Raw genomic sequence first — 72089 nt, 5'->3', positions numbered from 1 at the left:
GTGTTCTATGCATTCAAGGATAAATGATTTTTGTCTGGGATCCATATCCCCATCCCTAGAGAGTATGTTGTTAATAGCTTCAATTCCCTGTGTGTGGTCTATGACCGTATAGAGTGAGGAGACATCCATGGTAGTCCATAGCCACCCAGGGGACCATTGTATGTCTTTTAAAATGTTTAATAGATGTGTGGTGTCTTTGAGGAAGGATGGAGTATTGGGAACATATTTTTGTAAAAAATAGTCTACGTATTCAGACGTATTACAGGTGAGAGAATCCAAACCACTGATTATGGGTCTCCCAGGGGGTTCTTTAAGGTCCTTGTGTATCTTTGGTAGGAAGTAGAACACTGGGATTTTGGGATGTTCTGCCTTTAAATAAGAATATTCTTTTTTATTCAGAACTTCCAAATTGAATAAAAAAGAATATTCTTATTTAAAGGCAGAACATCCCAAAATCCCAGTGTTCTACTTCCTACCAAAGATACACAAGGACCTTAAAGAACCCCCTGGGAGACCCATAATCAGTGGTTTGGATTCTCTCACCTGTAATACGTCTGAATACGTAGACTATTTTTTACAAAAATATGTTCCCAATACTCCATCCTTCCTCAAAGACACCACACATCTATTAAACATTTTAAAAGACATACAATGGTCCCCTGGGTGGCTATGGACTACCATGGATGTCTCCTCACTCTATACGGTCATAGACCACACACAGGGAATTGAAGCTATTAACAACATACTCTCTAGGGATGGGGATATGGATCCCAGACAAAAATCATTTATCCTTGAATGCATAGAACACATACTCAAATACAATTATTTTTGGTTTGAGGACACATTCTATTTACAATTATGCGGCACAGCCATGGGCACCAGGTTTGCACCCAGCTATGCTAATCTATTCGTAGCAGAATGGGAGGACCAATCGGTGTGGAACAATAATCCATACGGTGCAGACCTGGTGCTCTGGAGGAGATATATTGATGACATTCTAATTATCTGGAAGGGGACAGAAGATAGACTACAAAGATTCATACAACATATAAATGATAATAACTACAACCTCAAATTTACGTCCAACATCCAGACTACCCAAATAGAATTTCTAGATGTAGAATTATTTATAGAAAATAATCAAATTTTATCTAGAAACTACACAAAGCCCACAGATAGAAACGGCTACATTCATTATACCAGCTGCCACCACCCACAGTGGTTGAATAACATCCCTAAGGGCCAATATACACGAATTAGAAGGAACTGCTCAAAGGATGACGATTTCAAGAAAAAAGCGGATGAAATAACGAGAAAATTCATTGATAAAAAGTATCCTATAGAAACTTTAAAGAGTAGCCTATCACAAGTTCAGGGACTAAATAGAGAACACCTTCTTGACCCCAAAAATAAGAAATCCGATCGGAAAAGAGATTACAGCTTTTCCTTTTTTACAAAGTACAATACCCACGCCAATCAAATAAAAAGAATATTTAATAAACATTGGCATGTATTAAAAAATGATGAAATTTTGGGGACAGTCCTACCCGATAAGCCACAAATTATTTTCAGAAAAACAGGCTCCCTAAAAACCATGCTTGCCCCCAGCGTACTCTCTAAATCCAAATCAAATACATCTTCATGCACGTTTTTAGGGGCCAAACCTAATGGCTTCCATAAATGCGGCCACTGTAAAATGTGTGGTCCATTACCCAGAAAGACTGAACACTTCACAGGACACATAACCGGTTCAACATATACCATCAAACATTTTATCAATTGTTCCACCAAAAATGTTATATACTTGCTCCAGTGTGGTTGCGGTCTGCAGTATGTGGGAATGACAACAAGACCCCTAAAGGAGAGAGCCTTAGAACATCTGGGCAATATCAGAAATAAAAATCTCAAACACAGTGTCCCCAGACACTGTAATGCCTGCCCCCTTTTTTCACAGGATACATTTAAAATCATAGGCATAGACTGGGTACCCAAACACTGGAGGGGAGGCAATACAACAGAGAGCCTTATTAAAAAGGAGACAGAATGGATATTTAAATTAAAAACTTTTAAAAGTGGAGGATTAAATATGGAGCTGGACATCTTAGCTCATATATAACACCTTTTCCCTTTTTTTTTTTTTTTTTTTTTTTTTTTTTTTTTTTTAATACAATAACCAGTCTCAAAACCTTTTTCCCTTCATAGATCCTATTTATTCAACACACACATATAGTTACATGATGCTCAGTTGTATATATTCATTCATCTATGTATTGGTATATACACCAGCATAATATATTCCATATACATTAGGTTTCTTCTATTGGCAGGCCAGACCTCATCTTCTAGATTTCAGTTTTCATATACACCTTTTTGTATTTCTGTTTCACTGTCCGTCTTTGACAAATATCACTGCCTCACTGCCCCGATATTTTCACTCTTTGATCCCCGTAACGGCCGCATATATCGGCAGTAATACCGATCACGAAGTTCTCTCTGCGGGAATAGCCTGCAATACAAAAAGATAATAACACGGTGACACTGTTCTCACACTTACCTTTAATCTTACGGTGCAACGAATCCTCCGATCGGCATCCAAGCTTTACTGAAGGCAGCGACCCCGGCATGTCAATGAACGAACTGAACCCGGAAGTAATTGTCCAGCTGACGTCAGACGCCACAACACGGAAGACAAGTAGATGGCGCCAAACCAACATTTAAAAGGACCTTCACTTCAAAGAAAACACTACTCCTGATGAAGCCTTATACGGCGAAACGCGTTGAGTGACTTTTCAAGGACTTTTTATGATACAATTTTATTTTACTAGTACTTTTATTTGTATTACCACTTTTTATGATATTTTAAAGATTTTTAAAGCTGCAGTGGATATGTATCCAGCTGGCTGCTAATTCAAAATAAATATTTCTTTTAATATACCTGATATGTGAATAGTGGTTGGTTCTCAAACACCACACACACATTGGTATCTCACCATTGGATTCTTCAAAGCAGAAGGACATACAGACGCGACCAGATTATCACCAGGAATTACGAGTATTTTGACACTTGTTAAGTGTAAGTATATTTCCACTTGTTGCGTTTGTAGCGCCACATACTTATCACACTATTGGATCCTTGTTTGGTTTGTCTTCTCGGTTTACATCCCGGCATATGGACCTCAAGGTTATTTCTATGACGCACTGAACTCCATCAACACACTGTGAGTGGGAAATCTGCGACACGCAGGGCAAAACATATTGTTTTACTCCTACACTATATATATTTTTCTCTTTATTTTATTTTGCATTGTATGGAACACACGAGCGCCCCCTAGTGGACTTTTTTCTGTATTACTTCAACACCTGGAGAGTGTTGCTCAAGGGTTGCAGCTGTGGTTCCAGATACACCAGGAAGCCTTTAAGGTTGATTACCCCTACCATTTATTATCTTACTCCCTATACTGGTCTCTCTCACTTTTTTCACATTGATGATTATGGCTGTGATTGATGAGTCCAGCAACATGTGGGAGTTTTCCCTTACTTTTTTTCGCTCTGGCCAATCATCATTTACAGGGAGAAGAGACAAGAATTAGATATTTAAGTGTGCTGATACCGTTTTACCTTGTCAATAGCAGCAGCTACAGACTGATGAGAGTTGGAGTGTGAGACAGTGACAGTGTAAGGGCACTGGTTGCCTGATCAGGTAGGGGTCTCGATGCAGGGGTAGGTTCGGATTGAGAGCATGACCAAAGGCAGGCTGATACTGTATCCAATTCAGGGCTGCTCTCCACTTTAGCCTTAGTCTTGGGCACCATCGATAGGTGTTATGAGCATGAGCAGGATATAAACTTAGGGGGACAAGCTCAGTACAGGCAGCAAAACTTGAAGCACACTGGCAAGGTAAAAGGTAGTAGCACAATTGGAAGCCCTCTGGCAGAGCACATGGCAGGAGCACGGCTGTAAAGCCCTCTGGCATGGCACATGGCAGATAGTAGCAGACCAGCAGGAAACAGAAAAAAAACAATGAAAAATTGAAAAAAGCACCTTTTCTCACTTTTATTTGAAAAATATTTTACAGATCTAAATAGCTAATAAAAAACCTGCTAAATAGATTCTACTATTTGTCCTGAATTTAGATGTTTTTATGTTTTTTTTTTTTTTGTTAATTCAAGATCATTTTTTCCAAATCTGGTCATTAAGCCCCCATGTGTTATTTGGGACATCTTGAAAGTCAGTCAGTTCAACAGAGCCAAGCCTAGGGTCACTAATGCCTGGGTGCCACATTTTTTAACATCCCCCAGGTGGGTGTGGCAACGTTGCTAACTCCTTCCTTTAATAAACACTTCTTTGGGCCCCCGACTTCACCATATAACATCACTTCACACACACTTCACACAGTGCCAGCTTTGTCTGCAAACAACTCATCAGCTATACCATCTATACAGAGGTTATTTTGAGGATAAAAATAAATAACAAGGACATTCATGATATTAGAACTGCAGAGTTAAAAATATTAGTAAAACAAATTTCCCCAAACTCAATCATTTATTTACATTTTGACAACGAGGGTGGTACAGCATAACTCCCATAAAAATATACTGAGCCTGACAGTGGTATACCACAACTACTGAGGGAGGTACAGGGTAGAGCCCTGTGCAGGACTGCTTTTTCAATCCCGCTCCCGGCCGCCCCCGCTGATTTTCTGCTGCGAACGGCGGCTTTGCGGCATATGATCCGGGAGGAAAGCCCTCCCCACAAGAAAAATGGCCGCCATTGCACCAATCATCAAGGATTGCGGTGGCAGCAGGCTAAAACAGCGTAGGAAGCGATCAGAATCACTTCCTAAGCATAAACAGTGTTGCTGACATGCCTCGATATCGAGGCATGTAGCAACACAACCCCTCTACCCCATAGCCTTGTGATTGTTCCTAAGAGTATTGGTATTTCTAAACTCAGGACAAATAGTAGAATCTATTTAGCAGGTTTTTTCATTAGTTTTTGCAGATGTGTAAAAGAAAAGTCATTTTTTAACACAAAATCAACATATTTTATCATTTTTTTTAAATAATAAATTAGATATGATAAATAATGGTATCTAAAGAAAGCCCTGTTTGTCCTGAAAAAAACAATATATAATATGTGTGGGAGCACGAAATGAGAAAGAAGAACAGCAACACTGAAAAATGTTAAAGAGCCATTGTCCCAAAATGTACTACAAGTAAGAAACAGTCTTGTCATTAAGGGGTTAATATGTGTAATATAATGAATAAACTGCAGTACTGTTAATCCACGTACAATATAGAAGCTATCTGTGTCAGAAAGTAGTTGGAGGCAGGCAATGATGTGGACACCTTTTTAAAAACACATTTTTCAATCCACAAGATTCCAGAAATTCAGTGCAAATAGAATAAAGATGTTACCACTTTTACTAAAGTTTGTTTCTGCAATATATGCTAACCCTATGTAGACTGATAAGGTATAGGTCACAGCAGCTTTAGGTGGTAGTAACTTAGCTAAGCCAGTGTGAGAAGAATTTGGAGTGAGGGTAATAATGGTATTGTTGAACCCATACGTATATGTTTAGATTAATAAACAAAGTGAGGCCTGTTAAATGAGGAAAATGCATAAATTTGTGACAGGAATCCAATGCCCATGTTGAATCCAGTGTCCCTGGTGTTGAAATGGTTAATCATCTCCATTTAGAAAAAAATCACAAAATCTGGTTTGTGTGTTTGAAGTTCCCTCTCAGTACTTTTATTTTGAGGTGGCTGACCAGGGTGCAGTTATTTTTGTTAGTGTCTTTATACAGGGGAGTTTACACACAAATGTAAAGAATGCAATTCAGTAAATCTGTCTCTGTCAAAAAGTTTAACTTTAGCATGCATCTGTCATCAAAATATGTCATGGTGCTACTTTATAGTGTATATAATATAACCTAATGCTAACTACTTAGATAGAAAATGCAATGGGAAAATGTTTTGTTAGCAGTGGCGTGACTACTGGGGTCGCAGGGTTCAGAACTGCAGCTTGACCTGTCCCTTTAGGTGGGGGACCACTTGTTCCTGTCTCCTTGTGCCAGTCCTAAATTTTTCTGAAAAGGGCCTTTCAACCAGGACAGGCACGGTCCAGATCCAAAGGGCCCTTTTCAACCGTGCCTGTCCTGGTTGAAAGGGCCCTTTCTAAATAAGTTTGAACCGGCATGGGGAGACAGGAATGCATCACTGTCACATATTGTGACGTCACATGACCTCGTGGTAAAAGAGCTACGGATGGACCAGAGGGAGGGTGAATCCATACACACATACATTCACCCTCCCTCTGGTCCATCCGTAGCTCCTTTACCACGAGGTCATGTGACGTCACATATTGTGACGTCACATGACCTCTTGGTAAAGGAGCTACGGATGGACCAGAGGGAGGGTGAATGTATGTGTGTATGGATGTCCGTGTATAAGTGTATGTGGGCATAAAAGTCTATGTATAAGTTTATGTGAGCATGGAAGTCTATATGTGGATAAGTGTCTATGTATAAGTGGATGGGGGCATAAATCATAAATGTATATATAAAAGTGTATGGCAGCAGGGATGTGTAAATATAAGTGTGTGTGAGCATGAATGTCTATGTATAAGTGTATGGGAGCAACACCGATAGATAGCAGTAAGGGAGAGGAGCAAGTTCCAGTGAATGAGACACTAAAAGTACGGTCAGGTAGGATTTAAGCCATGAAAGAGCCGTGTCACGGATGCCATGAGCATGGAGGGTTTGTAGGAGGAGGGGGTGATTTACTGTGTCAAAGGCTGCTGAGAGGTCCAAGAGGGTCAAGTAGAGAGTTTGAAGAGAGAAAGTTTGTTAGTCGATTGTAGGTTAGAGATGGAGGGCCGATGTGTAGGAACAGAGCAAAGGTGGAACAAAGGTGGGAGAACACTAGATCGATTTGATTGCCACGGTGCGTAAGGGAGTTAGTCCATTGTGAGTCCGAGGGAGGAGAAGAGTGAAAGTACTTTGGAAGCAGCAGGTGAGGATGGGTCATCAATAGGTATATTGAAGTCCCCTAGGATTAGTGTAGGGATGGTGGAGGAAAGAAAGTGGGAAAGCAAAGCAGCAAAGTGATCACAGAAGTGTAAGGTGGGGCCAGGAGGCCGGTAGATCACTCACAGAGTGTACTTCGAAAGGCGAGAAAGAGTGAGAGGGAATTGATGGTAGACATTGAAAGGTGCAGCGGGGAGAGAGGAGAATACTAACACCACCTCCCTGTTTGTCTCCAGGTCTGGGAGTGTGGCTGAAGTGAAGACCACCATAAGAGAGAGCAGCAGGAGAGGTAGTGTCTGAGGATGTCAGCCATGTTTCGGTGAGTGCTAGAGTATATATTGGAGAGGGAAGGGGCAATGGTGGCACAGACACAGGCCCAGAGTCAGTTTCAGAATAAGGAACCCCAAAGTAGCAGTATGCAAGTCCAAAGTACCAGGTGATATATGTAGCAGGGTCAAAGATGAAGCCAAGGACAGAAGCCATGGTAAAAGTCCTCCAAGCAAAAATACAAGTAGGGTTACTCATCACACAGGAAAATGAACTACCGATAAGAATGTATGCAACATGACATTTCTGTAGCAGACTGACACTAAAGGACAGATTTAAACAGTCCATCAATGATTCTGCAATAATTCTACAAACATTTCTAATCACTCTTTCCAGACATTGCAATGATTCTAAAATGTAATCAGTGAAGTATATACAGTATATATACAAGTTACATTTATCAGTGGAATAATTTAAAATCACACACAATAACAAACAGATACAAAAGAAGAAGAGGGCCCTGCTCTTGCGAGCTTAAAATATCTTACAATATATATTATGTTTGTTTGTTTGTTTTCATAGTATGTGCTTCAATTTACAAACCAATTGGTAAGCAAACAGAATTCCAATTACAAAGGACAATTACACTGATTGCTAGCAGTGCAATAAAGTCATTAATTATTTAGAAAACAATTTACCACTTTTTTTCAATGAGCCATGTCCTGCTAATGTCATTCGACTCTTCTCAATCTAGTTTTTATTCTACTGAGTTGTTGAATTAACAGTGGGAATTTAAAACACACTAGCCAATGGCAAAATAAAATTTTTTGGGTCAACAAACATTTTTTCTAAATTAAAACCAGACATTCATTGCATCTTAAATGCAACAATACAATAGTTTCATTTCTAGTGTTTCTAACCAAAGGAATAATGGGACTTCATAAGCATAATAATAATTGAGACATCAATTTCATATGCACCTGGAATTTCTAGTTTTCTGATAATTTTGTCTTTTGTGCTTGAAAAATTGAACATGAGCCTTGCTTGTATGAGTGATAATAAGAGTTTTGAGATACCCTTTATCTCTGTTGGTTGTGTTTTATGCCCAGGGTTGTACATTCTATACACACTTATGTACAGATCTAGGTAAATACTTTCTTACGGGCATCCGAAGACTCTATCTGATCAAATATATATATATATATATATATATATATATATATATATATATATATATTATTTGCATGATAAATTAGTGCCTGTCTAAAATACTTCATTAAGAGATTTAATGCAAAGTATACGTCTTCGTAAATTACAATAAACATAATATATAAATATATACTGTATAAATATAGATATCATTGTTAAAAGTTTTGAGGTCAATAAGGAATGTCCTTGTGTTTGATAGCAAATGGTCATTTTGTCCATTAAAATAACACCAAATTAATTAGAAAAACAGTGTAGATGTTGTTAATGTTTTGACTATTGTAGCTGGAAGCAGCTGATTTTTTGTACTGGAATATTTGCATAGGTGTATTAAGGCCTTTGATCAGCAACCATCACTCATGTGTTCCAATGGCACACTGTGTTCACTAATCCAAATTATAAACCCTTTTTCAATTATGCACACAGCTAGAAATTTTCTTTAATTTCCATAAAAATAGCTAAGTGGCCGCAAACACTTGAATGGTAGTGTATATATCTGTGTAATAATTTAATGCATTTCTCCTTCCCGCTCTATTGACTACTTTAAATTACACATTTTAGGTTAATAATAGTGGATGTAAAAGATGTGCACTTCTTTACAGTCATCTCTTTCCAATAGATCCATATTGCTAGTTATAAAATCAGCATTTGGGGATTATGTCCTTACTTGGTAACAGCATATTAGTCAACCTGAGGGAGATGAGACTCATTGATACGTTTTACTCCTTCCAGAAGAAAACCATATTATTATTCATGCATATAAATGTGCTTCTTAAATTGATTATGACTTAAAAAGCACTATTTGTGGCCTGCAGGTCATTAGCTGTCTTTTTATAAGCCTTGTCATCAACACTGTTACTTCTTAGTGATTGAGCCATCCATATCCTTGGATCAATACCTTTGAATATTTTACAAGTCTCACAGATAGTTTATCACAATATTTGTTAATTACTGTAATTACTTACAGCACATATAATAAAAAGATGTAATCTCGCCCGCTGATTACTAAGATGCTAACATTTGTGTTGTACCTCAGTGCCTTTGTGCTCCCTAATACTTGCATGTCCTTACCTGAAACTTGCAAAATGTAAGATCAACATTTAATCAACTCGCATTTCACTGGAAATGCAACTTCCTTCAAGCTTGGCCAGACAAGTTCAATCTAGTAACCATTTCATAGTGAACAGACACTGTTGCAAGTGTGATACTTTTGCCGCAGCAACATTTTTGTAAATAATTCCTCAAAAATCAATAACATAATGCCTTAGTAACTAGGACCCTCTGAGACTGGAATAGCCATAATAAACATATAACACTACCGAGATACATTGAATCTATACTCCTGGGCTTCTAGCTTTCCTGGGTTAGGAAATTATAATTGCATGTTACACTTTAAGCATAAAGGAATACTTTTTTAAAGCCATAAATGTATGCTTTCGAGTTAAATACATTTGAATCTGAATGTGTCAGTTTAAAAGTGCAAAATTAATTTTGATTTATAAAATATACTTAAAGAACAGTTCATGTTATTTCCCAGGATACTGTAAACTCATAGCATTAAAATGACATTGATTTTTTTGTTTATCCTTTTATTTGTTTTAAACAATACAATACTATAGCAATTACAGACCTGTGCTTTCCCCAATCCAAAGCATACATAATGGGGTTACTCTGGTTTGGAGGGCTTCTCAAAATAACTGCACAGAATTAATATTTGCACATCAACAATTAGTAGATCAACTTAAGTAGTGTAATAGACCCTACATTAGGTGAAATATGAAACCATCTTTCACATTTTGGGACAAATTGAGGATTAAGAAGCATACCATCTTAGCTGCTAGAACTTCCTTGTCATCGATACAACCACCACACTACCTCTCACCCTTTCTTTGTGCCTTATGTTTGTCACCCCATTTCCCTCTAGATTGTAAGCTTGCGAGCAGGGCTCTCTCCACCTAATGTATCGGTTTGTCTTAGTCTGTCAATTCTTGTCATATCCCTTGAATTTATGTATTGTATTAAGCGCTGCGTAAACTGTTGGCGCTATATAAATAAAGGATAATAATAATAATAATAATAATAATAATAAAGGTAAAGTAGTTCCTTAGGAGGCCTCAAATTCTTGACCTTATTAGTTTCTTGTCATTTGGGGAGCTGCAGTGAAGTGAAATGGTAAAAAAAGCAAATGTATTAAAAACATGGTGACGTTGGGAAGCCCAAAGAGGTGAAGTAGAAAATGTATGTGTTAGAGAAGTTATGTTTGTTAGGGAGACGAGTTAGCAATATTTCCACACCTACCTGGGGGGCGCCAAATATTGTTTTGCACCAAGGCGTGGGTGACCCCAGGCTTGGGCCTGCTGGCTGGTTTCTTTCTGTACTATATTTATGGACTATATATAAGTCTGTTTCAAGAATGCTGGTTTATCATGTGCAAAAAAACCAGCATGTACTATTTTTTTCAAAAACAAAATATTATAATTTGAATAGATCAAATATTGGTTATCTACTAATTGTGAAATTTTTTTTTTATAAAAGATATCCTTCTAGATCAAAAAACAAAATGTTCCAAATTTTTGTCAGAAATACAGGGGCCCAATTCACACTCTCTCTCACTCTATTACACTCATTCTCGTTCACTCTCTCACACTCTCTAAATGTTTCCCTTCCTTCACTTCAGCTTCCACATCTTCTTCATCCTCTTCTATCTTTTATCTCACTCTCTTTCGTTTCACTGTAAACACATACGCCAGAACAGGTAGACACATGGGGGAGTTCAACAGGAAAGATTGTAGAAAATACAGAGGGAATGTGTGTCCCCTGGGATTGTTATTTTCTCTGCTACTCCCAAGTTACCTCGATTTCTCGCTCTCTTTCCGAGATCACGAAGTTTTGAATAATTCCACGGTGGAGAGTGAAATCTATTCGGGAGATGAACAATCCCTCCTGCTCACCCCCCTACGTGGTTTATGGGCTTGAATAAGCCCCACCAAACGCAAGGGTCCAATTTGCCTGTTAGATATATATATATACAATTATTTTGATGAACTACACTATGATGTTTTTTTTCTTTTCTTTCTGTTCTATGATTGAATTTTACATACTGCTCGGATTTCCTTGAAGCTACATTGAATTGGTATTATTTGCATTATTTATACTCACTTGCAGTGGCGACTCTAGAAACAATATATAGGGGGGGCACACAAGATACCACAGTCAAACTGGGGGGGCATTCATAATTTCCAAAAGTAATGTGCTATGGAATTATACTTTTGTTATTGGGCTAAAATAATACTTGATCATTCAACATGGGAAGCCTGAAGCCACAATTGAGTGCGACTAATCCTTGAAATAAATATTATAATACAATAAATAACTTTTCCACTAAATGATTTCAGGGCCTTGAACGTTTTGTCCCCTGAAGTCCCTACAACTTCAGGAGGGCATTTTATCTCTGGATAAATATAAATTAAATAATTCCTACTGTAAGTTAAGTGCCAGGATTGTTAGCAATCACACTCCTATCATGCCAAGTCAGTCAGTACATGCTGGTACAGGGTGGCTGTAAGTTATGTGCAGACCCCATACTGCTGGCAGCATCAATACACAAGGAGGGCAGCTAGCTAGGTTTCAGCATGTACTGGCTGACTTGGCATGATAGGAGTGTGATTGCTAACAGCAATCAAAGTCCCATCATGCCTAGGTTCCAGCACTTACACATCCAACCAGTAAATGCTGGGGGTGCGGCCTATATTCGGGGTCTAGCGCCCGACGCCCGGGACATGCAGTCCCGGGCGCCGGGCAGGCAGCGGGGTTAGGATACAGATCCCCCGCAGCGGTGCAGGGGACCTGCATCCTACTGTCTGATACGCTCAGACAGTCTCCCCTGCCGGCACTTTCCACAGGGGAGTACCGGCACGGGAGGTTGTCTAAGCGCATCGCACGGACGTTTACCAGCAGCGGCGATGCGCCGTTGCCGGTGAACGTGCGCACGATGCATTCTAACCCCCCCGACTTACCAGGGCAGACTCCCGGGTGTCTTGCAGGGCCGACGGAAGACATCTACGCAATACGCGTATACAACTTCGAGTGCCGGCACCGGGAGTTGTATACACGATGTGCATAGATGTCCCCCTCCGGCCCCGTAAGACACCCGGGAGTCTGCTCTGGTAAGTCGGGGGGGGGGGGGGGGACAGAGTGGCAGCATATCTCGGGGAGGGGGGGGAGGACAGAGTGGCAGCATATCTCGAGTGGGGGGAGGACAGAGTGGCAGCATATCTCGAGGGGGGGAGGACAGAGTGGCAGCATATCTCGGGGAGGGGGAGAGGACAGAGTGGCAGCATATCTCGGGGGGGGAGGACAGAGTGGCAGCAAATCTCGGGGGGGGGGAGAGGACAGAGTGGCAGCATGTTTTTTTGGTGCTTTTTTAAAGAAAAAAACTTTTTCTTTAAAAAAGCACCAAACTTTTAGGGTGCGGCCTATATACGGGGGCGGCCTATATCCGAGCCAATACGGTATATATGTTTTTGCAGTTTTTCTTTAACAAAGTGGGGTTTTGTTCTGAGGTGTACCAGCAGCACATTCACATTTACTTATATAAGTGTATTTTATATTATTTATATAATTTTATTGCGCACTACTCACTTTTTATTCTAGATCCATAATTGCCCCAGGGTGGCGGACACCACAAATTGTGGTGGTGGCCACAAATTTGGGCCCCCAGGAATGACTTTTGCCTCACTTTAAAGATCGCCCTGACACGGGCCACTAACTACTGCATCGAATAGAATTTCTTTTCATAAAAGAGCAAGGATAATATGTGTTATAATATGCTTCTTTATATAACTACATAAGATCCATTTATAAAATCAAAATCAGTGGAAAACCTATATTATGAATTGTCAAACATGTTTGTTTTGAAACAAATTATTGTAATTAATTGAATCCTCGAAATACACATTCAAATTGCAATATGTTTTAGTTGTACATTATGAATAGCAGAACCATGCAATATCTTAATTATGGTTATTTAGCATCAGCTTTATTTTTTGAAGGTAATTCCATTTTTGCTGGAAATAAATCTACTTTAAGAAAACACTGATAATGTTTAGATAATATTCAATATGCAACATTGTTTTTCTCTTGTCCTTTTATCAAATATTTTTCAAGTGAATGGAGACAAGTGCACACCATATGTACTGAAAAAACTACCGTATTTGCTAGATTATAAGACGACCCCCCCCAAAATCTGAATATTAATTTAGGAAAAAAAAGCATGAATATAAGACAACCCTATAGGAAAATGGTTTTACTAGTACATATTAATTCATGTAAACTATTTTTTCATATTTAATAAAAGCTATGATTGAGAAAAATATTTTTTTAGTTTGTATTTCCTCTTATTTGCCAACCTGCGCCCCAGTTATGCACATCTGCCCCAGGCTTGCCCCTCTGCCCCCGGAAATGCCTTATACCCCCTATATGCCACTCTGCCTCCCTGATATGAATTATACCCTCCTATATGCCACTCTGCCCATTGATATGCCTTTTAACCCCCTTTATGCCACTCTGCCTCCCTGATATGAATTATACCCTCCTATATGCCACTCTGCCCATTGATATGCCTTTTAACCCCCTATATGTCACTCTGCCTCCAGAAATGCCTTATACCCCCTATATGCCACTCTGCCCCAGAAATGCCTTATACCCCTATATGCCAGGGGCATATAATGGGACATAGTGGCATATAGGGGGTTTAAGGCATTTCTGGAGGCAGAGTGGCATATGGGGGGTTAAAAGGCATTTCTGTGCTTCCAGTACTTCTGACTCCCTGGTGTCTGGTGGGGGCAGCGGGTGGAGGTTGGCCTTAGTTCCGCTGGCGCTGACTGAGCACCGGAAGGTCATGTGGCGCCAGTTCTCCGTCATAGAAACCCCAGCGGAAGTGCCAGGAGTAGCGGGGGTTGTCTGCGTCCATCGAGAAGGTATGTGCCATGCGCGTACACAACCTCCGCTGCTGCCCACACTGTCGCCGGCGCTCGGTGATAGAAGCCCCTTAGGAAGTACCGGCAGCAACTGAGTTTACCAATCAGGAGGATCCAAGTCCCCTGCAGCCAGAGCTCTATTTGAGGTCTGATTAGAAGACGACCTCTGAAAAAACCTTGTCTTATAATCGAGCAAATACGGTAATTATAGTTTAAAATAATATTTAAATGTTGAATGTTAAATTATAACCAAATATGCAACAAAAAGTATGTAAGCATATTGCTTCAACAAACTAACTTTGCAGCCTCCTCTGGCATAAAAACAACAAGGTATTTCAGGGGCTTTCAGCATTCTGGAAATCATCCTCCTTGTATAGAAATTACTTTAGGAGTAAGGGAATCGCCGTTCAGTTTACCCCACATGTTTTCTATGGGGTTCAAGTCAGGGGACCGAGATGGACAGGGTTCAAGTCAGGAGACCGAGATGGCCATGGTAGGACCTTGATTTTGTGGTCAGTAAACCATTTTTGTGTAGAATTTGATGTATGTTTTGAATCATTCCCTTGCTGGAAGATCCAACCAAGTCCCATTTTAAGCTTTCTGGCAGTGGGATACCATGTATCCTTACAAAATGTCCAGGTCATTTGGCAGAAAAACAGCACCAAAACATTAACATTCTGACCCCATAATGCAACTAACCTCTGCATTTCTCCAGCTGTGGTCCTTGGAGATTTTTTAGCCACTCGATCCATCTTCACGGTGCATTGAGACACATCTTCTTCCGGGTTGATTCATAAGATTTCCAGTTGACTGGAACTTCTTCATCATTGTCCGGATGGTGTAAATGGGCACTTTCAATGCTATATTCCTTGGTCTTAGCCATTGTGATGAATGAGTGAAGGAATTGGGCTTATGTGTTACCTAATATTTATACCCCTGTGAAACAGGAAGTGACAAGTGAACAATTTCCTGTTTCTAGTCACTCAGGTATACTAAAAAAGTAAAATACCACTGGTAATACCCTTTAACCCTTCTCCAGTTCCTTGTGTTGTTCCCTGAATTCGTTGATCAACTCCCCGACTCCTTTAGCATTCTGGTTACCAACCCAGCTATTCCAGCACGTTCCTGACATGCTCAGTATACTTCTTATTTCTTCCAATAAAAAAAAATAAAAAAATATATAAAATCTAATATATGTACATATATGCTTACTTTCTAGTAAGGGAAAGGGAATCTCTGGTCTATGGTCTACTGAGTACCACGATTCTGCCCTGGCTTCCTTATGTTAAGTGCATATCATGGTGCTGATGGAGGCATGGACATTGCTGTCCCTCTTTCTGCATAAAGACAGACTCAGCCACATTCAACAAAGTGTCACCTTATGAATTAAATGCATTTACCAAACATTTATATATTATTAATGTTAAATGTTAAAGGTTAGTCCCTAAAATTGAATGTCTATTCTTTTAATTTCTTTTAATGGAGTTAAAGATCTATGTTGAGATAGCAAGAGGACTGCTACTAACAATAATCAAGAAGTGTATATAAATGCTTCATGGTTTTGATTTAGGCGATTGGGAATATGAAAAGTAAATAAAAGACAGAATTGATCAGTAAGATACACTAAATATTTCCATGGCGTTTAATAAGATGATCAGTTTTAAAATGATAGACCTGGCGTAATTCATTTGCAAAGGAGATTACTTTTTTTAAAATTTAATTTCCTATACAGTGAATGCCTAGAATGAGAGATTAGATCGGGTAATTGTAAAATGGCAGTGGGGGAGTGTGCCAAATTGATTTTTCTTCTAAGGTAACTTGTTGACAGTGGATCTTCATATAGGTGAAAATTGAAACCATAAGCTACAGTCAAGCTTTCTTGTTTTATCAAACTATTCTGCTCTGGATAGAACATCTATTTAACTATATAGTATTTAAAAAGTAATTATGCTGTATGTTTGTCATTCAAGCTTCATTAGTGTCATACAGGGGAAATGCATGATCCCCCAGCAACTCAAGGTTTTCAGTCACTTATGGGGAAAAACGAAGATTTCCAGTTGGTGCAAGGAAAGGGAAAGAGAAAGTCAAGACATTTAGGATTACATAAGCAGAAAAGCAATATTCAAGGACTTCCTTTCAAGATAACTGCTGGTCGTTATGCTGGCCTAGAGGAATCCTCAGGAGATGCTACTGAACTTAAAAGAAAGGAAGGACCATTTTGGAAAGAAGGATCCATAGAAGAATTAATGAGGTCCTGTGATGAAGAAGAGACTGTATCTGTCTCATTTAAGAGATGGGGTTCCCAAGGGGACAATGTTGGGGGTAAAAAGAAAAAATGATGAATTTATATAGATCATATGTCTCTACAGATCTGTTCTTTTAATACTAATAGTTTAAAAACTAGTGAGAGGAGAAATTTAGTATATAGATTTTTGCAGGATGAACCGTTTGATGTGTGTTTTTTACTGGAAACCAGACTGAGGAATAACGATGATGTCTTGCGTGCTAAAAGAGAATGGACACATGGGCCGTCTTACTGGTCTTTTGGACTCGATAACTATGATGGTATTGGTGTTTTGTTCAAGAAATGCGATTTTACAATCGACCGTATCATTGAGGTTATTGAGGGTAGATGTTTATTGTTGGATATAACACTGAATAAAGTGAATTACCGTATAATTAATGTTTATGCTCCTCAAACGTTAGTAGGTAGGAAGGAATTGTTTACAAATATTAAGCCATATTGTTTCACCTCTAAAGTATTAGTGATGGGTGGTGATTTTAATTGCGTAGTGAATAACGAGGATCGCAATAGTAATTATAAGAACCTAAAATATGATGAAAATTTCTTTAAAAAACTGATTGGTCAAGCGGGTCTTGTTGATACCTTTAAGTATAATTACCCAACGGAGCGTGGATTTACCTATCATAAAGGGAAATGGGCAAGTCGTATAGATAGGATATATGTAAAAAGTCAGTCTTTATCTTTTGACTTTCAGCTTCTCCCAGTAGAGTTTTCAGATCATGTTATGATTGTCCTGACTTTAAAAGTAAAGGATGGGATATTGTACGGCAAAAGTATTTGGAAACTAAATGTAAGAACACTAGATAATGAGCAAGTTAAACAAGAATTTATACAGTATTATGCTCATAGGAAATCCACACAGTGTTTATACGACACCATGTCAAGCTGGTGGGAGCAAATTAAAACTGATATTAAAGGGTTTTTTAAGTCCAAAGCCTGAAAGGAAGGAAATGCTCAATACATGCAGTACCTCGCCCTAAGGCTTAAATTAAATAGATTATACTCCAGGGTTAATAATGGGGAGAGTATAAACTTAGACATATTGCTGGAATTAAAGATAAAATGAGGAAACTTCAATATGATCGTATGAACTCGTTGAAGGCGGAGAATAAATTTGATAGTTGGGGGTTTTCTGTTCCTGATCCATTTGAAGCTTGTAAAGAACAAATTGGTAAGAAAACCATATCAGGATTGGTAGACAAAGATGGACATATCCAAACAGAGGGAAGGAAAATTTAGGATATTGTTACATCGTATTTTGGAAAACTGTTTGCAAAACAAGATATAGATAGGAGTGAAATACAAATGTATTTACAAGATGTGGATACTCCGGTATTAGATGTAAATGAGCCTGTGGAAATGATAAGACCTGTAACGGAAGATGAAATTAAAATGAGTATCAATTCCTTGGGCACAAAAAAAAGTCCAGGTTCGGATGGACTAAGTGTTGAATTTTATCGGGCTTTTTCTGATATTTTGATACCTGATCTAGTAATGTTGTATAATGAGGTGTTAACTTTGGGACAGTTAACTCCATCTCAGTACACCTCTATTTTAGTTCTTTTGTCTAAACGCGGTGATTTGGCTGAGTTAAAGAATTGGCTTCCGCTGTCTTTATTAAACACTGATTATAAAATACTTGCAAAAATTATGTCATCAAGGCTCAGTGTGGTAGCAGAAGCATTGATAAGTCCATGTCAGTCATGTGCAGTTAAAAATCATAGCATACAAGATACACTATTATTGGTGACAGAGGTGATTGAACACGCAAAACAGCAGAGAGAAGGTGTGTACTTGGTTGGGCTGGATCAAAATGGATTTTTATTTAAGACCTTGTTAAATTATGGTATTCCTGAGACTTTTATTAAATGGTTGGAAATCTTATCTAAAGAAGCAGAAAGTTTTCCTTTGATTAATGGTAATTTGGGTGAATCTTTTCAGATTAAATCTGGTGTACGTCAGGGTTGTCCCATGAGCCCTTTACTTTATGTTTTCAGCATTGACCCTTTGTTAAGGAACATTCAAGGGCATCAGGATATTGAAGGGATGGAAGTGAAGTTAGGAGGTGCCTCAGAGCATGTCAAACTCTGCGCTTATGCAGAGGATATTACTGTTTTTTTAAAATCTGATGCTGATAATAGGGTATTACAGTGAGAATTAAACATTTACTCTAAAGTTTCAAATTCTATGGTTAATGAGGATAAAAGTGAGGCTCTTTGGATTGGGAATCAAACAGAAGCGTTTCCGATCTGTTTTAAAAGGAAGGAAGAAACTATTAAAGTCTTAGGGATCACATTTGGATGTGTAGAGGATATAGGCCAAAGAAATTGGGAAGGGAGGTTAGAAATTTGTTCTGCTAAAATACATAAATGGAAGAACTGGAAATGGTCCTTTGAAAGGAAAATTCAAGCCATTAAACGGTTTCTCCTTCCGATATTTATCTATACCAGTTTTGTTTTCCCGCTACCTGAAAATGTGGTGGTTAGAATAACAGGTTTGTTTTTTCAGTTTATATGGGGAAATCGGTTAAACATTATTAAGAGAAACGTTACATATCTTCCCAGGAAAGACGGGGGTTTGGGTATGGTGTGCCCCGAATTATTCTTCAATTTATTATTTCTAAGTAAAAATTTATGTTTTTTTAAATCTGGTAGAACAAATTTATGGGGGGTTCTGTATAAGAAACAGATAGTGGATTTTGTAGGTGTTTGGGTAAGTGGTGAAAAGATTAAGAGGATGTCTGGTAGATATAAACCACGCGCTGTCTATGCACAGCAATGTATTCGTTTGTATTGCTGAAATGGCAAATTTCTTTTAATGATTTTATTCAATTTGACAGGAAAATATTGTATAAAAGTATCCTAACCAAGTATTACAGTGCACAGCTTGTTTTGAAAGATTGCCCTTCTATCTTAGTTAAAAATGCCATACAACATGTTACGAGCACAAGGGTTCCGGTCAAGATGAGAGACACGATTTGGCTTTGTTTTCATGGTAAATTGTATGTTAGATCCAATTTAAAATTTATGAATTTGGTGGATCGAAATTGCCCAAGGGATGAATGTACAGATATCTTAGAAACCATGTCCCATTTCTTGTGTGAGTGTCTATTCAGTAAAAAAATATGGGACGTGATGGCAACATATTTAAAGATGTCTCATCTTAAAAATCAGTCATATGCACAATTGGTATATGGTGAATTTAAAATCCCGGGTAATATTAATCAAAGTACGTTGTATGTAATTAATGCCATTGTTATATATTATTTGTGGAATGCTAGGTGTTTAAAGTCAGCAAAACACATTTTGTTATCAGTTGAGTCTGTAACTACTTTGATTATTGATGCTTTAAAAGATGTGTATGTTTAGGAGAGAAGTACACGGTATTGGGAAGGGATTGATCTGTCATTTTTGTTTTGATGTGTTGGGTATAATTTTTTTTTTGGCGTGTTGTAATTATTGTTTCTTTTTTGTGATTGTATTTTTTTGTTGCATGAATATTAAATAAAAAAATTTCCACTTTATACATGGATCCCTTGAAAGTAATTGCCCGCTGTACAAGAAAGCCTTTAGACAAAACTCGGGAAGAGGTACAATAGCCAGATCACCACTCATGGACAGCTGCTTCGTCATTCATGGGACTCGTCAGCATGAGGTTGTGATACTGGCTTAATAGTTGAGGCTTGGGTTAGCTAAGAAATACCATTACATAAGTTATGGTGGGTAAAAGGTGAGGGAAACCCTTCCACTTAAAACAAACCCTTACATCCCATTGCCCTAGCACAACATCAAAAAGGTATAACCCCCTGCTCTCTTTTACAACCCCCAAACCCGTTAAGCTATATGTATGAAAAATACTACCCTATAGCGTACTATGTATAAGGGATGGATATGGCCCTCTAGGGGGGGGGGGACTAAGGATGTGGGGCAATGTTCCATCTAATTTTTCTTAGTTGGCGTGCGCAGAAAATTTCTCTTGTGCAAAAATTTTCACAGAGCAAACATTTTGTGCGCACAATATCAGTGCCGCATAAAGTTTCAAAAAAATTATTATTTTTTTCTTTTTTTGGGAAAAACTGTTGTGCGCACAATTTTTGGACGCGTGCGCTCTCTAAAAAAGCTATGTGCGCGCAAGCGCACAGCTTAGAGGGAACACTGATGTGGGGTACTTCTGTAACCAGGAGATGCAGCTGAACAATTTAACAATAGTGTGTCTTTTGTTTTTCTTTTTCAAATGTTCACACAGATGTACAAATGAGTTCAAATGGTCATTGTGGTAGTAAAGCTATGCAAAGTAATGCTCCTCACACTTCCTTGGACAAAATTCTACGTGTGTACAACTAAGCAATAATATTTTTACAATAGCTGATCATACTGGGAATAAGGCAGTTTACTTATTTACTGTTTATACTTTTATATTTCCCTTGTCATTGAAGACACACATAACTGCAACAAGCTAGCATGAGCTCATTGTAAGGATAACATTTTGAGATGCCACATCCATGTTGCAGTTTAAAAAATAAGATGCTTTTATTGAACACCATTTAGTCCCGGTTAGTTCCTATAAAGGGGATATTGCAAATAGTTTCTCATCTGTTGATAGAAAAAAACATTGGTAACTGGTTTATACTAAACAGCATCTATCTGAAGCAAGTAATCATTTTAAATAAAATTACATGTCACATAATCATTTACATATATAAAATGCCACTGTAGCAAACACCGACTGTGCTGGCTCAAATAGAGTGTTTCGCGTGAACCTTTCCATAATATTAGATCAGTATCTGTGATCTCATAATATATGACAAAATTTACAGCATAGGAAAAAAAATGTCCTGTCCTTTTAACTCATGATACAATGTGCACCGTCTTCATTTAAATATATTGATTATACATGTGCTTAATGTTGATTTACACTGGTGCGTTATCATTTTTTAACCAACGTATGTCCGCACCTCATTAACTTACACAATTTCCAATTCCAATCATTGAGGTTGCTTTACGGTGTTTCAATGGAACAATAACGTTTTTTTCTTGACTTTACCATGCTGCTATGGCAACAGGTAAACAATGCCCTCAATCCAAGGGCCTACATTTTCTTATATTGTTCAGACATATGATTCACTATTCTATTGCATGAACAGATTATTTCACTTTGTGGTAAGCAGCGCTCTTCCAAAACAATTACTTTACTGCATTTCTAAATCTTCCTATCCAAGCATCAAAGAATACTGTGTGCATTTGTGTATCTGATTTAACACACACACAATTAACAATAATGTCCATAGTAATTGTGACAATGGTTTGGCTAACCAGCCATCCTAAGTCTGCAAACAACACATTTCTTGTGTGATCCATGTGTTTCTCACAGTTTATTGGCTTGATCTAGATTCAGACACTGGGCGTTTTTCTCCATTCTGAGCGATGCCTGTTAGCTTATTCAGCACTAGGCAGGGAGATGCCACCATGCTCGCTTGCGATCTATCCAGGCAAGTGAACGTTGAGTGAGACCACAGTGTGTGAGACATAGCGCTGGAGAGAGCAAGTGGGTGGGAGGGGCGGTGTATGAGAGACACGGAGACAGAGAGTTACAAGCAATCTAGTACAGGGAACACAATAAGGATAAGCTGCGGGGTTCTTGAAGACCAAAGTAAGAAAGGCAAAGAAGAATAGCTTTCAGAAAAGAGTACTTCTCAAAAGAGTGAATACGATGCCCCTGGTAAGAGAGACCCTTTGGAGTTCAAGATCTGCTTTCTAGAGTGCGTTCTGTAGTGCGCTAGAAGATCACCGAAGGAAGAAACCTGCTGTGTCTGACAGTTCTTCTTCAAAACCTGTCTGGAGGAGGTAAGTTCATTTTATTATGTTTACTGTGTGGCAGTAAATTAAAATAATTACTGTTAAATATAGAAGTTAGTGAATACCATTGAAACTAAGTCAGCCGAATATGTAAAACTACAGTGTGTGCCTGCTTTATCTATCTATCTATCTATCTATCTATCTATCTATCTATCTATCTATCTATCTATCTATCTATCTATATCTATTATAGTTGACAAATTAATATTATATTAATTAAAAGGCATGGTTGAAATATCCATTTAACCCATTAGGTATACTTGGTTTGTTGACTGCATTTACAATATTCAACCCTCTGGCTTTCAATGGGTTAAAGGAATACTGTAGATGAATGGCTTTTCCACTGTCACTGTACCATAGTGTCAGCCCTGCTTGGAGATACTGTACGTTATTTATGGCATACTTTATCTTATGAATAATGGATCCTATACGTTAATTGTAATCCATATACTTCAGAATGCGAGACACTGCCAATATAGTTTTATTTTTCCTTGAAATGTATCGTTTTGGTCAAACTGAATCTTAAGTGTGTTTAGTCTTATTGCACAATGTGCAAGAATCGTATTAGAGAAGGAACATGTATGTTAAAGTGCTGTACACAGTGAGGGGAGACCACTCTACAAATACCATACATTGTTTATGTAATGATTATACTATAACCTGTTAAAAAACCCCATCTAAGCAGCTATATATTGGTTGGTATTAGCCATGTGTTTTCAGATGTGTCAGATTCCCAGCATAGAGTAAAAAGTGGTTTGGCAACAGCCAGTTCTTTTGTACTGATAGAGTTAATCATTTCTGTGCCAAAACAAGTATTATATATATATAATTATGGCATTCGAATGGTCAGCATTCAGGAGATAAAACATGGTTTTAAATTTGCAGTAAAATGCATCTAAGATCATATAACTATGATTAAATATAAATATTAAAATATAAAAAAATGTTTAATATATAATGATTAAATATAAATATATAATTAAATATAGCTAAAACCAGATGATTGATTGATTGATAGACAGATAAATAGTTAGACCTTTTATATTTAACAGAAGCTGGGAGGTTAATACATGAAAACGGTTATAGATCATGTTTATCTATTTATAGTAAGGGAAGGAAAAATACATATTACCTGTAAGATATCTGACATAAATAACACACAGTCCCTGAGAGTGGTGATGGTTACCATACAATATTGGAAAACCAGACTGGGCAGAAAAATAGAAAAGATTTTTGTTTCTATAGGTACTACCTAAATGGTTGAAATCATATAATATCAGAAAACAGTACACCAAGAAGAGATGTTTGTTTCCAAAAGTACTATGCAAGTAAACAATGCACAGGTCATGTATAGATAATTTTTTTGAAGTGGTGAACACCAAGTTACCCAAGGCATTTATTACTTTATGATATGTGTATTTTGTAAATACTGTATTTCTGTAGGAACCATTCCGCAGAACCACTTGCCTTCATTTACTTTGGTTGGCTGGCCCAATGGGCGGCTTAGAAGTCTTCCAATGAGAGCAGAGAAGGTTAAGTCATTAACCCTGTACTTAGTAGCCAGTAAACACCTGTTCCTTTACGTGAATAAAATACACTATTCAGGCAAGCATTGTTTGTAGTGCTGATTCCTGGAAAAAAAGTGACACCATTGCTTTTTTTTTAATCTACTAAATAGTATTGGTTTTATATCATCACAGTATATTGTGAAAACTGCAGGGGTTATATATGATGACAACTGAGACTGTGTAAATAACAGGACATTAAATACGTTCCAATTGAGAGCAGTGGCAATACAAAATAGTGTACATACATAGTAAATTTAATAAGTAAAAAAAATCCTGGTTGTTTTAGCTTCAATCAATAATTGAATGGTATTTACTAGACTTGTGCCTTTGGTGATGTTCTCTCCCTCGATTGGGGATTGGGGGAGAGGAAGTCATTGGCGGAAATTGCAGCGCTTTTGGTGAGGTTCATCAAGGGAGAGGATGCCACTTGAAGAGCTACCATTGTGGGAGAAGGTTGCACAAGGTTATGTCCGCAGAGATGAGGACGAAGATAGAAGATAAAAAAGAGGAGATGAAAGAGAGAAGGTTAAAAATGAAAGAAGGAAGATGAAGAACAAGAAGATGCAGAAGCAGCGAAGGTAAGGAAACATTAAGAGAGCATGAGAGAGAATGAATCAGAATAACCATGTGAAAGGGCCCACAATTGTCAGATGAAAATTCTGATGAGCTTTTTGCTTCATTTTCATCCACTTTGTGGGAGATATGGCCTCATTTTCATACGAATAAACAAATTTGCCAAAATTCGGTAAATTTGCAATTCGTACGAATCCAAATGCACAAATCTATTAGTTACCATTACAACTGCCTGCATGAGAAACTATTCAAATCTGAAGTAACTATTACGCACTTGTGCATTTTCTCACATACAAATCGGATTCATTTTGCCAGTACACAAGGGTTTATGAATTATTACGCCTCAAGCATTAAACTAGGTGCAATATTTTGATTCTATTGTATTGAAGCGGGGAAATCATACACTGAGAAAGTGTCTCATCACACCTGCATAGATTATATAGGATTGATATTAAATGAATAAGCATTAATTCATGCATACTTGGTCATAAACCCTCCCCCTTACCTGAACTGCAGACCTCTCACTCTCAGATTTCTGCAGAGGCCGGCTTCTTCTCTCCGCCCCAGGGGAAGAAGGAACGGAGTCATGTGACGTTCCTGTTCTCCTGGCCTGTACAAGAGACACTGCCCGCACACTGGCCCCTGCGGACAATTATTTTTGGCCGTTTCTTTTAATTTCGGCATTTTGCCGATAATCCCCTTTTCGACCGATATATTTCGGCCACCAATATATCGGTGAATCCCTAATCAAAAGTTTAAGGTCATTCAGAAATGTCTTTGTCCTTTAAAAGAAAAGCAAGTAGTGTCCATTAAAATAACAATAAATGGATCAGAAATCCAGTGTAGATGATGTTAATGTTGTAAATGACTATTGTAACAGGGAGGAACTTAATTTAATGGAATATCTTATACGTACAGAGGCACCTTATCAGAAACCATCACTCCTGTGTTCCAAATTTAAATTTGTATAGGCTAATCGATCACTAGAAACCCCTTTATTATTATTATTATTATGGCTATTACCTTTTTTTTATTAAGTGCTAACAAATTATGCAATGCTGTACAATTCAAATGGGGCAGTTAACATAACAATTATACATTAATACATACATACACATCAGGAGTTGAGAACCGTACCTGTGAGATTGCCATCTAGTCTTAAGGTAATTTTAGACAAAATATAAAACAAGGGGGATGGAAAAAGCGCTAGACAGGACTTTCTAAAGGTAATTCTTTGTTAAAAACGTATAAAACAGATTCTTAAAAGTCCCTAAACATTCATAAAATAGAGCAGCCCACTTGCCAAAGTTTCCTCTTCTTGGCTTGATTGATTCACAAATGCGGTAGTGGTTGCGCTTCCACAATACAAAATAGAAAAAAGAAAAGCAGCACAATGGTGCAGTACTCCATATATATATATAAAAAGCGATAAAAAAGTGGTACTACTATCCAAGCTCCAAAATGCACGTATGGGCGATACAATCCTCGCCTAAGGATGAAATAGCAGCAATGGTGTGGTACTCAGGTGTTGGTTAAAATCGTGGTTCAGAGCAATTTGAAGGTTGCTCTTTCCTGCAGGTGTAGGTGGTATGATCCCCACCAAGGATATTGGAACAGCAGGTGTCCTTCTCGATAAAAAAATAAAAGAAAATGGTCCCAGGAGCAATGTAAAAAGGTTATTTATTTATACTTTACAGAATAAAAAGTATAAAATAGCATAAAATAGCACAATACATGTTTCACTTTTACAAAGGCTTTTTCAAAGTGTTAAAAAGTGTTTGCTGCTATTTCATCCTTAGGCGTATGGATTTTGGAGCTAGGATAGTTAGCAACCTAAGGGAGTAGTATGGTACTTAAACTAAAAGGAGGTCTGAAAAGAGGAAGTAGTATCTCTCTTGTAGCAGTAATTAGGGCTTAATTGCTTCATAATGCAAAAGAGGATGTACACCACCCTTCACTAATATTGCCACCCTTGGTAAATATGAGCAAAGAAGGCTGTGAAAAATGTTCTTTATTTCTTAACCTTCTGATCTTTTCTTCAAAAAATACACAAACATACTCTGCTCTCATGGATATCGAACAATGGGCAAATACACAGATTTATCAAAAAAAAAATGTTAAATATATGTGTGGCACAATTATGGATGCCCTTTTAATCAATACTTTGTGCTACCTCAGTCTGCCAAGATAACAGCTCTGTGTCTTCTTCTATAATGGGAAAGGATCTGCGACCATTCCTCCATATGGAATTACCCTAGTTCCTTCTAATTTCTAGGTCCATGCTGGTGGATTCTCCACCTTACTTCATTCTGCATGCTTTCTATGGGGTTCAACTCAGGGAACTGGGATGGCCATGGCAGGACCTTGATTTTGTGGTCAGTAAACAATTTTTTGTTGATCTTGAGATATATTTTGGATCATTATCCTGCTGAAGATCCAACCACGGCCCATTTTAAACTTTCTGGCAGAGGCAGCCAGGTGTTCATTTAATACCGTATTGGCTCAGATATAGGCCGCCCCCGTATATAGGCCGCACCCTAAAAGTTTGGTGCTTTGTTAAAGAAAAAGTTTTTTTCTTTAAAAAAGCACCAGAAAAACATGCTGCCACTCTGTCTCCCCCCCGAGATATGCTGCCACTGTCCTCCCCCCCCGAGATATGCTGCCACTGTCCTCCTCCTCCCCCCGAGATATGCTGCCACTGTCCTCCCCCCCGAGATATGCTGCCACTGTCCTCCCCCCCGAGATATGCTGCCACTGTCCTCCTCCCCCCGAGATATGCTGCCACTGTCCTCCTCCCCCTGAGATATGCTGCCACTGTCCTCCTCCTCCCCCCACCGAGATATGCTGCCACTGTCCCCCCCCCTGAGATATGCTGCCACCCTGCCCCCCCCCGACTTACCAGAGCAGACTCCCGGGTGTCTTGCGGGGCCGGCAGGGGACATCCACGCAATACGCGTATACAACTTCCGGTGCCAGCACTCAGCGGATGTGCCGGCACCGGAAGTTGTATACGCGTATTGCGTAGATGTCCCCCGCCGGCCCCGCAAGACACCCGGGAGTCTGCTCTGGTAAGTCTTGGGGGCAGAGGTAAAACGCATCGTGCGGACGGTCACCGGCTGCGGCGATGCGGGTAAACAACCTTCGCTGCCGGGACATCTGCACGATGTGCTTTAACAATCTCCCTTGCCGGGACTCCCCCCTTGGGAATTCCCGGCAAAGGAGATTGTTAAAGCACATTGTGCAAACGTGCCGGCAGCGGAGGCTGTTTACCTGCATCGCCGCAGCTGGTGACCGTCCGCACGATGCGCTTAGACAACCTCCTGTGCCGGCACGGGGAGGCTGTCTGAGTGTATCAGAGAGTAGGATACAGGTCCCCTGCACTGCTGCGGGGGATCTGTATCCTAACCCCGCTGCCTGCCCGGCGCCCGGGACTGCATGTCCCGGGCGTCGGGCGCTAGACCCCGAATATAGGCCGCACCCCCACTTTAAAGACTTAAAGTGGGGGAAAAAAGTGCGGCCTATATTCGAGCCAATACGGTATATTGTTGATATTTGATTGAGTCCATGAAGCCATTTATCCTAACAAAATGTCCAGGTCCTCTGGCAGAAAAACATTAAAGAGCCAGCCCTATATTTAACCCTGGGCATGAGGTACTTCTCCATATGGCTACCTATCTGTGTGCGCCAAACGCACCTCTGGTGTTTATTGCCAAAAAGCACTATTTTGGTTTCATCTGACCATAGAACCTGATCCAATTTCAAATTCCAGTAGTGTCTAAAAAAACTGAAGACGGTTGAGTTTTATTTCAGATGAGAGTAGAGGCTTTTTTATTGAAACCCTTTTGAAGCAACGTTTGGCAATTGTAGTTTTGGAGACTTTCTGACTCCAAGAAGTAACTAACTTTGCAATTTTCCAGCTGTGGTCCTTGGAGATTTTTTGGACACTCAAACAGTCCTCTTCACAGTGCATTGAGACAGTATGGACACACGTCCACCTCCAGGTTGATTCATAACATTCCCAGTTGACTGAAACTTCTTAATTATAGCCCTTTTGTTATTTTCCTATACCCACTTCCCATTTTGTGAAGCTCAAAAACCTTTTGCCGGATCACAGCTATATTCCTTGGTCTTACCTATTGTGATGAATTTGGCCTACATGGCCATATATATTTGGCCATATAAAGGAAAACATGTATAATAATGCAAATAGAAATTAGTAAACTTTCTTGCAGATCTGGCATTGTAGTCCATATGAATACATTTTCTTGCTTTAGATGGTGGCTAGCAATATATTATTTTTGAACTCTAGTATATGTTTATATGTAACTCATCAATTATGGTGATATAATATTATAATACACATTTTCAGGATTATCTGTGTTCCATCCAATGGTGGGCCCCAGATATGAGTAGAGCACCTAAGCAATAACATAATCTGTCTTTATGTTTCTGTCATCGCGGGCAAAAAAGTATTTGGCGTACAACTACACTGAAAAAAAACACAAGCATGTTATGTGGTTTGCAAGATGATTAGTCGTTGATACTGTTACATGATAACAACACCTTTAGAGTCCCAAGTAAGCATTCTGATCTAACTCTATAGTACACAGTTTTAAATACCTTTAAATGCTCAAAGCATCAGGGATGGCCAAAAGTGGCACTACTGTATAAACAACTATAATGGTCCATGCTGATCCATGGAACATTCATCAGAGTATTAAGGTTAGCGATATATTCAAGTCCCTTTTTTGAAGCTTATTATGGATACCGTACTTGCCGGCGTATAGCACGCACCGGCGTATAACACGCACCCTCCGCAGGACCGGAAGTCAGGGAGACGGCGCTGCAAATCGTGCAGCTCTAGGATTTATCGGCGTATAACACGCAGGTAGGGTTTTAACTTCGTATTTTGGTTTAAAAAGTGTGTGTTATACGCCGATAAATACGGTATATCTTATTGTTTCAAATTAAATTAATTTCTTCTATGGCAAGTATTTTGTCCTTGTGACCTTAAACACATCAGTGCAAACTTAAGTTTTTTCAAATTCTTCCAGACTAATTTAATCAGTCATGTTCATGACAGAATTTTTCTTTCTTCTCTCTCTGTATATAGTATTTCTCAGTCCATTAATGGTGATGGAATCCCCAGTTCAAATTTTTCGTGAGGGATCAGATCATCTGCCTGTGAGTACTACTTGCTCACCTAGTTGTGCACCTGCATGTTCTTCAAGCTGTTATTCTAACTCCAGTTGGATTCTTGGCTTGGGAGACTTTGAAAATGGAAGTGAGTATTCTGACTCTCCCACTTATGGAAGCAACCATACCAGCATTTCTCCTACAATATCAGTGATCATTACAGCTGTCTACTCTATGGTGTTTGTGGTTGGACTGGTGGGCAATGCTCTAGTGATGTTTGTGATAATCAGGTAAGTAACATTTTAGATTACTTGTGAAATAAATCCTTCAGTATTTCAAGAACTGTTTTATGAATAAAGTAATTTGTTATAGTTTGTGCATTTTACGTATAACATTCACAGTTTTATAATGTTATTAAATAGTACATATTGATTTCATGTTGTATTTAAGCTCCATATGTGTATTACAGAAAATATTAAATGTAATAAAATTTGGCGGAGGTAAATTAGCTATTCCATCAACTTTGTTGAATTTAAAAACGTTCTGCCAAAATGTATGTTTAATGGTTTGTCTAAGTGGAACACCATATTTAGTGAAGACTAAATCGTTATAAATAGGTATAGGCTAAGATGAGTCTCAAGACACATGTAAGCACCCCCTTAATGGTTGTTCATTCATATGCATGCAAATTCCGAGAATTGGTGCCTCTGAGCAGATTTATTTAATGAGCATGAGATATCTTCTGCCTCTCTGTCGGTAATCATTTGTTATAGGAATACGGTTAACAACATGGACAAAATTACACGGAGAAGTAAAAATAGTTTGCTTCAATGATCCTCCCAAAATGAGCAAGTAAGAACCATTAACATTATATTTGATAAATCTGTTTTATCCTAACAAAGTTATGATAGGAATTATATGTCTAATTTTTATGGCATTCTTGTTGACAGCATCATGTAGATTTTCTAAAGGACAAAATCGGTGCTACGGTTTTGTACACAGCAATTCAATTTTGTAAATTTAATATGAAGTAGAAGTAAAAACCAGACCTCCTGAAGTTTATTAAATTACTTGCTTATGTGCCTACCAGAAAAGACATTGAGGCTTATAAAACGTGGCAGGCTGTGCTTCCTCTGTAAGGATAATTCTCCTTTTTGCATACAGTACAACATAACCCAAAGGTAAGTATGTGTATGAGTAAGTGGAACTTCCTGTTTAAATTATTTCATAATGCTTTTAATTTTTTTAAATAAATTGCTTTTCCTCTTGAGTTTCAATTGAGTGATATACACTAAAACATATTCAAGTGAACTTTTTATAGACATTTTACTTACAACAGGGGTTATTTCCTGAAACAAAATGTTTTAGGTCACTTGCTTTTGGACCATCACTTATAAGTTCTTGCTGATATCCCAGTCACCTATGCATGCCAAGATACATGCTTAGGAGCATGATAGGCCACAAACACAACCCGTGGCAGATCCTTCATCAACGAAAAGTAGTTGTTAGTCCTATGTTACCCTGCTGAAAGCCACTCCTTACTTAAAAGTCAACAAGTCTCAGAATATACAGAGCATATGGAAGCAAAATATACCTTGTACGTAGAGGATATTTGTCACTTGTAATCATCGTTGTTTTTTTCTGGACACAGCAGGAGTTGAATTTAGAATATTGAGCTCATAAAAGGGGCTAGACAATTTGAGATGGAACACACAGTTAGGTCCAGAAATATTTGGACACTGGCACAAATCTTGTTATTTCGGCTGTTTACAAAAATAAATTCAAGTCACATTAAATAATGAATATGATCTTAAAGTGTAGTCTCAGCTTTAATTTGAGGCTATTCACACCCAAATTGGAGGAATTACAGCTTTAATATTTAATATGTAGTCCCCTCTTTTTCACAGGAACAAAAGTAATTGGACAATTGACTAAAAAGGTGTTTCATGGACAGGTGTGGGCTATTCCTTCATTTTTTCTTCATCAATTAAGCAGGTAAAAGGTGTTGTGGGAATCCACAATATGCGGTCAAAGGTGCTCTCAATGCAAGTGAAACTGGCCATCCTTAGGATCATCAAAGAGATATCAGCAACATTAAGAGTGGACAAATCAACAGTTTGGTACATTCTGAGAAAAAAAGAACGCACTGATGAGCTCTGCAACATGAAAAGGTCTGGTTATCCACGGAAGACAATAGTGGTGGATAACTGTAGGATCCTTTCCATGGTAAAGAAAAACTCCTTCACAACATTCAGCCAATTGAAGTACACTCTCCAGGGGGTAGGCATATCATTATCCAAGTCTACTATAAAGAGAAGACTTCACTAGAGCAAACACAGAAGGTTCACCGCAAGATGCAAACTATTCATAAGCCTAAAGAATACAAAGGCCAGATCAGACTTTGCCAAAAAAACATCTTAAAAAAAGCCAGCCCAGTTCTGGAATAGCATTCTTTGGGCAGATGAAACTAAGATCAACCTGTACCAGAATGATGGGAAGAAAAAAGTATGGAGAAGGCTTGGAACAACTTATGCTCCGAAGCATACCTCATTATCATGGCTTCCAATGGCTCTGGGTCACTAGTCTTTATTGATGTGACAGAAGACAGAAGCAGCTGGATGAATTCTGAAGTGTACAGGGATATATTGTCTGCTCAGATTCAGCCTAATTCGGAAAAGCTGATTGAACAGTGCTTCACTTTACAGATCTACAATGACCAAAAACATACGGCAAAAGGAACCCAGGAATTTTTTATGTCAAAGAAGTGGAAAATTCTGCAATTGCCGAGTCAATCACCTGAAGAAAGACAGAAAGGCAAAAGACCCACAAACAACTAACAGACAGCTGCAGTACATATATACAATATATGGTCAAAAGTATTGGGACACCTGACTATTACACCAACAGGGACTTTAATGACATCCCATTTTAAATACATGCATTAAAGTTCATGTGGGTGTAATGGTCATGTGTCCCAATACTTTTGTCCATATATTATATAAAAATGTGTCTTTTTACTATTTTGTGAGACAGAAATATTCTTAGTTATTCCCTTGTGAGCCAATACCAAATTCTCTCTTTGATCCAGTCCTTTAATCTACTGAAGTGGCTATGGATAGCTTTGCACCATCTTAAAACATCTTTGTTGTTACTTTGATTTGATGTGTAGCCTTTTGTTTGAAATAAGTAGCAGAAAAAAAACACTTTTTGTCCACAATGCTGAACTAAACCTTGTAACATTTGAACATGCAAATTTGCAATTATTTTCTTTTAAATGTGTGGGTCAAGTGGAAGACAGGATAAAATCATACATTTACATTATTTATTGGAAATATTTTAGTTTTTGAATTTTCGACAAGAGATGACAGGATTTAAAATCGGGGTGTTTCAGCTTGGGCAGAGACACCTAGCAGTAAAGTGTTCAAAGCACCAGCTGCACATTCAAAAAAGGAAACTGTAATGGTATGGTGAGGTAGGACCCCAGATGGCGGAGTTAGCCAGGCCAAACAGGAATCAGAAAGTCAGAGAACCAACCGGGTCAGACAGGTAATCAGGATAAGCCAAATCAGAATCCAGAGACAAGGTCAACAAGCCGAATCAATACCAGACGAGAAGGAATCAGGAGCCGAATCAGGAGACAGGAACGAGGTCAACAAGCCAAGTCAAACCGGAGCAGTAGTCACAATCAATGCGCAAGCAAATAGCAAAATACACCAACCAAGGGTGATCCAGAAGAGGAAGTCCGGGTTTAAATAGGGAGAGGAGGAGGCGTGTCCTGCATGAAGAGGTCACCCGAGGTTATAAAAGCATGTTACAAATGTAACGTGCAATATTAACTTTTGACCACACGGTGGCGCTGTGGTACCCGTTTACCGCGTGGTCGGCCATGCGGTGAAGACGCCGACCGGGTAGCGGTGGTACTCGCTGCCCAGGAAGCCGCCTGAGGAAGCGTCGTGGGAGCAGCCATGGAGCGGGGCCAGAGAGGCAGGTAAGTCCTTACAGTACCCCCCCTCGAGAGCCGCCCGAAGGGCGACCAGGACCCCCACTGGGTTTCCGGGGGTACCTGACATGAAAGTGACGAACCAGACGAGGAGCGTGGACTTCAGAGGCGGGCACCCAGGCTCTTTCCTCCGGTCCGTATCCCTTCCAGTGTACAAGGTATTGGAGGGTACCCCGGAAGAAGCGTGAATCCAGGATGGAACGGATCTCATAATCATCCATGGAGGAGACTGAAACAGGACCAGGACTGGCCAGCGTCCGGGAAAAACGGTTAAATATCACCGGCTTCAGGAGGGAAACGTGAAATGTACGAGGAATACGGAGGTTGCTAGGCAAGTCCAGTTCATAGGTAACAGGGTTGATACGACGGCGGACGGAATAAGGTCCAATAAAGCAAGGAGCCAATTTTTTGGAGGGAGTACGTAGGCGTATATGTCAGGTTGATAGCTAGACTTTGTCCCTGGGCATGAAAGTGGGGGCTGGTAACCGTCTGCGATCATAGTACTTCTTTTGATCCTGAGAGGCAGCAATGGACGCAGAACGGACAGAGGACCACACTGAAGTTAGCCGCTTAAGATGATCATCCAACGCAGGAACACTCGAATCAGGGGATACCGCAGGAAGTACAGTCGGGTGGAAACCATAGACACAGTAAAAAGGTGTATGCTGGGTAGAGCCTTGTACTGCATTGTTTAGGGCGAACTCCGCGAGTGGAAGAAGGTCAGCCCAATCGTTCTGGTTGTCATTAATGAAAGCCCGCAAATACTGCTCAAGGCGTTGATTGGACCGTTCAGCCGCTCCATTGGTTTGGGGATGATAAGCCGTGGAAAAGGAAAGGGTGATACCCACAGCTTTGCAGAAGGCTCTCCAGAAACGGGAAACAAACTGGACTCCACGATTGGAGACAATCACCTGGGGAAGGCCGTGGAGTCGTACAACGTCTCTGATGAAGTTGACTGCAAGCTCCTTAGCTGTCGGTAATTTGACGAGAGGCACGAAATGAACCATCCTGGAGAACCGGTCAACAACAGTAAGTATAGTGGTGTAGCGATGAGAGGGAGGTAGCTCCACTATGAAGTATATGGCGATGTGGGTCCAGGGACGACTGGGTACTGGAAGGGGCAATAGCAGACCGGAAGGGGGAGTCCTGGGGGTCTTGGTTGTAGCACAAGTGTGGCAAGATTTAAGGAAGTCTGCAACGTCCTGTCTCCAGGAGGGCCACCAAAAACTTCGGCCCAGAGCCTGACAGGTGCGCCGGAGACCAAGGTGGCCCGCAAACTTTGTGGTATGGTGCAACTGGAGTATCTTCTCACGGTATACAGGGGGCACGAACAACTTGTCAGAAGGGGTCTGGGCTGGAGCAGTGGGTTGAATTCGTTGCAGAAGGGGAGAGAAAACGGCAAGAGTGACAGCAGAGATGATACGGTTAGTGGGTACGGTGGGTTCCGGGTCAGGTTTCTCCTCTGAGGCAGTACAGAACATACGTGATAAAGCGTCGGCCTTGGTATTCTTGGACCCCGGACGATAGGAGATTATGTAATTGAAGCGGGATAAGAAAAGGGACCATCGTGCTTGTCGAGGTGTTAGTCGCTTGGCATCGCCAATATACTGGAGGTTCTTGTGATCTGTGAGGATGGTTACAGTAATACGGGAGCCCTCCAGAAGGTGACGCCATTCAGAAAGGGCGAGAATCACTGCCAGTAGTTCACGATTGCCTATGTCATAGTTCCTCTCTGCAGGAGAGAATCGTTTAGAGAAGAAGCCACAGGGGTGTAGAGGCCCTTCGTATGTTTTGGGTTGGGACAATACTGCTCCGGCCCCGATTTCCGAAGCATCTACTTCGATTACGAAGGGTTGAGATACATCAGGATGTATGAGGATCGGAGCGGACACAAACAGGGTCTTTAGTGTATGGAATGCTTGGACTGCAGTGGTAGGCCTGTTATGGCAGTCAGCTCCCTTCTTGGTGAGATCGGTCAAAGGAGCTACCACTTTGGAAAAGTCCCGGATGAATCGGCGATAATAATTGGCAAAGCCGAGAAATCTCTGTAGGGCTTTAAGTCCCTGTGGTTGAGGCCATTGCAGAATGGACTGGAGCTTGTCAGGATCCATCTCGAACCCTGTACCGCTAATGACCTTAGAAGGATACACGGTTGACTTCAAATTCACATTTCTCTAGTTTTGCGTACAACCGGTTTTCACGAAGACGTGTCAGGACCTTCTTTACGTGAGTTCGATGTGAAAGCAGGTCAGGTGAATGGATTAGAATGTCATCAAGGTAGATGACAACGAATTGGTGCAGATAATCCCGAAAACAGTCATTTACAAAGTCCTGAAAAACAGCCGGTGCGTTACAGAGCCCGAATGGCATTACTGTATATTCGTAGTGACCAGAGCGGGTGTTAAAAGCTGTCTTCCACTCGTCGTTCTGACAGATACGAATGAGGTTGTACGCACCCCGTAGATCTAATTTCGTGAAAACTTTTGAGCCTTTGAGACGGTCAAACAACTCAGACATGAGTGGCAAAGGGTAAGTGTTTTTTATGGTGATTCGATTAAGACCTCGATAGTCGATGCACGGACGTAGACCTCCATCCTTCTTGGAAACAAAGAAAAATCCCGTGCCGGCGGGAGACGTGGAGCGGCGGATAAAGCCTTTTAGGAGATTTTCACGGATATAGGTCTCCATAGCTTCGGTTTCAGCCGGGGATAACGGATACACCCTACCCCGTGGGGGTACGGTGCCAGGAAGCAGGTCGATGGGACAATCGTAAGGACGGTGCGGGGCAAGGAGTCTGCTTCCTTTTTGTCGAATACATCAGCAAAGGTCTGATATTGTGGAGGTAAGATGGCGGTACCTAAGGAGGCAACCTTCAATACACAGGGTTGAGGTGAAACGCAAGTGGTACACCGCCAGGAGGTGATCTCACGGGTGGACAAATTGATGTCTGGGTTGTGTAGCTGCAGCCAAGGGTAGCCCAACACTATGGGAGCAGCCGGAGAAGATATTACATGTAGAACCACAGTCTCTTTATGGAGAACCCCTATTTGGAGACGAAGCGGTGTAGTGTCATGGGTCACCGCTGCAGGTAGGAGAGGCCGCCCATCGATTGCCTCCACAAAAACTGGAGAGGCTTTCTCCTGCAAGGGAATGTTGTGGAGCCTGCAGAAGTCGCGGTCGATAAAGTTTCCGGCGGCCCCAGAGTCAATAAGGGCTGGGGCTAGAATGGTTCTCTCCTGGACAGTGAGAGCAGCAGGCACAAACATACGCGATGTCCGGTCGTGGGGAAAAACAGCAGGAAGGCCTAGAGGAGACTCCCCAATCCTCCTTAGGCCCTGTAGTTTCCCGGCTTCACGGGGCAGGAGCGCACGTAATGACCTTGTTTGCCACAGTACATACAGAGGTCCTGTTGGCGCCGGAGGGATCTCTCCTCCTCGGAGAGATGTGTGGAGCCGATCTGCATGGGCTCTTCAGGCGGAAGAGAAGCAGAGTCAGAAGCAGCCAGACGTGGCGCAAAACGCACTGGAGCCCTCCTTTGGCGATCTCGCTGTACCTGGCGTTCCCGGAGGCGTAGATCAATGTGGCCAATGTAGGCGATGAGTTCTTCCAAGTCCGTGGGCAGGTCTCGGGGTGCTACTTCATCTTTCAGGCGGTCAGACAGGCCATTAGTGAAGGCAGCAACCAAGGCGTCGTTGTTCCATGCCACTTCTGCAGCCAGGGTACGGCATTCAATGGCATAGTCCGATAAACTGCGTGTACCCTGACACAGTGAGAAGAGACTTGACGAGGCAATATGGTCGCGACCTGGCCTGTCAAACACTTGACGGAAAGTGGTTACAAAGTCATTATAATTGTTGACCACTGGAGAGTTGCGTTCCCAAAGAGGAGTTGCCCAGGCCAGAGCCCTGTCAGTGAGTAGGGAGATGACATACCCCACACGGGCTCTGTCGGAAAGAAACAAGTAGGGAGACATCTCGAAGTGAATGGAGCACTGATTGAGGAATCCACGACAGGTAGCAGGATCTCCTCCATATCTGGGAGGAGGAGGTAAACGGAGGGTATGAAGACCTGGGTCAGCAGGCGGTGGAACAGCAACAGGTGCAGCAGCGGGCACAGGAGGAGGACCACGTGCTGGATCAGTCCTCGCCAGGAGGGTTTGCAAAGCCTGAGCAAACTGGTCCATGCGATGATCTAGACTTTCAATACGGGCTTCACAGGTAGACATCTTCTGGCCAATCTCCGCGGGGTCCATGGTGACCCTTGGTACTGTAATGGTATGGTGAGGTAGGACCCCAGATGGCGGAGTTAGCCAGGCCAAACAGGAACCAGAGAGTCAGAGAACCAACCGGGTCAGAAAGGTAATCAGGATAAGCCAAATCAGAATCCAGAGACGAGGTCAACAAGCCGAATCAATACCAGACGAGCAGGAATCAGGAGCCGAATCAGGAGACAGGAACGAGGTCAACAAGCCAAGTCAAACCGGAGCAGTAGTCACAATCAATGCGCAAGCAAATAGCAAAATACACCAACCAAGGGTGATCCAGAAGAGGAAGTCCGGGTTTAAATAGGGAGAGGAGGAGGCGTGTCCTGCATGAAGAGGTCACCCGAGGTTATAAAAGCATGTTACAAATGTAACGTGCAATATTAACTTTTGACCACACGGCGGTACCCGTTTACCGCGTGGTCGGCCATGCGGTGAAGACGCCGACCGGGTAGCGGTGGTACTCGCTGCCCGGGAAGCCGCCTGAGGAAGCGTCGTGGGAGCAGCCATGGAGCGGGGCCGGAGAGGCAGGTAAGTCCTTACAGAAACTTCTTGCTTTGAAGGTTTATTTAATTTTGCTTCGCTAAACTTGCAGACCTGGAGGCTGCCATTGTTGTCAGCCATGTGGTATTTTTTATTACATTCTCTTCTCAAATACCACACTAAGCTTTATGGCAAAGCTGGGTAATTTATGGCAAAGAGTGGGTAATTTGCACTTACCCATTATTGGCATTGACCCATATTGTTTACCACAGGGCAGTGATTATGTAATGAAATTTCTATTGTGATAGAACTAAAACTTAAAATAAAAAAGCACAATACTTTTGAAACATTTTTATTTGACACTACTAATGGTGGGAGTTCCTCATTAAACTATTCCAATCCAATATTTTTGGCCCACTATAATACTATACTTACCCACAAACCATTTATTGCCTCCTTGATGTACTCTAAAACCATTTAATTGTTACCTCCTAACGAGCAATGAAGTGCCAGGCACGTCACCAAATAACTGTCAATTAATGACTGATGACTTTAAAAAATAAATCATATATTTTTATTACTTATTTCTAAACTGGGCTTCCAGTCCATTTCTTAGGAGAAACAATGAAACGATATTAATTTCTAACCCCTCAATAAAAACAGTCAGTTACTGGCCCATGGCATGTTTGGCACATCATGGCATTATATAAGCTTAGAAAGGGATGAAAGTTAGCTTTCTCTGCTTAAACAGTGTTGTAATGCTAAATGTTGAGGCATTCAGCAACACTGAAATCTTCAGCATGGATCCCGTGTGGCCCCTCCTCGAGGCTTCAACATTTTCTATGTACAATGTGGCAGGGGAGGCCTGATTTAAAAGACCTTGTTGATTGCCTGGTGTTGCTGAGTTGCCATGATAGCAAGGCATTCATTGACACTGAGAACCCACCCCAGGACACAACTCTCGAGTGGTCATAAGCACAAGATGGCGATGCCCATTATAAAATAAACAAGTTTCCAAGAGTGTTTCTCCAAATACTCCAGGTACTGCAGACACCCATATGGAGCTCAGTGAAAACCACATTTCTAATCACAGTGTGATTAGTAAAATATGTAAAAAAAAGAAGAAAAAACAAATATAGTTTTAAAAATTAAATAAAAATGTGGTAACATGTAAAAATAATTATCCAAAGAGGTCATCATTAGGGTAACCATCCAGTCCCGACAAAGTATAATTCAAAAAAGTCCATAATATTGTTTTTTTTTTAAATAAAAAGTTTATTTTAAGGGGAAAGTGCTGAAATTAGTGCTACATCATTCTCAAAAATCTTGGCAAGGAAAGAGTTAAAATACTAGCATTTGAAATACCCATTGGATGTTTAGTAAAAAATGTATGGTTTGATGGGGTAAATTGAATTAGCCAGATTCAAAGACGTCCCAAAAAGGACATAGTCGCATACTGACCAGATGTCAAAATGGAAAAAATGTGCACCTCCAAAAGTGACCTTTTAGCCACCAAACAACCCGACAAATATATGCATGGGTGATATCACTGTACTTGGGAGATGTTGCTGAACACATGTTGGGTTGTAACTTATCCTAATAGCTGTAAATTCATAACTAAAGTACAATGTGTGTGGAAAGAACATAAACTTTGACAAAGGGCGATAAAATAATGACCAGAATGACCTGTCATACAGGGCCCCAAGGTACTCAGAGATGGCTCCAGCCTGGCTGTCAAACAAAGATAGCACAGGTAGGAACTCCATTGTTTAACTAGTCCCATTAATTGGATTGCTACCAGGGGAATTGAAGGTTGGGTTGTATACATGTTTCTGTTTCTCTATGTTAATGCAGTTCTGTGGATATATGAGACTATGTTTTACAACAATAAAATGTTAATTCTTGCTGTACTCAAACCAAGGTAGTTGTATCTACTTATTGGGTACACATAGCAGAGTGTGGCAAGGTGTGCATGCTGACTGGTGCTGGAAGTGATTTGGGGGACAACAGGAGGATACATCTGGGTGATTTCTACTACAGCTCTCTTGGTCAACCAGTTACATTCTTTAAAAGAAGACTGAACTGGGTCCAGACCCCAACCAGATCTGCAACCAGTTCAGTCGGGGAGCACAGCTCCATTGCTCCTAGAGTTGTAAATGCAGGGGAGCTGACAAGAGGCACCTGTCCCACTAACCAGTTCTGGGGTGCACTTGAAGACCAGGGAGTTTGGGTCACAGGTGAGGACAACAGTCCCACTCAACAGGGCAGGGAGACAGGGTCCATAATCTGTGGGTAGCAGGCTTGCTTTCAGTCCTCTCCAGGGACCCCACCCCTTCCTAATCCACAACTTACTCTATAAACCTCATTCCTTCATCTTTCGGTTCCACCACTCTTTTTTGGGCTCCACTTTTTTCGCTTTGAGCTCCACCTCTTCCTCTATATATTAAGCATGGATACTGAGCACCTACATGTATATTTTGTTGTTTCGTGCTCCATTGCAATTGTTTTATTGATTATAAGAGATTATATTGCGTTTTCATTGTTCAAATCAATTAATGAACAAGCAAACATGGCAGATAAACGTACACATAAACGAAGATGCACAATTCGAATTCAAAGTTTGTCTTTGTATATAAGACAAAATCCCTAAATATCACCTAGTTAATCTCCCTGGTCCCTTCCCCTCATATAAATCACTGCCTCTAGCAGATGTTAAGTCTTCCATTGTATAGTACGGGTTAATACGGGATTGTGTCAGGATTAAAAGGTCCATAAGAGCGACTGTATTGGAAGCTGCCCTTCATTGGTTAATGAGTCCCCTGCCAGCGACCAATAGAGGTCATCCCAGTCCAAGCTGCTCAGAGCATTAGTCTCAGCAACTTGGGCTGGGAGGAACAGGGATTTGAGTCTCCCTGGCAAAGAGCAGGGAAAAATACATCTGGGCCTGGGGAGAACAATGGCGTTGGCGCCAGGATTTAAAGGTCCATAAGAGTGACTCTATTAGTCGCCAGCAGGGGGCTCGTCTGGCATCAACCAGTGAAGAGCATAAGTATGAGTAGTAATGCCATACCAAGGCTTCAACCGCAATTACAGTACATTCACACACCATTTGCTCCGTACATACGAGACAGTGCCAGCATATATGTCAACACATCCAATCTTTTATACGAAATGGTCATTAGGGTTGTCATCTATTCTTTGGAGCAAAAAAAGAGCAAATCTACTCAACATAAAGTTCCTTTGAAGACTGAGCTTCACCTACCCTGTTAGAGGTAAAAGGTGTGTAACAGGTTCAACTCTTGCCTGTTTAGCTGGTGTTTGTAAGCTTACATAGTTTAATTTCTATCCAGCTTGTATATAGCACTGTGCATTGCTCCATACAGGTTTTCATTTGCCAGTGTCATCTTTGTCTGGCAAACAGCTTATCAGAGCCATTTTTAAACCCACACAATTTATCAGTGTAATCTTTTGTCCACAAACAGCATATCAGTGTCATCCTTGTCCCCAAACACCTTAACAGTGCCATCTCTATCCCCAAACTGCTTAACAGTGCCATATATGTCCATTTGCCATCATTGTTCCCCAGCTTAACAGTGTCATTCTTCTCCCCAAACAGCTCATATCTGCCATTGTTGCCCCCCAGCATAACAGTGCAATCCTTGCCTCTAAACAGCTTGTCTTTGCCATCTTTGTCCCCAAATGTAATGGTGTCATATTTGTCCCAAAACAGCTTTTCTTTGCCATATTTGTCCCCAAACAGCTTGGCTCTGACATCATTGTCCCCAAACAGCTTGTCTCTCCCAATGTTGTCCCCCCAGGTTAACAGTGCTATCCTTGTCCTTAAACAGCTTGTCTCTGACATCTTTGACCCCAATCAGATTGTCTCGACAATATTTGTCCCGGACAGCTTAACAGTGCCACATCTGTCCACAAGCAGCTTATCTTTGTCATGTTTATCCCCAAACAGCTTAATAGTGCCAGCCTTACAAACAGCATCCCAGTGCCAACTTTGTCATAAAACAGTTTCCCAGTGCCATCTTTGTTCTCAAACAGCTAAACAGTGCCACCTTTGTGACCAAACAGCTTCCCAGTTTCAACTTTCTCCCCAAACAACTTTCCAGTGACAACTTTGTCCCCAAAAAGCCCTGACTGCTGTGCTGAAATAATTTATAAAACTAAAACAATAAAAAAAATTCATCATCAATAATAAGGCAGACTACTATAATATATGATTGACACAATGATTCCTGTTACTCTAGAACCTATTTTTACAGATTCCTTAAATGGTTTCAGTTTACTCGGGATAATATTCGTTTCTTTGCTATTATTTCTGTAGTGTTTACAATAATTATCATATTGTAATTACACATTTACCTTTATATTTACCCAAACTTTAAAATTAAACAATTTGATAATATAATTGCGTTCATTCTTTTTACAAATAGCATATTGATTCATACAATAGAAGCAAATATGTTGTTCTTATTTTTTTGTTTATGGTTTAACTATTATATTACATTTACACATATACTGTAATCTGGCATTTCATGTGTAGCCTATTAAGAGAATAAACACTAAATCACAATTTCTGTATGCACTAAATATACAAATACATTTATAAATGACATTTATAAATGGTGAATCAAGAGACAGAGTTTATAAACATTGTTAATTATCTTTGTTGACATCTTAATTAGTTTGGTATTATTTGCATGTTTTTTGTCATCTCGGATGGTGCTGTCACGTATTATTAGTTACAATGGACTAACTTGATTAAATTACGAAACTGATCTGAAGGAATATTTTCTTACAATGGAAATGTAAAATGTGTGTGGGTTTGGTATTGGTATCTGCAGATATGCTCTTTCAGATATGCTCTGGCAGCGTGTGCATTCGTGTGACTGGGATCAGCAATGACCCAACAGTGTCTCGTTCATGCCATCAACATGGGAGGTTGTTAAACATGCTAGGTTGCTTATATCAGAGAGGGAGAAGTTGTGCTTCTCATAGGAACATTATTCTTTGGAACAGGAAAGGGATGAGGAAAACACAACAGTTGCTTTAATATGTACAGTGTACATTTTTCATCAATATTATTATGCTTTTTTCTCCCAATAGGTATACAAAAATGAAGACGGCAACCAACATTTATATTTTTAATCTGGCGCTGGCTGATGCACTAGTGACCACCACAATGCCTTTCCAAAGCACTGCGTTCCTTATGGGCTCCTGGCCTTTTGGAGATGTGATCTGTAAAATTGTTGTTTCTATTGACTATTATAACATGTTTACCAGCATCTTCACCTTAACCATGATGAGTGTTGATCGATATATTGCTGTTTGTCATCCTGTAAAGGCTTTGGATTTCCGTACACCTCTAAAAGCCAAATGTATCAATGTATGCATCTGGATTTTATCCTCCTCTGTTGGAATATCTGCAATTGTTCTTGGAGGCACCAAAATTTCTGATGGTATGTCTGAATGTATGAGATGTATTTCATGCTATTCAAAATACATTTTACATAATTTACACATTTCATGTAATAAAAAAAAAACATTAATGGGAACTTTGTGAATTACATTAAAATGTAAGTTTTTTTATAATCCACAAATATTGACAATATTTATTGTGGGAGTGTAGAATTTAAATAAGGACTGGTGCAAGGATCTTTGCCGCCCCCCTGTATCTCACCCTTGGGACAGAGTCATGGGAACACATCATACGAATGACTTGCCCCCCACGTTGACAAAGTCGACACCTTTACAATGCTAAATCTCTTTTTTTCTCCCCCGTGTAGTTCAATTATGAATGCAGCATTGTAGGCATAGATCAACTGAATAAGACATACAAACCCTGTATTTGTGGGTATACATGGAAACATAGCATTGCAGGAATAGAGCAACTAGAAAATCAGCATTAAATGTGTAGATCAAATAAATAATGGATGGAAACCCTAAATTGCAGGCATAGATCACAGGTCGTACACCCCCAAATGACAGTCATGGCACCCAGATTGCAGACATAGGACTTGCCCAGCACCCCGATTGCAAACCTAGAACTAGCCTCAGCACCTAGAATGCACACATAGAACTTGCTCAGCACCCAGATTGCATCCACAAATTTGCACAAATTGGACTTGTGTTAGCACCCAGAATGCACACACAGGACTTGCCCAAGACCCAGATTGCATCCACAAACTTGCACAAATTGGACTTGTGTTAGCACCCAGAATGCACACACAGGACTTGCCCAGCATCCAGATCGCACATACACACAGGACTTGCCCCTGCAACCATTTTGCTCACATAGGGACTTGCCCCAGCAACCAGATTACACACAAGACTTGCCTAGACTGCTAGTAAAAGATTTACCCCAGAAGTCAGGGTTCTTCCAAGTCTGGCTCACTTGCATCCTTAATTTATTTTATCCCCTCTTGGCTCAAAACAGTAACAATAATGGGTAGACTGTCAGAATACACTTATAGACACTACCTTTACAAATGCCTGGCCTTAAACACACATCTGCCCATAAACTCATTTACACATGCACATTCAAGCTTGCCCATAATTATAAACATCCTAGCTTACACTTAGCCCTTTGACACTTTTTTCCCTAACATACAAGCGATTTCAAAACTGTATCCCCTTTCTGCTGAGCTCCAGGATATGATGTCATAGTCTGGCACTCAGCATCAATTGTCTGCCTCACAAGGGAGCAATAAGACAGAGCCCATCACCACAGTCTTCCTCTGTGGTGGATTGGAGTGCCCCCCCCCACTGCCCCAGGCAGTTTATTGGTTTGTGAGTGTAGCATTGTTGCGTTCTTGTTTTCGGTACACATTTGTAAACCTATTACACTGTTTTCAGGCTCTAGTGTCATACTGACTGTATCACAACACTCACATCACTAATGCACATGTTTTTTTTTAGACAAAAGAAATTCATATGCGCAGTTGTTAAACATTCTTATGGGTGCTTCCCATGTCATCAGCAAACTCTGTTTACTTGTTCTCCTATAAACAGATGTTCAGTATTAAAGTGTAACTGGCTGTTTGTTCATTATGGGAAAATAAATTCTGCTGTTAAAAGGATACAAAATATATTACTATAAATAACCTGAGATACTATATAAACAGAAATTGAACAAAAAGTTCTATGGTATAATTGAAATATGTGGCAACACTGCATTTTAGCCTCTGGGTGCATAGAATGTATGGTCCATGGTCCTCACTTTTAATTTTAGTAAATATGTTTCCAGATAAAAGAACTGTATTTGCTGCTAATATTGCATTACCCATGTTACCCAGAAATGTAGTTACCACCCAGTAGCTATTATGCTTGCACTGTTGTGCTACAGCTCGCACAAGAGACATTGATTAGAGCATTAAAATGGCAATCATCTCGAGCAGATTTTTACTGCCCAGGTAGACGATTACGCAGGTTTTTATGGGACAGGGCACTTACTCAATAGTGAAGAGGTTTATATTTTTTAAATACTGTTTACTGGTGCTTGCAGTTCTCCATTATAAGTTATGAAGTTATAAATAATAAGTAGTTTCCTATTCAGCAAATCAACTGTTTTCTACCTCCCAGTGTGTGGTTGGGACAAAAGGCACTTTGCAAGTCAACAAAAATTCATGTGACATATCACTTTATTTTCATGACAGTGTTCCATTAAAATCATAATGTACTAGTGTATGTGTGTCATACACTCTTTACTTTCTTCTTTCTTTTACCCCTTCACCCCCCCTACTTTTTGTTTTGTATTGCTGTCTCTCTGATTATTTTTCTATCTTTCTCTACATTTACCTCTCCTGTCTTTACTGCCTTTCCCCCCTCTCTTTCTCTCCCTTCCTCTCTCTCTTTTGTTCCATCTTTCTCTTCCTTTCTTCTATTTCTCTCTCTCTCTCTCTCTTTCTTTCTCCCTGTAATTTGTGTCGTCTGTACAGTACAGTTGTGTTGGAACTCTTATATGAACCCTGCAATGGCCCTGGGGAAGCAAATAAGAAAATCCATTATATTGTCCGTACCTCATCTAAATACCTGATCTAAAACACCATAGCATTATTTTCAGTGGTGCAAGTTTTAGACAGTTCAACTGCTTCACTTTATGCTATTTTAATAAATATAGGATGAAGCATGTTAAATTTAACTAGAAAAAGTGGGAATTCACCCCCTCTAGGACCTGCTTGTGTTTAGCAATAAGTGGTGGACAAAATGTGTTTTATTGTTATTTTTTGACTTCAATTATAAGCTGTGATCGTTTTTAAATATTTTCACATTTTAAAGCACTTGGGAGTGTATGTAAAAAGAGCATTCCAAAAGAGGAAAGAATTTTCAAAGGTGGAAGAACTGTGGGAGGATTAATCTGCCTTTTTTTGTGATTGGACCATTTTTTACCACTTTACAACAAAATTAGTCCTGGTGTCAATAACGTAAATGTTTTCTGACTTATCTTTAATTTTAGAAATTGTATTTATTACACTATAGCACTCACTTAATTGTTTTTTTTTTCTTTTATCAAATAAAGAAATTCTAACATATTTTCTACTTTTTTCCAGGTTCAACAGAATGTGCCCTTCAGTTTCCCAGCCACTATTGGTACTGGGATACTGTAATGAAAATCTGTGTGTTTATCTTTGCATTTATAATACCTGTATTTATTATAACAATCTGCTATACTTTAATGATATTACGTCTCAAAAATGTCCGTTTACTTTCTGGATCCCGTGAAAAAGATAGAAATCTCCGTCGTATAACACGACTTGTACTTGTGGTCGTTGCTGTATTCATTGTTTGCTGGACCCCTATTCACATTTTTGTGCTGGTAGAGGCACTAGTAGATGTACCCCAAAATATTGCAGTTATTTCTATTTATTATTTTTGCATTGCTTTGGGCTATACGAACAGTAGCATGAATCCAATATTGTATGCTTTCTTGGATGAAAATTTCAAAAGATGCTTCAAAGACTTTTGCTTCCCATCAAAACTCCGACTGGACCGTCAAGGAACCAGCAGAGTTGGAAACATAGTGCAAGACCAAACATTCACAAGGGGAAGTGACAGGACTCATAAGCCAGTATGACTAGCAGTGGAAATGACCTCTTTCACACCCCAAGGAAGAGGGGATCAAAATGAACTTGGATTGACCCAAATCACATCTGCTGTATAACTAGTAGTGCAGATTGTTTTTGCCATATGGTATAGTATTTTGTTTTGTAGAACTTGACGAAGCCTGTCAAGATATAAACAAGATATTTCTGCTGTTTACTGAAAACAGTAAATATGGTACAGAAATTGAAAACAACTGCTTCTACACAGCAGTAAACGAATAATATCAGAAAGAAATATTCCATCTTCCATAGGTGATCTGCCAAAGCTGGGACTCTTCCCGGCTCCCTTATTTGTGTTCACATTTCTAAGTGTACTTAGTTTAACCCCTTCATTACCCAATAGATGTACAGGTACATCCACAAAAGTTGTGACAAGACTACCTTCAGGATGCACCTGTCCATCAAGCATTTTTCTATTGCCAGCTTGGACACCCCCTTGTCAGCACAAGCCAGCGTGATTGTATGAGCGCTCACACCATACACCATTACATACACTGTTATACAAGGAATGTCTGCGAACTGCTGACACCCACCTGAAGCTCTTTGAAGGAGAATAGAGACCCTGCTGGCATCTCCAGTTGAACATTTTAAAAAAAAAAGATTTCACATATTACTGCATCCCCAAACATACAGTACATAGAATAGGGAAACAGTAACGTGAGCTTTACTGATTCAGAAAACAGAAACAGTGGTGGTAACCTAGTGTACGGGTGGCCTGTGGCTCTGCATCACAAAGTTGTGGTTTTCTAAATACACAATCATTTTTTTATTTGGGATAAAATGAGGTTTTAAGGTATCATACTGTATGTTGTTGTCAGACTGAATCAAATATAAATGTATATGATGTAGGTGATATAAACCTTAACTATTGTAAAACAAGTGCTGTAGTTAAGCTTAAGCACTGGCCTATGTGAGATATTTTATAGCAAATTTAGTAAAATTACATTTGTAGGCTTTTATATTATTCATTTTCAGCATTTGATATGTTGTGTCATATTATCAATGCTTCTGTTTTGCTATCTGTGGTGAATTGCAATGAACACAAGTGTATCTATTTAATATGAACCAATAAAAAGGTGAACAATTTGCTGCTAAGGACAAATGCCTGAATAAAATATTTTTGTAATATATTTTTGTATTCACCAAATAATATTTAATATTTTTAAGTGTAATTTACATTTTTAATTGTAGGATACATTTATAATCAGTTTATATCATACAAGCTTTGGAAAGGAAAAACAGTTTTTCAACCAAAACACTTTAGGAATAAGTCTATATTAAATTATAGTATATTAGTACAATATTGCTGTTTGACTTTAAATATTTTCTTTCACTCTGGCAGCTTTTTAGGGAGAGGCAGCTTTCATTCTGGAAAATGGTGGAGGTGCTTTTGTCACATGGTAGTTGGAGATTCATAGTCGCTTACCTTCTACCGTGAACATGGTATACTGTAGATTGTGGCTATGGCAACTACCACAAGAAGTGCTCTTGGCATGAATAAGAGAAAAGCATTATATGACTTTGGTGAACACAATGAATATGGACTGCATTACATGGTTGTTATAGTCAGGTTGAAATACTATTTCCACAGTATGTCCTCACCTAAGACTCACAAATATTTCCCCTGCTCCATTACATTTTGAAAATATATATTTTAATTTTAAATGTAATGCTAAATTGTCCCCTAAACTTCCATAGATCCATCTCTCTACTAAAATGCATGTTGGTATTGTACATTAAAGTTGATAATGGAGAATTGAATATAGACATTGAATATTATGAAATATAGATGTCACAAATGAGTTATACCAATTGCTTGCTTCATGGGTGCTTGTACTAATTTTTGATCACCTTTTTTTCAGGAGTTGGTACTATATGTCTTGGATACCCATTGACCTCTGTGACAACATGACAACAAGATGGACACAAGCTACATGTACACCTGCCACATATTTATAGCCAGGGGCCTACCTAGAAACCACATGTTCGTACATATAAACTCTTTCACATACAGATTCATGGTAACACACATTGATTCATAGACATTCATGCTCACTTATACATACACATTCATGCTCACATACACATTCATGATCACATACATACAAACATACATACGCCTTCCCGCCCACATTTTCTTACCTCTCCTGCAGCTTTTGGGCCACTGCTTGCACCATGTGAGTGTAGCCGAATTTTCAACACAATGTCACGTAACGTGACCCTGTTGTGTTGCTGTCTCCCCATGCCAGTCCAAAATTGTTTAGAAAGGGCCCTGCTGAGCTGGACCGGCTCACAGATTTTATGCTTATCTTCCTTTAATTATTCATATAGCAGCAAACAACAGTACAGAGAAAAAAAGAGTTAACAGGAAAAAATGAAATAAGTTATAAATACAGTCAGTGACACTGATCAAATGAAAATAAAAACTATATATGGAGATAGGAACAACAAGGAAAAAAATCATATAACTAGGAGCAAGAAAAGAAAAGAAAATATGGGAAGGTAAGTAAATTGAGTATAGGGGTGGGATAATACTTGCCTCCTGTTTTTAATAAAATCTTGATTTTAAGTCACCACAAATGTAACTGCAGATAGAAGGCGAATTGATACTTCTCACAGGAATTGAAGATAAGTTTGGGAAAGAGGTGACATTGGAACCATGAGATAAGCATCTTTGCAGTAATGGTCGCAGGGGTCGTAACTGCTACTGGGCATGTCCCTTTGAAGCTGTCTCCCTGAACGGCAAGGGCACACTGTGCAAGCAGCCTTGCTTTTAGTGTTTGGAGACACTGACAATCTGTTTAGTGGCAAAGATTGCACATACAAGCTGTCTGTGGGCACAGACAAGCTGTTCTGGGACACAGATGGCACAGACATGTTATTTTGGGGGCTAATATGGCACAGACGTTTTGTTGTGGAGGCTAAGATGGCACAGATATGTTTTGGGCAAATGTATGGCTGATAAGCTGGTTTGGAGGCACAACTGTTTAAAGACAATGGTGGCACTGTGGGACACGTTGCTCATGAAGTCTGGGGGGGGGATTTTTGCACAAGGGCCCTGGGGTTTCTAGTTATGCCCCTGGGTCCTTGATGTCTATATTGACTAAGCAATCTCCTGAAAGAAGAAGGTCTCTGAGAAAGTGAACACTCAACAATTGAGGCCTGAATCTTTTTCTGTACTAGAAAGATGTTGCTTAAAAACCCCTTGTTTGATGAAGGGACATGGATAATAGACCTCTTAAGGAGGTCTCAGATTTCTAGAGTGGCACGTTTCTGGAAAAATAGATTTGGAAAGGTTTCACCTTTGGAGAAACCATGGAAAATCCAAGGGTCTGAAATGATCGTGTGCCACTGTTTGAAAAAGTGATCTGCCATCTTTTTTTTGTGGGGAAAAAAGGGAAATGTTGAGACTTATATGAATAAGGTCTGGAACGTACAAATCCTCTGACGTTCTTGCTCTTAATGTCACGTGGTGGAAAGAAAGGCATATATTGATTGAAGTTATACTTGAAGCTGTACTCCTGTGTTTCTCTAAGGGAGTCTCTGCCCAAGTAACGTGTTTGTTGAGGGTGTATGGCCAGAAAAGTTGCCCCTTCATTTTCCGGTCCTGGTGAAAATCTTAGGAGAGAAAACATTTTTCATTGAATTTTTGGTGGTGTCCAGTAAGGTGAAAGTGTTGATAAACATCCAAATTCTTTCACAAAAGACTGTCCAAATAGTGTGCCCAGTGCTGAGGGACCTGGCTTAGACTTTGACATATCTGTCAATCGGGGGTCGAGGCATCGGAGGATAAAACATCTTCGTTCTGTTATGAGAGCCATATTGGCATTGCTTAGAAGACAAAAGGTCCTTTGAATCCACTCCCTCAAAAAATGGGGCTATTTGTATAATTTTCGGCTATATCTATTTGCCATAGGACCAACAAGGTCAAGAAGCTGCCTTGGCAATTATGTAGGGGTCTCTCCAGACCTTTTCTCTTTCATTCCCTGTTTCTGTAAAATTTTGGGGCCAATAGAAGGGGTTTCACCAACTTTGTTAGGGATGGATGGCTTGGGGCATTTCACCCTAGGTTTATTGCAGGCCAATCTATCTTGAGGCTTATAAAGTCAAAATTGTATATGCTTTTGTTTAATGGGAAACCATTCTGAGTATATTGGGTGTTTTATATTGTCAGGGTTGAACAAAAGTTCACCCAAGTCATCTAACATAATGTTTTTATCAAGCGACTTAGATTTGGAATCAGATATGCTCAATGAGGAATGGTCTTGATTAGGAGACTCTATGTCTGAATCGTCAGTAAGAGTGAGTTCTATATAGAGTGAATCATCAGAGTTACTGTCAGAAACACAAAGTCAAAGTTAGTTTCCACAGTGAGCTGCAGTTGAGGTTGAAGAAACTGTTTTGTGCTTATACGCTTGGAGACAACATAACTAGGTGGAAGAAAAAGTGCCAGGTGGGATATATTGAATAACAGAGAATACTTCTGAGTGCTAAGAGCAGCAACACTCATTAAGGGAAAAAGCAGCAGAAGAAACTGGAACAGCACATAAGGTACTGAATGGGACAGACATGAACTGGAAAGGTGAATAAGAATGCTAAAATAATGTGAAATTGAAAAATCATGTAGGTACAATAAGAAAATGGCAAGTAAAATGTAAACTTACAGTGATGTAAAAGAGAAAGTGCACCCTCTTTGAATTATATGGTTTTTCTGGTCTGGTCTTTCAGGTGTGTGTGTTAACACAATGCCAAGGAGGAAAGACATCAGCAACGATCGTAGAGAAGCAATTGTTGCTGCCTGTCAATCTGGGAAGGGTTATAAGGCTGTTCCCAAACAATTTAAATCATCATTGTACATCATTTAAGCCAGTTGCCAATCTTCCCATGAGTGGATGCCCCAACAAATGTACCCCAAGAAATTACAAAAAACCCAAGAGTTACATCTCAGACTCTACAGGGCTTAGTTAGTATGTTAAATGTTAAAAGTTCATGACAGTACAATTAGAAAAAGACTAAACAAGTATGTTTTTTTGCAAGGAGATTTGTCTCTGAAAAGAACATTGCAGCACTGCTTAGGAGACCAAAGTGGAGATGTTTGGCCGTAATGCACACCGCGAAGTTTGGCAAAAACAAAACACAGTATATATAAAAGCAAACACCTCATACCAACTGTCAAGCTCTGTGATGATTTGGGCTTGTATTGCTTGCAGTCATTGGGTCGACCATGATCTCCTCTATATACCAAAGTATTTTAGAGTCACATGTGAGGCCGTCTGTCTGACAGCTAAAGCTTGGTTGAAATTGGGTCATGCAACATGACAATAATCCCAAGCACACCAGCAAATCTACAAAAGAATGGGAAAGAATCAAGGTTGCAATGGCCCAGTCAAAGTCCAGCGCCCAACCTGTGGTGGACCTTAAGAAAGCTGTACATAAACAAATACCTGCAAACCTCAAAGAACTGAAGCAACGTTATAAATAAGAGTGGGCCAACAGTCCTCCACAACGATGTGAGATACTGATAAAGTCAGACATAAAACGATTACTTCAAGTTATTTCAGCTAAAGGTGGTTATGCAAGCCATTGAATCATGAGGTATACTTAGTTTTTCACTCATGGCTTCTCCATTTTGGCTTTATTTTTGTTCAATAAAAACAGTAGGAATCTACTTATTTATTCTCTGCAGTAATTTTGCTCTGTAATGACCCTAATGAAACAGCCTATACTGAGAGACAGCTAGCATCATTGTTGATGTATCATTTTATTTAGAAAAATAGCTTTCTAAGTGACAGAACTGGAGCTATAAAACCCTGTATTATAGAAACCACAAAGATAAAAACTGCTAAATGCAATACATTGAACAATAGCCACTTCTACTAAATAATACTTCTCCATATTACCTTGCATCACACATATTCAGTGTTATGTATAGTACAATACAGATTCATTTTCAGCCTGCCTTTTTTGTCTATTATATAAACATATTACATAACTCCGCAGGTATATAAATGGGATAGCAACAGTATTACAGTTCTTTGTTAGAGCTAGGGAAACAGATATGTAGTTCAATTATGTTGAATATGAGAAAGGAAATGAAACAATTGGATTTCTTAAGGCCAATAGGTAACCCCTTATATTTATTGATTGTGTGGGAGCTTAAAAAAACCACTGTTTTTCACAAAAACCCACAGTTTCACCAATGTCTTCACTATGCATTATAGTGGGATAACATCTGTGTGCCCCCAAAAATGCAGTTGTCATGCACAATTACATCTGTGTAGTTACTTGAATATCATCATTTACTTGCATCACAAGTTTTTTTATTGCCTAGACTAGCAGTGTTAGGACAGATACATGCATTCTATTCTCCTGTAGGTGGTCGAAGGATATTACAAATTGAAAACCTTTATGTTCATTTGAAGCAATTTAGTTAATTCACGTAAGCCAGGAAATTGCCAACTGGCAAGTCAGGTCAAGTTTGCTTTAGGAAACATACATGCATATTTACTACAACCACTAAAGCAGTGGGACTCTACAGTCATCAACTTGACTGAAACGTGCTGGGACAATGTCACCTATGGCAGTTAAATGAGTACCTTATGTAGTGTAATCAGTTCAAAGATTAAATTCTCCCTTCCCCACATATTTTAATAAGAAAGGCTAGTGAGATTCTGTGAACTACAGGGCCTATGACCCTCAGCCAAAATGAAGATGAATGTGATGAATGTTGTAGCCCACAAAAGTGGGAGAACCATGTTAAAAAAGGATACATGTATGTGAAAAAATTATTTTCTACCTATATTTTTTTCTTTAGCATGATTCAATAACTTAACCCCATGTTATGTGTGCCTAACATTCCCTGGCCAGAGCTAACAAGACTTAGGATCCAGAGAAAAGCGGTGTGGCCTGTTACACAATGGGCCTGTATCTTTGATCTCCCAACCAGTCTATTTATGCAATGGCACAACTTCCATCGACATAAGAGTTATATGATACAAAATAATCCTTTGAGTTTTCTTTATTGAATCTGTGACTATTGAAATCAAGCCAAGTCAATGAACACACTTGATTTTATCACTGGCCCAAGAAAAGTGGCCACCCAAAATATAATCCTGATAAAAGTAAAAAAAAAAAAACAACATGAAAATAACATGTAAACAACAGTAAATTGAAAAACGATCATTGGTTGTGCTTGTCTGTGTATATTTACCATTGTGTAACTAGTGGCACCTAGTGGTTGCAAGATGAATTGCATATTTTATTCATAATAATACACTATTTATTTAGTTATTTACTTCAATTCCATTTGAGGATAAAAATGAGCCACCCAACTTCCCCACACACAGTGGAGTTAAAAAGGAAGGCACTGGTTGGTTTTACTCTCCTGTTAATTAATTAATGTATGAGTTGCATTTTGATTTATAGCATGCAAGCTTTGTTGTTTGTCATGTTAACCCTTTAAAGGTGAAATCCTAAAGGAAACATAATATTTCATACCTCCCAACATTTCAAAATGTGAAAGAAGGACACATTTTTTTTAATTGCTCTCACAGAACTCATCAATACAATTGCACTTTACAATGCTGTGCTTGCATCGCTACTTAAAACACGTCATGCATATTAAAGATAAAGAACACATCAAATTCCCATGAGGCTCAGCCAGACATACTACTTCCATGATGGTGGCTGAGCATCATGGTTAGTGTAGTCAACAGTAAAGGTGCAGATTCTAGCTGTGAACTACAATTCCTATGATTCTCAGTCAGCCAGGTGTCCACCATAATGCTGACTGAGTATCATTGGAAAAGTAGTCAACAACAACAGAGATTTCTTTTTTAATTAAAAAAGGCTAATGTTAGCCTCCCTTCCAGGACCCTTACACACTGCCTTTACACACATCTGCCCATAAACAAACATATACACATACACTGCCCTTACACACACATACGCTGTTCTTACATACCTGTCCATATACACACACATATACACATACACTGCCCTTACACACACCTGTTCATAAACACACATATACACATACACTGCCCTTACAGATGCCTCTCCATACACACTGCCTTTACGCACACCTGCCTATAAACATACATATATATATGTACTGACCCTTACAGTCAAACAGCAAATAAAAGACTGGATATCAGAATTAAACAAAATACAGACTCAAGAGACCAAATTCATGAATTACAGAATGAAGACTAGGCATTATTCCCAGGAGTACTAGGCAGGAAAGCTGCTGGCCAGAGGTGATAAGATAATAACTCCACAAGATATTGCAGTTGAATTTTCAAATTATTATGAGAAATTATATAATTTAAAATGTATTTTCTATAAACACTACAAACTTCCGGTCTGTGTTACATCTCCCTAAACTGCCCCTTGAATAACAGACATCCCATCAGACACCAATCACATTAAACAAAATCAAACAGTCCATAAAACATCTGAAAGCATACAAGGCACCTGTGCACTTTTTGTAATCGGGGTGAAGGAGGGCAAGTCTCCAGAAGAAGTTCTCCTATCTCACATCACAAAACCCAGGTAATACCAGGAAACTTCTAACCCTGATTCACCTTATACACAATCTTATACACATCTGCCTAGCTTAGCGCTGTCGCTCAACATTGAAAAGCCTCCATTGGAGTATATGATACAATCCCTGAAACACTTCGGAACATATATCACAGCAATCATTGCGCTATATCAGAAAATCTAGTTTTACAGGTAGGATTTATGATATTCATAATTACGGTATATTAACTGTAACACTTCTTTTGTTATTTATTTGATTACCTGTGAAAGCTGTTTGAAACAATATGTGGGATACGCGTGTTGACCGTTGAAAAACAGAATTAGAGAACACTAGAACTCTGTCATGCATATACACTGTCCTCAGTGGGCAAACATCTTCAGAAACATAAAGAAGTTGTCAAGGCCTTCTCATATAAGGGCACTGAATTAATAGAAAAATTTAGTGGAGGGGGGATACACAAACATTGTTAACCGAAGAGAGATTTTTGGATTTTTGATTTAGATACACTTAAACCTAGTGTAACGGAAGGCTCTGTTCTCTCGGTTCCTGGGGCCAGCCTCCTCCCTACACACTATGGGTCCTGGCCTTGTAAAGGGGTTCTGGTTTTGGGGAGGTGGGTACAGGTGGAACATTAGGACTATTTCCCCCGGTATAGAGTTAATTTCCCCAATTACCAGAGACTCTGGAGATTTGGGGCACCTGCATTTTGGGTAGGGGCTTATTTGTGGTGTTTTATTCTTCATCTGGTCAGGACTTATAGGGCAAAGAGCTCCATGGCCAGTATTTGCACCAGAATCTGATATCCAGCAGGATTCAGCCAGGAATCAGGGAACTGCCTGTGTTTACCATCATGGGCGTAGGAACCCCTAAAAATCTGGGGGGGATAGCATTTTTACTGGTAGGGTATACCTGACCATTTCACCAACAGGGACTTTTATGACATTGCATTATAAATACATAGAGATTAATATTTAGTTGGTCCCCCTTTGGCGCTATAACGGCTTCCGCTCTTCTGGGAACGATTTCCACAAGATTTTGGAGAGTTTCTGTGGGGAATTTTTGCAACCATGCCTTTATGGACCTTGTTTTGTACACTGGGGCACAGTCATGATGGAATAGAAAAGGACCCTCCCCAAAACTGTTCCCACAAAGTTAGAAGCATAGTGTTGTCCAAAATGTCTTGGTTTATCACCTTCAGCTCATAAAACGTTCTACTAGATGAATGGGAGAAAATTCCCACAGAAACTCACAAAAAAAGAAAAATCTTACAACCACAGATGGACCCCACTGGACACAGCCACAGAAACTACTATGATGTACTGAAGGAACCATCTAAGACTCCTAACACGTCATGCACACAGGAACATATCCACACGCTTAAACACTTGAATAACATACACACGCATGCACACACACACACACAATGGGTTAAACATGTGTTACAGGGAATCATTATCTTCCCTTTAAGTACGACATGCCTGCTCATACACACATATGCACTGCTCTTACGCATGCCTGCCCACAAAAACACACATATACGCTGCAATTGCCTGCAGATACACACTTGCCAGTACTCACACATATGCACTACCCTTATACACGCCTGCCCAAACATACATAAACTGCTCACACACACATGCCTCCCCATAAATATACACTGCCCTTGCGCATACTTACACAGACGTATACACTATAAGACAAATATACTCCTTATATACACACACATATACACTGCCCATACAGACGTACACGTATACAATGCCCATACAGACGTACACATATACACTGCCCATACAGAAGTACACATATGCACTGCCCATACAGACGTAAACATATACACTGCCCATACAGACGTACACATATACACTGCCCATACAGACGTTCACATATACACTGCCCATACAGACGTACACATATACACTGCCCATACAGACATACACATATACACTGCCTATACACACGTACACATATACACTGCCTATACACACGTACACATATACATATACACTGCCCATACACACACATATACACTGCCCATACAGACATACACATATACACTGCCCATACAGACGTACACATATACACTGCCCATACAGACGTACACGTATACACTGCCCATACAGACGTTCACATATACACTGCCCATACAGACGTACACATATACACTGCCCATACAGACGTACACATATACACTGCCCATACAGACGTACACATATACACTGCCCATACAGACGTACACATATACACTGCCCATACAGATGTACACATATGCACTGCCCATACAGACGTACACATATACACAGCTGCCCTATACACAAACACATATGCCTGCCCAAGTACCCATACACATGCCTCACCATATGTATATGCACACACAAATCTACCATCAGACCCCCCACCTTCGTTCTCCACATCAGACCCCCCCCAAACCTTTGTTCTCCACATCAGACCCCCCCTCCACAACCTTTGTTCTCCACATCAGATCCCCCTCCACAACCTTTGTTCTCCACATCAGACCCCCCTCCACAACCTTTGTTCTCCACATCAGACCCCCCTCCACAACCTTTGTTCTCCACATCAGACCCCCCCCACCTTCGTTTTCCACATCATAACCACCCACCCACCCACCTTCGTTTTCCACATCATACCCACCCACCTTCGTTTTCCACATCATACCCACCTACCTACCTACCTTCGTTTTCCACATCATACCCACCCACCTTCGTTTTCCACATCATATCCACCCACCTACCTACCTTCGTTTTCCACATCATATCCACCCACCTTCGTTTTCCACATCATATCCACCCACCTACCTACCTTCGTTTTCCACATCTCTTACCTTTCTCTTCCTCCTTTCTGCTTTCTCTTCCTCCTTTCTGCTTTCTCTTCCTTCTTTCTCTTCCTCCTTTCTGCTTTCTCTTCCTCCTTTCTGCTTTCTCTTCCTCCTTTCTGCTTTCTCTTCCTCCTTTCCGCTTTCTCTTCCAACTTTCCTTTTTGCCGCTCGCAGTCTGTGCAGTGCGGCTGCGCACAGCTGTTTATGCTGAGCGCCGGGGCTGGATATAAACGTCATATCCCGTCGCCCCGGCGCTCAGTTACAGACAGCACGCTGGTGAGTGTGACCTTTATGCAGCTGCAGCCTGCAGGACTGGTTGGGGAGATCACGGATTTCCCTAACCAGTCCTGCAGGCTACAGCTGCTGATCGGGCAGCTGTGAGCACCCTCACAGCTGCACCCGAGTGCACTCACCTCAGGTACAGCCCTGGGGGGGATATCTATATTATCGGTCCCCCCCTTATGATTTCCTGGGGGGGATCTGTCCCCCCCGTCCCCCCCGGTTCCTACGCCCGTGTTTACCATCCTCACCACTGACTACAATAACGACCCCCTACTAGGCTGAGGTGGGCTGAGTGCAAATACTGAGCTGTGTGCAATGGAGACTTTGGTAGTGGATAGGACTGTGGTCTCCACTGGCACCAACCCAGCAGAAGAGCAGGAGCATCAGGGAGATGATGCAGGCGTCATTACTCCACAGCAGCTGAGGGAGGGCAAGGGATACGGCGCATTCGGGTTCAGGGCGTCCTGTCACACTTTACATATTAAAACTATATTTTGTATGGCAAATATGATGAACACTCATGTTCTAGAGTCTGATTAATTGAGAATGCAATTTGTCTTATAACCATGTGAGGTCACTGGAGCACATGAGTGTAGCTGCCATTTTATAATCCACTGCTATAAATTGGGTTCTTTTATTGGTTGTGTATTTTTTTATTTACTATTATTTTTTCATTTTCAAAGGCCACTTTCCATAGGCAGAACATGAAGACTCAAAGGTATCACCTGAAATGGATTGAATTAGCTTAAAATGCATTTACCATCATTTCTTTGCAAATTGCACCATTTGAGTATGAAGAAGATGGACTGTGATTTTCTGCTTCCACTTTCCTGGCACCCAGAGTGTATTGGCCTTGCCCCCTTACTTGAGGGACTTACAGGTAAATATAAATATGTGTGGTCTTTCAGCATAACACAATCACAAAAGACTCCCACATATTGTGCAAAGTGAGCTAACTTGTTTACAGTTGAACCAGCTACATGCACCAGGAATGATTTTTCCTCTACACCCCCATGAAATATATATATATATTCCCCAAAAGGACATCAGTTGAGAATCTGAAAGACACCTTGTTGACCACTGCTGCCACAAATCTAACTGTAACATAGGATTTTTATTTTTTTTGTTTCATTTCCATACTTCATGTACTCATTAGTGTGATTAGCGGGCTATCCTGCCAAACTGGAGTCCCTCTTTTTTCTTGTTTTTTTCTTGCAAACATAGCATGGCTTTTACTGGAGTTCCTCCCCAGAGTTTGGATAAGTTTTAAATTTGTTTTATTTGGTTTGAGGACAATTTTAAAAAATATTTGTCGTCATCTAGAAACTAGCTAGCACGCAAATAATTAATGAAACAGCTTAGTGGATATATTTAGCTGTTAGATTATGGATTAAGTAATAATGTAAGGAGTAGTGTTGAAGTACTGTTAGTAAATAGAGATAGTCTGATGCCATTAGATGTTGAGGTTAGAGTATAGTGTTAGTAATGGTGATGATAATCGGATCAATGCTATTGATTGATTTACATGAGGGGGAGGGTTAATCTGCTGGCTGTCATAATGATCAGATCAGTTCAATTGGTCAGGAGTGTAGGCATCTTAAATACCATGCACACTCAATATTAAATATAAAATATAAAAGTATTAATTTAGTTTGCCAAAGTTTAGCCACACAGGGCCTTCGTCAGGGCAAAGACAAAAACAAATCTATTGGTCTGATTGGCTCTGTAGCAGTCTGAAGTGCTACAGAGCCAAACTGACAGCAAGTGATCCAGAAGCACTTTTGACTTCCAGGTCAGCGCTGTTGAAGGTAACATGATTTTTTTTGTTTGTTTTTAATGCTGGTGCATCATAAAATGACCCCCCCACCTTTAAAAAAAAAAAAAAACCACACTTTTATTAAATGTAAGTAACGCAACAAAATTGGACAAAAACAAATCAATAACGATATTAATAATTTTAGATATATATATAGATATATATATATGATTGCCAACAGCAATCACACTCCTATCATGCCCTGGCAGTGAGTACATGATGGAATCTGGACATGATAGGAGTGTGATTACAGCCTCCCTATGCCATGCTATCCCCCCACTTACACATCCATGCTATCACACACTCATTAATTTACTCATTCACAAACATTCATTCACAGATACTTATTCACAGAAACTCATTCATTCCCTCAATCACACATACTCACTTATACACCCACCCCCTTACCTGAAGTGCAGAGCTCTCACTCGCAGACCTCCGCAGGGGCCCTGCTGCTTCTCTCTGTGTTGCTCGTACAATGTTTGTATATAGAAATAAGATGCCAACATAGAAAGTCAGTGAAATAAAAGAGCGTATGATTTATTGAGTGTAGTCCTTATTGTTTTTTTTTCCTACCTGCTGTTGCTAATAGGTTGCTTAGTAACTGTCCAGAACTCAAAATAGAGGAGTCCGATGTTCCTCCCATGATCCGCTACCATGGAGCAGGTGACTCGCTGGACCAATCAAATGCAAGCGAGAGATGAGGAGAGGAAGGGAGCTCTATTAGGCCAAAAGGGAGCCCTGGCTGGAAAGGCCTGCTTCAAAGGTCATCACAAGAATCATCCTCACCAGAGTTGCTGGTGAAACAGTGCTGAGCAGTATAGACAAAGTAGCAGGAATCAGGAGCAAGACTGTAGCACAAACAAAGCCGCAGTAGACCCAGTGTATGCTACACCCTGCAGGAGTACCTGAGAGCCAGAGAGATAAGTTCACTCTGTTCTGGAGACAGTAATCTGCAAGGTGACATACTTTTACTTAAAGGAGTAGCGCTACCAATATACACATCACAGTAACAAGTGCATCAACTTTAACCTGAGTAACAGAGGGAGGTTGAAGGTTGTTTGAAAGGAATTGAGAAAGACTGAGTGGGAACTATAGGACAATCATAAGTGTACTGTTATTGTTATTATTATGTAAGTTCTATTATTATTGCTGTTCGGCAGAGAAGATTGGGAGACATTCAGAGAGAGTGAATGAAAGTGTAAAAAAATGTGAATGAGCATGAGAGAGTAAATGAGGGCGAGTGACAACAGATTTATTTTCTGAATTAAAAATGTCCAATGATTTTCATCAGAACCAAAAGGGCAGGAAAGAAAATTCATTGTCTGAAAATGAATGGACCAAAAAACTAAAAAATGTTTAAATCGATTTTGGTCCATTTGCACGAGCCTAGTACTAATTCCTTTTATTCCCATAATATCTGGGTGGGCAGATCAGATCAGCTAGATCAGATCAGCCGAAGTGATCAGAATACCCCTATCTAACATAGTAACATAGTAACATAGTTCATAGTAATATATCTCTCGAATTGCACAGAGGTTTAGGAGCATTCTATCCAGCACTGATAACTTAACTATGGAGGAGGTAGGTAAGAAGTTGAGCAAAGGATTGTATACTACCAGTTTAAAATACTAAACCAAAGTTATCATTTTACTTTCATTATTTGAACATTGTGTATGTGTGTCATGCCTAACCTGGGCTCCCTAGCTGCTTGGTTGGCATCTCCAAAACATGACCACCCACACATACATACACAGCCAAACACACATACATAAATACTAGGGGCAGTCAGTGACCTCCAACCAGATTTGTGTCACGTCTCCCGGGCAACACAAGACGCCAGGGAGAAGTGGGCGCTTGGTTCATGCCGCAAGACTTGTGGGTGTTGCTGGGCAAGGAGCAACCCCAAGCCCTTTGGCGGATGCAGAATGTAAGGGGTGGTGCAGAGACACATCTATAATAAGCACCCTATTTAAACGGGGAACAGCTGAGCTATCATTACTCAGTTGTTCTTTTCTCTTTACCAGCGAACACTCAGCTACATTTCTCTGTTTATCTCAATATTCTGACTCTTGGCTTGTCACACCGCTTTGAACCTTTGCAGCCTGGAGATTGACCTTTTGAATTACCTTGACCCTGCTTCTTGTCTAACACCTGTCTAGGTTTGTTGCTTTGGACTGTATTCCCACTTAAATTCAGTAAGAACTGCATTTTGGGTTTCATATACAAGTCTGGCAGTGCGTCTGTTCATTTTGTCCATGATACATATAAAACATTTTCCTCTACCACTGCCTTTTCTACTTCTTCTATTTAGTTTTCAAATTACAGTGTTATGTTTTCTTAGATTTCAAATAAATAAAACAGTTGCATACAACAAATGCGCATTACATAATAGTATACAATTAAATGCATATAAAAAACTGAAAAATCACATAAACATTTGGTGTAAATCACAGCACATATTAATATATTTTCTACGTTACTGAAAGTGTCATTGATGTTACTCTTTTAACTTTACAAGTTCAGTCTCAATAGTAAACTTTCTTTCAATTTACCTGGGAGATTTCTTGGAGGTAAAAATTTTAGTTAATAATAATCATTCACATAAATTAGGAGTAACATCCAATCCATGGTCATTTGGAATATGACTACCCATTTTTATTATATTTATATCAATTATCAATTATCAATTATAGAGATAGTTCACAATGATTTATAATTATCAATGATTTTTTTAAATTATCAGATTTATTTAAGTACTTGGTATGCATTCGTGTTTGATAAGACTGGCTGGGTCAGTAGAATGCTCTTTTCATATCTTTTGTGAGAATTGTTTGCATTATAATACTATTTATTCATACACTTCGTATTGCTCTAGTTGGTTGTTACATTGGTTATCAGTGATCGTCTAGTTCTCTACACTTTTTTCCCCAGACTAATCCGGTTGCATCAGCTAAAACATGAGCAGTTGCATTGAGTGAACTGTACAGCAGAGGGCAGTAGATACTGCAAATTAAAGTTAGGTGTTTTGTAAAATTGTGGTTATAGGTAAAACAAGGATAAATCCAAAATCCACGTGTGAACAAAAATATACTAATAAAGAATACTCTCCAAAATAGCAGCTTCCAGAAAACACTCTTCCTCAGGTGCTCAAAGACACGATACGATAACCATGGAAAAGATCAATCTTTTTCGACTGCATAGACAGAGCTACTTGTTCTTTTTCTCCTGAAGAAGCCAGCGTACCACTGGCGAAACGCGTAGAGACGATATATCTTCAACAGTGGACTTGGGTTTGCACTGCGTTTTTGCACACTATTCATATATAGTTGTGCCTGGCTGAACTGTAAGTGTATCCAGATCTCCCTCTCCCCTGAATTGTGAAGATACTGCACCATTTGTGGTCTGTTTGTTCTTATAGATTTTACAAGAAATTAAACCCTGCCAATCCTACTGAACCTGATGAGCCTTTTCTATTCAACCAGTTTGTGAGTGCAACTTACACCCCCCTCTTTTTTATTTCTTGTGTTTACTTGCTACACTATTAGTGTTGTTTTTGTTTCTCTCCATATATATGCGCTCCATGGTTATCGTATCTTGTAAAATTGTGGTGAAGGTTATTGTTCTTGTTTCTTTCTTACCATGTTAGAGATCTCCTATAAAAGAAAAAGGCTGTCTAAATCAGTCATCTCTTTATCATGATAGCAAATTATGATAAACACAGTAAATGTGAACACTCTGGTCACTCTGTAATCAAATCAATCATGGGAGTGCATTTGGCTCCTGAGGGACTGTTTTGGGTTCCTTTATGATGTATTAAAATGTGACCACAAAATTGTGGTGGCATGTAAAGGTTTAATCATATGTGTTTTGTTTTAAAGGTGAGACTTAGTTGCAAATGTTTAAAGATTTAAATATGTATGTAAAGGGATGGAGTTTGTGTTTTAAATGGTGGGTGTGCTAAAATCTTTCCCAACACCAGTTGTAGTCATAGACAGATCCAGAAAAAGACGACAGCACTGCGGTAGTAGTGCAGCACATTGTGCATGCTGCATTGAAGAAAGACTGAGGGTAAGTTGAGTTGCCTGAGGTAGTGAGTGTCTGGGTATGTTAGTCTGAGTATCTGGTTGTGTTAGTGACTGGGTGTGTCGGTGTGAGTGCCTTTGTGTTTTGTGTTTAAGTTTGTGTGTAAATGCGACTGTCTTGGTGTATGTTAAGTGTTTGGATGTATGTGTTTAGTATGAGTGTCTGAATGTGTTTATATGTGTGTATGTCTGTGATGTGTGTTAGCGTGTCTGTGCGCATGTGTGTGTGTGTTAGTGTGTCTATGTGTTGTGTGTTTGTGGGTGTCGATGTTTTTGTGTTAGTGTGAGAGTAAGTGTGTTTCACCTCACCTCTCAATAGTTTCTATTTTGATTCGCTCTCTTCCTTTCCTTCTTCTTTTCTTTCATCAAACCCCTACAGTCTTAGTTTGTGTCTTCTTTGTTCTTCCTCTTTACCTTCTTGTCTCTCTTTACCTTCCCCTCCTCATTCCTTCTTTCTCTCATCTCATTATTTTCTCTTGTCCCACACAGGGCCGGCCCAAGGCAAAATGCCGCCTGAGGCGAATTTTAAAATGCCGCCCCCCCCTTATCTACCCTTCCTCTGAGGTAATCTTCCAGCACTCAGCATTACAAGCCAGCACCGAGACCGAACAGGGAGACTCGCCTCATTATGCCTCTTACCTTGTTGTCCATGCACAGTGCCCAATAGTCTGGACTATCATGTAAAATCTTTCTATAAATGAGAAGAGTGTAAGGCTTGTGTCTCCTTTGTGTGTATTTTGCTCATAGTGGGTCGGTTTGGGGATAGATAGGTCACTTATGGTATGCTGTTAGATGGTTAATCGAGCACTTGCACTTTTGCAGTTTTGAGTGTTTTTTATTTGCTCCTCCCAGTCACCTTATGCTTTTATTACTTATATTGTTTAGACACTCATTGTTGCCTTACATTGTCTTATATTTTGCTTGGGGCAGAATGATTACCAAGGCTAATGTATATTGCTTTGTACAGATGCTCATCAAGATCATGTGGAGCTCTATGCAATATGTATACACACCCACCACAGTGTTAGTATGTTAGAAATCTGTTGGTTGCTCAGTACGATAGACTTTATTTCTACAATTCTGGAACCCTTTTTCTTCACACAAGAGACTTTGACAGCATGATTGAACTGGGAATGGAATGTCCCAAGAATCATACTAAATGGTACTATGGAAAAATCCGAGGTGGAGGCATCATGTAACGCAAGTTCATTCCCACAAACCTGCATGTTATAATAGCTCCCTGAACATCCAAATGTAATAAACTATTCATCAGACAAAAAGTATTAAAAGAAACACATACTTAACAAGGGAAGCGGAGATACTGTATGTTTCCTTGCAAACACTACACTGACATACATAGACGGAGAAAGGCAAAATGCATTTAAGTGTGCAAACACATATAAACATATATTCAGCCAGCTAAGAGGCACAGTCACATGCTTTCATAAAGATCTCTAACTAATACATACACATCTGAGTATCTCTGCTCCTGTGACTTCGGGTTGGTTGCTGGGGAATCCTGACGCAGTAACTTACAATCAGAGAGCTATGCATCACTTAAAATGTAATAATAAAAATTATGATACAATATTCAACCAGAATAAAAACTGATTAAATTGTTGTTTTTATTTGTTGAATTTCTGATATTTTATGTGAAATTGCCATGACCTGTATTTTGCAAGCAGAATATTTAATTCATAATGCTATTGGTTGTCATGACCAACTGCTCTACTTACATTATCAGAGTTTAAAGACCTTGCGCCATCAGGAGTTAAAGGGCCGTGCAAGCGACTCTATTGGTAGTCTGCAGGGGCCTCCTCTGGCATCAACCAATTGGTTGATGCCAGAGGAGGCCCCTGAAGGAGACCAATAGACTCACTCGCATGGTCCTTTAACTCCTGATGGCGCAACTTGGCCTGGGAGACCATGGTCTCACCGCTCCAAGATTTAAAGGTCCTTACGAGCAACTCTATTGGTCGTTCGTACGGACGTTTAACTCTTTAGCGGGGAGACCAGAGGAAGTTGCATCACCAGGATTTTTAAAGTCTGTACAAGCAACTCTATTGGTCGCCAGCAGGGGGCTCGTCTGCCATCAACCAATGAAGTACAGGTGCATTTAATTGGTTGATTGCAGAGGAGGCCCCTGCTGGCGACCAATAGAGTTGCAGGTACAGACATTTAAAATCCTGGCGCCAAAGCTGCTGCGTAGTGCGTACCGCGTTAACCCTGTAGTAACCCCTTCTAGAAAAAATGGCAAAAAACGAACACGAAGAATGTAAACGAATATCCCCCCGAACCGAACACAGGAAAGGGCGAATATTCGTGCAATACGAAGATTTTTTCCCCCACGAAGACGAACATGAAGAGTTGGCTGGCGCCCAAGTCTAGTGGTTGCTATATAACATATTAGGAAGCAACATGAAAATAAAATATAAAACTATGATGGAAGCAGATAACTGCATTACTATTAGTATATCCTTTAATGGACATGCTAAACAATGTATTATGTTGTGGAATTTGTTGGTGTTTTATATATAAAAGCTAATTGACATATTAATTATAGCTTTAATACGACAGCTCTTTCACTGGGCTATAAAATGGCTACACTAAAGTGGCATCCGTCATTACGTATTAAAGCACTCTGAGCAGTGCAGTGAAATATGGGCCATTTATCTCTATAAGTTGGGAGATGTCCAGAATAATGTCTATCACTAAGAAATTCAAGGCCACTGGAGCAGTTTCTCCTTTGACAGAAAAACAGTACCACCAGATGTTCTGAGAATAATGATTTCAAAGACAAACTCAAGGCTAAATGATAGACGTCTATATGACAATCTGGTATATAGCAGGCTTTGTGTACTTGAAATTTGTTCATACAACGTTTGCTCTTATGTATAGATACAATATGTAAAAAGTGACAGAAAATTATGCAAATCAATATACACCGATCAGCCATAACATTATGACCCCCTGCCTAATATTCTGCCAGTCCCCCTTTTCTTGCCAAAAAAGGGATGATCCATTGAGACATGGACTCCACTAGACCTCTGAAGGTGTGCTGTGGTATCTGGCACCAAGACGTTAGCAGCAGATCCTTTAAGTTCTGTAAGTTGTGAGGTAGGTCTCCATAGATGCATTCCGGTGCCATGTGTTCTCCAGGTAAGCAACGCACATGCCCCCGACCACAAAATGGAAAGAAAAAACGTGATTCATCAGACCAGGCCACCTTCTTCCATTGCTCCATGGTCCAGTTCTTATGCTCGCACGCCCATTGTAGGCACTTTTAGCAGAGGACAATGATCTCATATCACATGCATCTAACACAGCGAGGGAATTGTAACATGCATGGGATAAGGCTATCCTGAATCTAAGATGAGACCAAGTGATTTACATCAGGAAGAAAGGACAGACTATGTGGGCTGTGAAATTCTTTGTTTCTATGTATGCAAATACTAGTCTATCACTGAACTTTTTATCATCTCATCTTTCTTCCACATTTTGAAACCTTTTTGTCATTTATTTTGACAGTGCCTCCTTCTGTCCTACTTCTTTTGTGAAGCAATAAAATAGCAATCAATTACATGTGATCTGGAAGTCTTTACATTTCACCTACCTTTACTAATGTCACAGTAAGACACAATTATTCCTTGTATTCAAGATTCTTTCTTACCAACCTAGTAGAATCCGTTAAAAACAATAAATAACCACATTTTATCAACTGACAGTCATGTATATGATATAATCACTATTATGTTTTATCTTTTCTGCCATGAACTCGCTTGAACTCAAAACCTTGTTTTTCTAAGAAGCACAGTAAACAAAATACTTAGTATTATGAGTCTTTTGAGATTCACAATTGAATTATGAACGGTTAGGAGTCTGAAGAATAAATGCATTTTGTTTATAACATTTCTAAATCTAATGCATACTAATTAGAAGTTATATATTTCTATTTAACATCATATGCAGCTACTTCAATGTATATGAATAATTGATGACATTAAGTATCCTCTATTGTCTATTTACGGATCTGTACTTAGCAAGTACTTACATTACATTAAAGAACACAAAATAACTCACATAGCAGTCGTGACTTCTTCAGAATTAAAAATAATTAGAAATAATGAAGATCTCATATAGTTTGGGATTAACACCTTGCCCACTTTGATTGAAAAGAAAAATGATGATGATGCCATGCTGTGGTACGAAGCGTGATTACTTCCCAATGAAGTAATGTATATGTAACAAATTATTATGATGCAGAGAATTGTTTTTTATACAAGTATCAAAACACAGAGGTTATATTTAAAGCATATTGATGAAAACAACTTTCTTCCTGACTCGCATAACATTTCATTGGAGGAAACACAAACAGTAGAGCCTATGATACTATTTAACCCCTTCAACCCCAGGAGTTTTTGGTACCTCAAGTCCCAGAGCAATTTTGCCATTTTTGGGGTATGTCGGTTTAGCGATGATTCTCCTTTCCTGTGAATAGTGTACCCATGTAAACTATATATTGTTTTTTCAAGGAGAGATAGAGCTTTCGTTTGATACCATAGTTGGATGATTAGCTGAGAATTTAGAATGAGAAATTTAGTAAAAACTAGCGACAATTAGAAAAAAACCTAATATTTTTTTAAATTTTCCCTCTGAATCCTCACAAAATTAGGTAAAGTGATGGAAAATCCCCTCCAAGTTTATCAATTCAGGTGTCCTGATTTCAGAAATACCTAAGTTATATAGATTTTCCATACTTTCCCAGCACCAGGGAGCATACTATAAGCTGTACATTTTTTGCATTATTCTTATGCCTATGGCTTAACGGGTTTGGGGGTTGTGAACGGGGGCAGGAGGGTTATACTGGCTAGATGTTATACTAGGGCAATGGGTTGTAAGGTTTTTTATTTTTTTAAAAAATCTTTTTATAAATATTTTTTACATTTTTTTATTTTATTTATTTTGTATTTTTTATATATTTCTTTTACACAAAAATGGTTAGATGTCCTCTTAGGGACCTCCTGAACATACCGGTGATGTCACAATGACATCACAGCTCACATTATTATTTTTTATTATTATTATTTATAATATCTGCAGGGGATATACTGTCCTCCGATGAACTTCCAGGTTACGTCAGCAGTGACGCAACCCAGAAGGGAATGCCCGATAGCACGATCAGGCATTTGAAACTGCCCGATCACGCGATCTGGCAGTTTGAAATGTAACAGCTTTCCGGCTTTCATGCCGGGAGCTGTTACATCAGATCGGACAGCAGAAAGTCGGCGATGCCTGGTCTCCCGTGCAGCGGCAGGGATGTGTCCCTGACGCTGCAAGAAGGGCTGGACGTACCGGAACGTCCATGGGGGATTGAAGGGGTTAAGGCAGGTGTGTCAAACATGCAACCCAGTGACTGCACCAGACTTTTCAATGCTCGGCTCCTGGCATTAAGATAGTGGAGCATCTGCCCATCGATACTGGCTGTCTGGAAAAGGTAGTGTGGGGGTTGCACAGAGCTTGCTTTAGTGATTGATTCTTTATATTCGCTTAGTGCAGCTCCTGCACTGTGTGTCAAGATGTTGCACAGACACCTTTGCAGACAGGCAGGATTCTAGGACAGTTTCGAAACCTTGGACAATCCACTTACTATTTAAAAAAGGTTTCAAACAACAGAGAGATAATAAAGCCTAGTGGATTTGAAATGATCATGTCAGTGTCTGACTTGTATAATGGTCTGTAAGTACTGTGAGTTGCGTGAATGGCTGCAAGCACCGTTTTTGTATGAGTGCTGATTACTAGCCCGGACCATGCACAAATTATTTTGCTGTCATGTGTGTCGGCACACACTAGTGGCCGCTCTTCCTTTTCTGGAGCACCAGTTATTTATTACTTGGGACAGCTGAGTCTGATTACCTGAGTGGAACCCAGCCAATACAAACCTGCCCTGCCCTTCAGTCAGGGCCTTTGCATTAACGTGTTTGGACCGCTCTGCTTTGGCCCTGTACCTGACCCTGTGTTGATCCTGCCGTCCGCCCTGCCAGTGGGCATCCTGCCTAGAAACTTACCGCCTGTACTTGTTGTTCCTGTCACCTTCTTTAATACAGTACCTTACCAAGTATTCTGCCTGTGCTGTGTTTCATTGTGCCTGTCTGTATCATCCCTCTAGCCGTCATGTATCGTGGGGTACAGACAGAAGACCTTGTATCCCCTGCGACTGGGCTCCTACCCGACCTGCTTATCAGGTTCATGACAGAGTGTGTATAACTTGTGTGTCTGTGTGTTGAAGAGTGTTTATTGTGGGAGTCTATGTGAAGGGTCAGGTTCTTGCTTAGGATCCTGAGTGGAACATACAGGATCAGGAGTGTCTGCTTTCAGACAGCCATCTGATGCAGTCTTGGACTTTTTTGGCATCATCTACAAACACAGGACTGCGACAGAAACTTGCAAGGAGTCTAGAACTAGCAGCAGTCTGGGTACTGGCAGCAATCTGTGTACTGGCAGACAGCAGAAGTTTGGAAACTGTGATTTGAGGCCGGATAAAGAAGCACATGGAGTAATTGCTTAACCCCTTAAGGACAATGGGCGGTCCCTAAACCTATTGAAACCAATGCATTTTGAGCCCGTACATGTACGGGCTTTGTCATTAAGGGGTTAAGGGCCCTGGAGTGCTAGGGAGCCCTGAATCCTCATCCTGTAATAGACCTACTTGATTTGTAGTAGCCTGAGACACTTTATTCATGTTGACTAGGTAAA

General features: G+C 39.9%; 1 protein-coding gene across 1 annotated transcript; it reads left to right on the top strand.

Annotated features, from left to right (window-relative positions):
• Positions 1-29909: 29909 nt before the first annotated feature.
• OPRK1 (opioid receptor kappa 1) lies at positions 29910-47969 on the top strand. The gene is made up of 3 exons (XM_053467681.1): positions 29910-30205; positions 43778-44130; positions 47221-47969. Exons 1-3 carry the CDS (start codon positions 29910-29912, stop codon positions 47742-47744), a joined length of 1173 nt encoding a protein of 390 aa, XP_053323656.1. The 3' UTR covers positions 47745-47969.
• The last annotated feature ends 24120 nt before the right edge of the window (positions 47970-72089 follow it).

Source organism: Spea bombifrons, chromosome 5, assembly GCF_027358695.1.
Source record: "Spea bombifrons isolate aSpeBom1 chromosome 5, aSpeBom1.2.pri, whole genome shotgun sequence".
Classification (NCBI taxonomy): domain Eukaryota; kingdom Metazoa; phylum Chordata; class Amphibia; order Anura; family Pelobatidae; genus Spea; species Spea bombifrons.
Note: the sequence above shows the minus strand (reverse complement) of the source record. Positions and strands in the feature narration are given on the sequence as shown.

Coding starts and splice junctions, on each gene's coding strand:
- OPRK1 (XM_053467681.1), top strand. CDS start 29,910: ATGGTGATGGAATCCCCAGTTCAAATTTTTCGTGAGGGATCAGATCAT. Junction 30,206..43,777: donor GTGATGTTTGTGATAATCAG/GTAAGTAACATT, acceptor TTCTCCCAATAG/GTATACAAAAATGAAGACGG. Junction 44,131..47,220: donor AGGCACCAAAATTTCTGATG/GTATGTCTGAAT, acceptor ACTTTTTTCCAG/GTTCAACAGAATGTGCCCTT.